This window comes from Bos mutus, chromosome X (assembly GCF_027580195.1).
Source record: "Bos mutus isolate GX-2022 chromosome X, NWIPB_WYAK_1.1, whole genome shotgun sequence".
In the NCBI taxonomy this organism is placed as follows: Eukaryota; Metazoa; Chordata; class Mammalia; order Artiodactyla; family Bovidae; genus Bos; species Bos mutus.
In genome coordinates this window covers 82,154,920-82,227,008 of record NC_091646.1, presented here as the reverse complement: position 1 = coordinate 82,227,008, position 72,089 = coordinate 82,154,920, and the positions used below count along the sequence as shown (strand labels likewise).

Below are 72,089 nucleotides of genomic sequence, written 5' to 3'. Positions count from 1 at the left end.
CACTGGCCATACATTCTGAGGAGATCAAAATTGAAAAAGACACATGTACCCGAATGTTCAGTGCAGCGTTATTTACAATGTCTAGGACATGGAAGCAATTTAGATGTCCATCAACAGATGAATGGATAAGGAAGTTGTGGTACATATACACAATGGACTATCACTCCGTTATAAAAAGGGATGCATTTGAGTCAGTTCTAATGAGGAGGATGAACTAGAGTTTTTATAGAGAGGGAAGTAAGTCAGAAAGAGAAAAACAAATATTGTATATTGATGCATATATATGAAATCTAGAAAGATAATACTGACAGTGGTACTTGCAGGGCAGTAAAGGAAACACAGGCATTTTGGACACAGTGTGGGAAGGAGAAGGTGAGATGATATGAGAGGATAGCATTGAAGCAATTAATATATCAATATTTTATCTTATATGGAAATGGTTGGTAGTATATTAGCTTCAGGTGCACAAAATATCTTTATAGATTATACAACATTTAAAGTTATTATAAAATACTGGCTAAATTTACTGTGCTGAACAATGTATCATTGTATCAATAGCTTCTTTATTTTATGTATAGTAGTTTGTACCTATTATTTTACTACCCTTAACTGACCCGTCTCTGCTTCCATCTCCCAACTGGTAACCACTAGTTTCTTCTGTATATCTGTGAGTTTGTTTCTGTTTCGTTATATTCATCCATTTGTTTAATATTTTAGATTCCACATGTGAGAAATAGCATATACTATTTGCCTTTCTCTGACTTATTTCACTAAATATAATACCTTCCAAGTTCATCCATGTTGTTACGAATATCAAAATTTCATTCTTTTTATAGCTGAGCAGAATTCTATTGTATATATGTACCACATCTTCTTTATCCATTCATCTGTCGATGGATACCTAGGTTGTTTCCATATTTTGGCTATTGTAAATAATGCTATGCATATATCTTTTCAAATTGATATTTTTGTTTTCTTTGAACATATACCCATAAGTGAAATTACTGGATCTTATTGTAGTTCTTTTTAGGTTTTTGAGGAAATCATACTATTTTCCATACTGGCTACACCAATTTCAGTTCAGTCGCTCAGTTGTGTCCCACTCTTTGCGACCCCATGAATCACAGCACGCCAGGCCCCCGCGTCCATCACCAACTCCTGGAGTTTACTCAAACTCATGTCCATCGAGTTGGTGATGCCATCCAGCCATCTCATCCTCTGTCATCCCCTTCTCCTCCTGTGTCCAATCCCTCCCAACATCAGGGTCTTTTCCAATGAGTAAACTCTTTGCATGAGGTGGCCAAAGTATTGGAGTTTCAGCACCAGTCCTTCCAATGAACACCCAGGCCTGATCTCATAATTTAGCATATTTTTAAAGTTTCAAGTTACAAAAATAAATTTGAACTATTTTACAGTATAGATATTATAAAACATAATTATTTCTAAAAATTTCATTTATAAACTTTTATATCACTTACATATTTATACTTTATTTTAAAGAATTATGCCTGAATTGATCATGAAAATTTCATGAGATATTAAAGATTGTCATCATCTTTAGTTACTTTTCTTGGTGGTAAATCAGGTGAGTAATAAAAGTTTTACACAACAAAAAGAATTCAAAAATTTAAACATATGAATTGTCCACCTTATTTTTTTCTTCTGTGCTTCATAGACATTGAGCAATTAATTTTATTGTACATTTGGTTCTTAGGTTATATTTATAATATTTTAATCTTTTACACATAGAGTAGGTTATACATGGGTGATATAATATTACCTCAGATGTGAAATAATTTTTAAAATACTGGGATTATTTTTATATTTCTGAGAGTTTTAGGAAAAGATAATTTATATAAGTTCTTATTATTGGTAAACAAATTGAAACAGATATTATTTTCAAACTACAACTGGTCCCATCACTTCATGGGAAATAGACGGGGAAACAGTGGAAACAGTGTCAGACTTTATTTTTGGGGGCTCTAAAATTACTGCAGATGGTGATTGCAGCCATGAAATTAAAAGACGTTTGCTCCTTGGAAGGAAAGTTTTGACCAACCTAAACTGCATATTCAAAAGCAGAGACACTGCTTTGTCAACAAAGGTCCATCTAGTCAAGCCTATGGTTTTTCCAGTGGTCACATATGGATGTGAGAGTTGGACTGTGAAGAAGGCTGAGCGCTGAAGAATTGATGCTTTTGAACTGTGGTGTTGGAGAAGACTCTTGAGATTCCCTTGGCCTGCAAGGAGATCCAACCAGTCCATCCTAAAGGAGATCAGTCCTGGGCGTATTTTGGAAGGACTGATGCTGAAGCTGAAACTCCAATACTTTGGCCACCTCATGCGAAGAGTTGACTCATTGGAAAAGACCTTGATGCTGGGAAGGATTAGGGGCAGGAGAAGAAGGGGACAACAGAGGATGAGATGGCTTGATGGCATCACTGACTCGATGGACGTGAGTCTGACTGAATTCCGGGAGTTGGTGAGGGACAGGGTAGCCTGGCGTGCTGCGATTCACGGGGTCACAAAGAGCCGGACATGACTGAACAACTGAACTGAACTGAACTGAACCATCCAGAGACAGAAAAATATAACAAATACATAACAAATATACGGACATATGTAAAAACGTACACACTGATCCATGCTGATACCTTGTAGCTTTAATTATGAAATTTTAGTGATCAGTCAGCAAAATATAGTGACAAAAATCCACTAGTTTATATCAACCTTTTGTTTTTATTTGAATTGCTTTAAGAAAAATAACAAAAAATTACACTTTTATCAAAAACTGTGGAGTAGATTTCATCATTTTCTTTTGCCATGGAGGATAACAATATGGAGGATAACAATATAGACGATGTGGACTAAATTTTAAGAGATTGAAAGGATAAACACATGCCAGGTGCCTAGATATCTCCAAAGCTCATGAGTGAAGGAAACTTCCAGTTCTATTTGCAGTTAACCCTTTTTGCTCTTTTCAGAAGCCTCAGATGGTTGCCAGCAGGGATACATGAATGCTTAGATGGTACCCAATGAAGAGTACAGGGCAAAAGTGATTGTAAGGAGCTGAAGTGAGAAGGGAAAAGTCTGTCAGGGATGTATGGATAAGAGAGATGAAGAGGGGAGGACTTTGAAGGCAAACATGTCAAAGGATTCAATGGAATTGGAGGGGAGATTGAAGGTGGTAAGAGAAAGGCGGAGGAGCAGATGTAACAGGAAGAGAGAGATCTTAGAAGAGAAATCTGGGGGAGATTTCAAAATTCCCAAGGAGGTAAAAAACTTCCAAATTATCATCAGCAAAATCATGCCAGCAAGAAAGAGGTGGACAGAGTTGGCAGAACATATAGTGAGCAGATACTCAAGAAAGGGGTTTCAATTAATTGGGAAGTTCCCACTGGCAAAGCAGTATCAACAAGAGAATAGAATGTTTTCACAAAGAGTCAGGAATAAAATCCAACCCAGGAAGCAGGGAGAGAATTGAAATTGAAGAAAGGAGCTTAGGGGAAAGCCTTCCAGTCCAGGAGTCAGGGAAAGAACCCTAATCAAAACAAGGAGCCAGACTCAAGGGGGCAAAGGTAAAACAATGAAACTAACAATGTATAACACCATAAACAAAAATAAACTCAAAATGGATTAAAGATCTAAATGTAAGACCAGAATCTATAAAACTCTTCGAGGAAAACAAGCAGAACACTCTCTGACATAAATCACAGCAAGATCCTCTTTGACTCACCTCCCAGAGTAATGGAAATAAAAACAAAAAATAAATAAATGGGACGTGATTAAACTTAAAAGCTTTTGCACAACAAAGGAAACTATAAGCAAGGTGAAAAGACAGTTGTAAGAATGGGAGAAAATAATAGCAAATGAAACACTGACAAAGAATTAATCTCCAAACTATACAAGCAACTCTTGCAGCTCAGTATCAGAAAAATAAATGATCCAATCAAAAAATGGGCCAAAGAACTAGACATTTCTCCAAAGAAGATATACAGATGACTAACAAACACATGGACAGATGCTCAACATTACTCATTATCAGAGAAATGTAAATCAAAACCACAATGAGGTACCATTTCACTCCACTCAGAATGGCTGCGATCCAAAAGTCTACAAGCAATAAATGCTGGAGAGGGTGTGGAGAAAAGGGAACCCTCTTACACTGTTGGTGGGAATGCAAACTAGTACAGCCACTATGGAGAACAGTGTAGAGAATCCTTAAAAAACTGGAAATAGAACTGCCATACGATCCAGCAATCCCATTGAGGAAACCAGAATTGAAAGAGACACATGTGCTCCAGTGTTTATTGCAGCAGTGTTTACAATAGCTAGGACATGGAAGCAACTTAGATGTCCATCGGCAGATGAATGGATAAGGAAATTGTGGTACGTATACACAATGGAATATTACTCAGCTATAAAAATGAAAGCATTTGAACCAGTTCTAATGAGGTGGATGAAACTGGAGCCTATTATATAGAATGAAGTAAGTCAGAAAAAGAAACAACAATGCAGTATATTAATGCATATACGTGGAATGTAGAAAGACGGTAAAGATGACCCTATATGGAAGACAGCAAAAGAGACAGTGATGTAAAGAACAAACTTTTGGACTATGTGGGAGAGGGCAAGGTTGGGATGATGTGAGAGAATAGCATCAAAACATGTATATTACCGTATGTAAAACAGATGACCAGTACAAATTTGATACAGAAAGCAGGGCACTCAAAACTGGTTCTCCGGGACAACCCAGAGGGATGGGGTAGGGAGGGAGGTGAGAGGGGTGTTCGGGATGGGGGGACACATGTACACCCATTGCTGATTCATGTCAATATATGGCTTCTAATTAAAATAAGTTAATTTTTAAAAAAGGAGCCAGAAGAACTTCCAGTCCAGTGAGTGAGGGAATAATCCTCCAGTTAAGAAGAGAGCCAGAAAGAAAGACTTTTAGCCCAGCAGGTATCTTTCAAACAAAGAAGCCTGGGATTCTAACCCATTTATTATAGAGATCCTAGTACTTAAATGCAACCTCTGTCTGGGACTTCTACCTCAACTTTTAGAGTATTACTCAGAATGTTAAGAATCAAAATCTGTCCTTACCAACTTCAACAAATATTTGTCCAGAGCAATGGTTTAGGAGTCAGATTGACCAATGGACACCTGACCAGTCAGTCAGAAGTGAAGCCAAAGGCTGCAAACATACTCACCTAGAGTCCTGAGTGAGAATCTGGGGATCCAATGATAAATCTGATCCCATCTGGGTTTGGGCACCATAGCTGTTAAAGAAAAAATTATTCATGGCCCTTGTTACAGATGGTAAGAAAAACTTCATTCGATGGAGGACTGTTGTGGTAATTATAGGGATCATTGTAATGGTGTCTTGCAGTGGAGGAGGGAGATCAGACTTAACTCTGAATACAGCAAGGAAAAATGTGAATTTTAAGCCAAGGAACATGGTGGTGGTGATGATGGAAGTGGATGTAAAATCACTAAGAGGAAACATCAGAGGTAAGGAGAGGATTCTGGCTAAACTGACCAAACAGGATTCTTGTTTGAAGGCAGGCCAGGGTGATCAGATATCATGTGGGAGATGTGTGGGAAGAGGAACCCACTTAGATATTGAGACTGGGAATTCTGGCGAAACTTACTTAGCAAGATTCATGCTAAAACTGATAATACAGAGATAAATATGGAAGCCCAAAAGTCAAAGTCTAGTTGAGAAGAGAGATCAAAAGAGCCTGAGTGGAGTTTGGTCAAGGAGAGAATCTTTGTCAGCAGGTCAAAAGAGTGTCATGTTAAAGATGAAGTTACAGGTAGAAAATTTCCTTGTCAAAACAATGAAATATAAAAACCCTATTAATCAGAGATAAACATCACTGTATTAACACACATTTATCCCATGTGAAGTGTAGTGTAATGGTTTCTAAACTGCAGTACCAATGGTAGACTTTTAGATGATTGTAGATGATCTAAGGCATAAGGTATCTCAAAGATATCAGAGCAGTTGTCCATATGTCACTAGATGGTACATTATTCTGGGAAATAATTTGATAGTTAAATGCATCTTCTAAAGAAAAAAATGCAGTATAAGTAGTATGAGTACGGAAAAATCATGAAAGTGGTATCCTGGATGAATTAATGATGGGAATCATTATTGTATCAGAAAAAGTACTATTATATACATTTTTGGGATACATATGTAGTGAAATTAGAAACATTAGAAGAAAGGGCATATGCTGACTTCAGTTCAGGGTCAAAGGGAAAAAAATGTGTAAAGGACATAATAAGGGCTACAATACATCTCTAATATTTTATTTCCTCTTGAAATAAAAAATGAGGGAGAAGGAAAGTAGCAGCAGTAGAACCTAGATCCAGGAATCAAGAAATATTCATTTAAGGCCTGCCTCAGTTGATAAAGAATCTGCTTGCAGTACAGGAGACCTGGGTTCAATCCCTGGGTTGAGAAGATTCTCTGGAGAAGGAAATGGCAACGCACTACATCACTACTGCCTGGAGAATTCCATGGACAGAGGAACTGGGCAGGCTACAGTCCATGGGATTGCAAAGAGTCAGACATGACTGTGAGACAAACTTTCAGTTTTGTTTTCTTTTTTTTTTCCTTAAAGGATAGTACAATGTGCTCTAAATCCTTTTGTCTCTCTAGACTGGTTTAGTATTCAGTACAAGAAGGATTTGAACAAAATAATTGCAAAGGCCCAAACAGCTCTGGAATTCTATTGTTCTGTTTTCACCAATGGAGAAGGAAATGGCAATGCACTATGTCACTACTGCCTGGAGAATTCCATGGACAGAGGAACTGGGCAGGCTACAGTCCATGGGATTGCAAAGAGTCAGACATGACTGTGAGACAAACTTTCAGTTTTTTTTTTTTTCCTTAAAGGATAGTACAATGCTCTAAATCCTTTTGTCTCTCTAGAATGGTTTAGTATTCAGTACAATAAGGATTTGAACAAAATAATTGCAAAGGCCCAAACAGCTCTGGAATTCTGTTGTTCTGTTTTCACCAATGGAGAAGGAAATGGCAATCCACTCCAGTATTCTTGCCTGGAGAATTCCATGGACGGAGGAGCCTGGTAGGCTACAGTCCATGGGGTCACTAAGAGTCGGACACGACTGAGTGACTTCACTTTCACTTTCATGCACTGGAGAAGGAAATGGCAGCCCACTCCAGTGTTCTTGCCTGGAGAATCCCAGGGATGGGGGAGCCTGGTGGGCTGCCATCTATGGGGTCGCACAGAGTCGGACATGACTGAAGTGATTTAGCAGCAGCAGCAGCAGTTCTCACCAAGGGTCCTTGTTTGTGTATGCTTAATGCCTTAATTTCCATGTACCCAGTTAGTAATAACACTTTTGTCTGTATCTAAGTAACAAGCTGACATTTTATCTACCAGTTCAGAATGAGACAGGAAAATGAAGAGAAAGCAACAAGGAAATACACTGTCAAAATATAAACAATGAGAAAACTTGGAATTCTGAGGGAAATGGACTGTAGCATAAGAAGCCGGAAATGATAGTAAATGGTTCAGGAGTAGTAAATAATGAAGCTGGAAAGCGGGTCATCAACAGCATTAGAGGTCAGGCTGAGAAAGTAGTCTTCATTCAAGAGTGGGGGTGCCATTTTATGAGTGTCCTGAAGGTAAGAGTCCTCCTAAGCCACACTCTCACCTAGAAAATGAATTCAAACATGGAACTTTCTCTTTTCTCTGTTTGCCACATCATCTATTATTAGAGTCCATATCAATAAAGCTTTTTCACAATTGGACAAATGTGAAAGAATGTGCTTTAACTCCTTCATTACATTTCAATCACAAGAGCAGGCAAGACAATGGATTTAAGACCAAAAAATGCAAATTACAATGCAAAGAAATAGAGGAAAACAACAGAATGGGAAAGACTAGAGATCTCTTCAAGAAAATTAGACATACCAAGGGAACATTTCTTGCAAAGATGGGCTCGATAAAGGACAGAAATGGTATGGACCTAACAGAAACAAAGGATATTAAGAAGAGGTGGCAAGAATACACAGAAGAACTGTACAAAAAAGATCTTCACAATCAAGATAATCACAATGGTGTGATTACTCACCTAGAGCCAGACATCCTGGAATGTGAAGTCAAGTGGGCCTTAGAGAGCATCACTACAAACAAAGCTAGTGGAGGTGATGGAATTCTGGATGAGCTATTTCAAATCCTGAAGGATGATGCTGTGAAAGTGCTGAACTCAATATGCCAGCAAATTTGGAGAACTCAGCAGTGGCCACAGGACTGGAAAAGGTCAGTTTTCATTCCAATCCCAAAGAAAGGCAATGCCAAAGAATGCTCAAACTACTGCACAATTACACTCATCTCACATGCTAGTAAAGTAATGCTCAAAATTCTCCAAGCCAGGCTTCAGCAATACGTGAACTGTGAACTTCCAGATGTTCAAGCTGGTTTTAGAAAAGGCAGAGGAACCAGAGATCAAATTGCCAACATCCGCTGGATCATGGAAAAAGCAGGAGAGTTCCAGAAAAACATCTATTTCTGCTTTATTGACTATGCCAAAGCCTGTGACTGTGTGGATCAAAATAAACTGTGGAAAATTCTGAAAGAGATGGGAATACTAGACCACCTGACCTGCCTCTTGAGAAACCTCTTTGCAGGTCAGGAAGCAACAGTTAGAACTGGACATGGAACAGACTGGTTCCAAATAGGAAAAGGAGTACGTCAAGGCTGTATATTGTTACCCTGCTTATTTAACTTATATGCAGAGTACATCATGAGAAACGCTGGACTGGAAGAAGCACAAGCTGGAATCAAGATTGCCAGGAGAAATATCAATAACCTCAGATATGCAGATGACACCACCCTTATGGCAGAAAGTGCAGAGGAACTAAAAAGCCTCTTGATGAAAGTGAAAGTGGAGAGTGAATAAGTTGGCTTAAAACTCAACATTCAGAAAACGAAGATCATGGCATCTGGTCCCATCACTTCATGGGAAATAGATGGGGAAACAGTGGAAACAGTGTCAGACTTTATTTTTGGGGGCTCCAAAATCACTGCAGATGGTGATTGCAGCCATGAAATTAAGACGCTTACTCCTTGAAAGAAAAGTTATGACCAACCTAGATAGCATATTGAAAAGCAGAGACATTACTTTGTCAACAAAGGACCGTCTAGTCAAGGCTATGGTTTTTCCAGTAGTCATGTATGGATGTGAGAATTGGACTGTGAAGAAAGCTGAGCGCTGAAGAATTGATGCTTTTGAACTGTGGTGTTGGAGAAGATTCTTGAGATTCCCTTGGAGTGCAAGGAGATCCAAGCAGTCCATTCTGAAGGAGATCAGCCCTGGGAATTCTTTGGAAGGAATGATGCTAAAGCTGAAACTCCAGTACTTTGGCCACCTCATGTGAAGAGTTGACTCATTGGAAAAGACTCTGATGCTGGAAGGGATTGGGGGCAGGAGGAGAAGGGGATGACAGAGGATGAGATGGCTAGATGGCATCACTGACTCGATGGATGTGAGTCTGAGTGAGATCCGGGAGTTGGTGATGGACAGGGAGGCCTGGCGTGCTGCGATTCATGGGGTCGCAAAGAGTCGGACACGACTGAGCAAGTGAACTGAACTGAACTGAGCCCTATAAAAGTCTTAGGACAATAGAGGAAGTTAAAAGCAGGCCTAGGTTAAAAGTACCCTGTAAACCAGGTACTTCAAAAATAATCACTGGGTCTTTCCCAATAAGACCCCGTAAGGAACTTTATCTTACAAAAACAAAATGAAAGCAAAAATCATTCTGAAAAGCACAACAGGTTTGTGCCCAAAGATATTCCACACAGTCATTTACAATGGTACTGCCTCGGGATAGCTCAACACAAAGGAAGTCTCTAGGTAAACCAAGACATATCTTGTCTGCATTCAGATGGGCTTCCCTTGTGGGTCACCTGGCAAAGAATCCACCTGCAATGCAGCAGACATGGGTTTGATCCCTGGGATGGGAAGAGCCCTTGGAGAAAGGAAAGGCTACCTACTACAGTATTCTGGCCTGGAGAATTCCATGGACAGTCCGTGGTTTTGTAAAGAGTCAGACATGACTGAGCGACTTTCACATTTCACTTTCACTTCCTTTTCTCCTTTGCCTTTCACTTCTCTTCTTTTCTCAGCTATTTGTAAGGCCTCCTCAGACAACCATTTTGCCTTTTTGCATTTTTTTTTCTTGGAGATGGTTTTGAGCCTGGACTGTAAAAGAGTGGATTCAGCAGAGCCCAAGCCTTGAAAAGGGAGAGCTCGACTATTTGTCACATTAAAGAATGAGATATCCTGAAGCGCTAGTCTTTTAAATGTGCCTTTCCTCACAAAGACTGTTCAGAACCCAGTTGCCTTCCCTGATTGCTCCACTCTTTCCCCAGCATTTTGGCAGGCCCTGAGGTTCTCTTTTCTTACAAGTTCTTTCATCATGCCTGCACAGTGAATAAAACTTAAAATGCAGCGGTGCTTGGATGGGGGCCACCTGCAACCCTTTCACTAGGGAATCAGAACCTGGGTGATGTTTGGGCCTCGAAGGGGGAGAAGGATCAGGAGACATCCTTGTGAATGCAAAGCAGAATGGTGTTTTTCAAGGGGTAAGGTCCATGCTTTCCTTGGATGTTTTAAAGGAGTTCCTATTCCCAAAGAGTTAACAAAATAAGAAAAGAATATATTTGCCCTTGAATCAATAGGTGGAGGTTGGGATGGCAGAGGTGGATGAGGACTAATAAACTTGCTTTGATTCTGACCTTCCCAGGCGTTTTTCCAGTTGAGAATTACTGGAACTGCCAGGCATGGGACATGGCCCCTAGACTACCCCCCTTCCCCAGGCTGAGAGATTGTCCTTCTAAAACAGGCCTTCAATTGGGAACTCGACTCTATTGTGTTGTAAATCTCCTACCTTAGGGAAAATGGCCACACCAATACCCTCAGAGACACATGATCTGATTGGCTGAGCTGCAGCTTGAGCACAGGTTGATTGGTCTGCTCCTGAATGAACAAACAAAATTATACATATAGATACAGAGAACATATTAATAGTTACCACTGGGGGAGGGGGCTGGGGGAAGATGAAATTGGTAAGGTGGTCAACTATATGATGATAGATGAAAACTAAACTTTTGGTGGTGATCAGGCTATAGTATAAAGAAGTTGAAATATAATATTGTATACTTGAAACTTACACAATGTTATAAACCAATGTTACTTTAAATACAAGAAATTTAGAGCTCTCCACAAGAAAAAAACACATGTGCTTAAGGAATGTTACTCAACAATACAAATAATTAAAACTCACAAATAAGGCAGCAAAAAACATGATTAAAAAATAAGCCAAAAATTTTATCAAACATAGCATCAATGAGGATATACACATGACAAAGAAGCATATGAAAAAGTGCCCCACATCATATGTCATCAGGGAAATATAAGTTTAAGCAACAGTAAGATACCACTACATACCTATTAGCATGACCAAAACACAGAACACTGAAAGTAGCTAATGCTGGCTAGGATATGAAGAGCAATAGGAACACTAATTCATTCCTTGTTGGAATGCAAAACTGTACCACCACTTTGGTCAGCAGTTTGTGATTTCTTACAAAGCTAATCCAATTCTTTTCCTACAGTTCAGCAATTGCATTCTTGATATTTAACCAAAGAATTGAAAACTTATGTCCAAACAAAAATCTGCACAAGGATGTTTATGGGAGCTTTATTCATAATTGCCAGAACTTGGAAGCACCCAAGAAGTCTTTCAACAAGTGAATGGATTTATAAACTGTGGTACATCGAAACAATTGAATATTATTCAGCAATAAAAATAAATGAGCTATCATGCCATGAAGACATGAAAGAAACTTAAATGCATATTACTAAGTGAAAAAGGCCAAACTGAATGGAGTACATATTGTATGATTCCAGGGACATAACACTCAGGAAAAAGCAAATCTATGGAGTTAGTAAAAAGACAAGTGGTTGTCCGGATTTGGTGGTAGGGAGAGGAGGCATGAATCAGTGGAGCATAGGCGATTTTTAGTGTGGTGTAAATACGATGTGCACTACTATAATGATGTACACATATTATTATACATTTGTCCAAATCCACAGAATGAAAAACTTAATGTAAAACACTAGGAGAGAATCCTAGAGTAAACTTTGTATTACAATGGGTCAATTTAGGTTCATCATTTGTGACAAATACACCACTGTAGTGGGTGATGATGGGGGAGTTTATGCACCTATTGGGGTGGGAATGCATGGGAACTCTATACTTTACACTTAATTTTTCTGTGAGCCTAAAACTGTTCTAAAAAAATAAAGTGTTTACAAAAAAAATAATCTTTAAAAGAAGGAAGTCTTGTCACATGGTGCAACATGAATTGAGGATATTATGCTAAATGAAATAAGCCAATCACATAACAAAAATACATATGCTGTATTATTATACTTATATGAGGTATCTATAGTAGTCAGTCTCATAGAAACAGAAAGTGAAATGTTGTCTGCCAGTGGCTTGGTATAGAGGTAAATGAATTATTATGTAATGTGCATAGAATTTTCACTTTGCAAGATGAAAAGGGATTTGAGATAGATTGTATGATATGAGTATATTCAACACTACTAAGCTGTACAGTTAGAAATTATAATTTTATGTTGTGTGTATTTTACCACAATTTTAAAAAGGGAAGGCATTCTGATACATTGCTACAACATGGATGAAACTTGAAGAGATTATACAAACTGAAATAAGCTATATACAAATACTGTATAATTCCACTGATATGAGGTACATAGAGTAGTTTAATTCATAGAAACAAAAAATAAAATGGTGGTTTCTAGGAACTGGTGGGAGGGAAGAATGGAGAGTTACTGTTTTATGAATACAGAATTTCAGTTTGGGAAAATGAAAAATTCTTGAGAATGGATGGTGGTTACAATTGCATATTAACCATGTATAAATGTACAATGGCTGATTTGTGTTGATGTATGGCAAAGACCACATTATTGTAAAGCAATTATCCTCCAATTTAAAAAAATGGTTAGGGACTTCCTTGGTGGTCCAGTGGTTGAGATTCCATGCTTCCACTGTGGGGAGCACAGATTAAATCCCTGGTTGGAGAACTAAGATCCCACATGCCACATGGCATGGTCAAAAACATTTTTTAATTAAAAGAGTTAATTTAAATGAATAAATGATAAATTTTATATTATGTATATTTTATTGCAATTAAAAAAACCATGGGTATAAAGTCTAAATTCTGTAAAACAATTTACATAAATCCTTGTGATCGCCTCTACCTATCACTCCGGTCTGATCTCTCACCACTCCATCTACTTTATAGTTTAGCTAAATTGTTTTTAATTTGTCAAGTAGGAAATATTTTCTTGCTTAGTGGATATATATATATATATATATATATATATATATATATACTACTTTTTAATCTGTCTTGTGTCTCTTCCTTTTGGGAATTGCCATTTCCTGATTCAGTATGACTCTGGTGAGAATGTCAATCAGGAACCCTACCTTCCTCTCCATAGAGGTAAGAATATAATCTTTAAACTGGCCAATCAGAGCACCCATTCTAGTGGATAGTGATTTGTCCATAAATTCATATGTGATCCAAGCAAGGTCAAACTGAGTACTTTTGGAGCTATTAATATGGGAACTTGGAAAAGAGATTGCTTCTCCTTCTGAGTGTGTGAGCTTAATGTAATATAATTCTGAAGGTACTGAGGTACCATCTTTCTCAATATGAAGAAAAAGGCTGAAAATGAAGTAAGCAAAGGAATGTTGAACTGAAAGATGAGGAGAGATCACTGAAGGCAGCTTCAGTATGTAGATCCAGACTTGCTTTATAAATTTGTTTAATTAACTGCCTTTCCTGTTAAACTGCAAGTTATACTGACTACTATCTTACTCACCCTCATATTTCCATAGTTTGTAGCATTTATTACATCATAAATAGTTAAACACCATCTTTTGAAAAACTAAATTATTATGCATGGGGTATGCTCATTGTACAATAATATAAATATTCACCAAAGTTTTTTCTAATATTTTTGTGATTTGATGTATTTAATTTAAATTCGTGGTATGAGGGGGAAGATCTAATCTGTTTTTTCCTCATATGATCAGCCAGATATTCTTTATACAATTTAATGAATGATTCAGCCATTCCTCACTTACTTGACATACTACCTTTAAAGTCTTCTATGTGTCCATTTCTGGGGTTTATATCCTGTTATATTGACTTGTGTACACATTTCTACATAAATAATAGGTTGTTTTAATTATTGCATCATTTTTATATTAATGTACATAAAGATCTCCCAAAATTTAACTTTAATTTTTCCTATGATTTATGAAAAATACATGAACAATGTGAAAATACTAAAATTGCTGACTGAAATTTTCCCGTTTTCCTTTTATTTTTTATCATAATTTTTATTAATGTTTTTAATTAAGATAACCTATTTGTTTAATACTGAGTGTTTTAGAAGTAAATTAGAAAATAGCAAATGAAAAGCATAGCAGCCATCTTGACCAAGAAAGCAGTTAAGATGTAGAAGAATAAGGAATGCCATAGAATAGATAAGATACCATAGAAAAGTTGATAGTAAAGAGAATGTGCTGGGAATTTAATTATTTTTCATATTTCCCCTCAATCCTCCCCCCCCCCCCTTCTTCTGGTATTTTCACACTATAAAGAATCAGTGAATGGTAATTCTTAGGAAGAAGGTCATACTTTGATACCAATTTTACTGATGCTTGGAATTACTATGAAACCTTTACTGAAAATTGACAATTTACTAGATCATAGTCATATAGAACTAACAGCAAATGAGAGAAAAACTTTATTGGAAACTTAATGGATTTATAAGAATTCAAAGTTATACAGCAAAGACTGAGTGTCACCAAAAGAGAGCATTGACTGGCTGCTGCAGGACCACCTCACAGGCATTATTTGCTTTGGTGAGGTCACCACAATCCAAGCTGGGGTCTTCAAATTTAGAGATCTACTGGTCATGTCCCAGAATCCATCCAAATACAGGAGGTGAAATTTTGATGATTATATCATAAGACTGAAAGATATAAAAGAGGACAATTTATTCATTTATATTGAGAAATGCAATAATTATACAGATTAGATATGTCTCTTGAGAAGGTAACACCCCACATTTCCTTCTAGGCAGATTATAAGGGAAGCAAAATTATTAGTGTATTTCTTCATAAACATTAAATCAAAGTCATAAGATGCTGATAACAGGCATATTATTTATACCTGGTGTATTTTATTCTCCAGAAAATCTGTACTTATTTACAGAAATAATACATGTTTATAATTGAACAGTATATAATTTAAACAACCTAAACAAAATTATCCTTGTCACCAAACTTCTACTTTTCTTCAGTTCTATTTCTAAAAGAAATCACAGGTATCAGTTCTTTCTAAATCCTTTTCTATGCATTTAAATGTTCATACAGATAGTACTTACAGTAATATAAAATTTAGACAGTTTGAATATAAATTAGTTCATTCTGCAAATTGTTTTAATTCACTTTAACCACTTAATAAAATATTAATGATTTTTCTTTATCAAAATAGATCTATCTACATATTTCAACACCTCACAATATTATACTGCATGACAGAATAGTCATTCCTCTCTCAAAAGGAATTTCTATCTTTGAAATTTTTCTTTATAATAAAAAAGCATATTTGTCTATATGTAAGAATTTTCCCATAGATTCCATAAGCAAATTATGTGTCAAAGAGTACACACTTTAAAGTTTTAATGCTGCTAATATAAAAATACACACTCTCATAACCGGTGTATATATCACCACATCCTCCCTAAAACAGATTACATAGATTTTTGATTGTTGCAAATGTGATGTGCTAAAAATGATATCTTGAATTATACTTCAATGATTAATAAGGAAGTTAATTAATTATCATTATTGGTCATTAATATTTTGCCTTCTAAGAACTGTCTGTTCCTTGAACATTTTTCTATCAAGTTATTTGTATTCTGTGTTATATATAAAAGTGTTTTAAGGACTCAAATCAAGATGGTGGAGTAGGAGGATGTGGCCCTCCCCCCATGAACATATCAAAAATACATCTACAAGTGGAAAAAAATGCTCAGAGAAAACTAACTGAAGACTAGCAGAAAGACTCCTGAACAATCAAGGTTGTAAGAAAGAAAGATACATGAAGAATTGGGTAGGAAGGGAAAAGAAATGATCAGATTAGGACTTGTGCCTCTGGGAGAAGATTCAGAGGAAAAGGGAGACTATACAGGCATAGACATTCACTGGAGAGTGAGTAGTTTGAGCAACATATTAGATGACCCACCCCTGGAGTCTGACAAATGGAAGCGCCCCCTTGGCTGATTGGAGGCTCAAGAGTGCTGTGGGAAGCCTTGACTCTCTTTGTGATGAGCACTTGAATGCTTGCTTGCTCCATTGAAGGAGGGAAAGGAAGCAGGAAAGGTTGAATTGAAACCACACAGGTCGTTGACTCATTCCCTGTGACCAATCTGGTGTGTGCCCCAGCCTGAATCAAGCAAACACTGTAGCCCCATTTGCCTCACACTCAAGCTCCCCACTAAAGCAAAAGCAGTCAGAAATGAAGAAAGAGCTCAGCTATAAGATGTCACAGTGACTCAGACACTAAGCGTGTCTGAGCAGGGACTGGGCAGCCATTGTGGTTGATAGCACAGGCAGCACATCACAGGAAGACCAGATTGCTGAAAGTGGCCAGACTGCCATACCATACTCTATGCCCTGACCCTTGTTCAGTACCCACACCATTACCTCTTGCCCCAGCACTGCTTTTCTCTGGGGCTAAGGGAGACTGTGCTGGAAAGCAGAAGAATACACACTTCAAGGGAACTGAGGTACTTCAGACTCAACCCTCAGGGCTTCTGTTCCAGCAACCTGAGATCTGACCCAACCCCCAATAGGGTGGTGACAGTCACTGAACAGAGGGAAAGCCCCTCTTCACATCTGCTTTCTGCCTTAGCCCCTGACTCTCCAGCCCCATCTTCTACCACGACGATAGATGCTATTACACCCTGAGAAAAGATGTGACTTATGTTCACATCAAATCTAGCTCTATCACCAAAGTCACTGGGCACACATAGACTCACACATAAGAACATCCCTTCAAGATAATTGTTTTACTTAATTTCATAGAGACAGAGAAGAATAAGCAAATTGAGGAGACAGAGGAATTTTTCTCATTTGAAAAAGAAAAAAGGAACCAATAAAACAGAAATGAACAATTTATTAGATAAAGAATTCAAAGCATTAGTAATAACAATGCTAACTAAATTATGTAAGAGAATAGATGAGCACAATGAAAATTTTAACAAGGAAGCAGAAAAATATATATATATATATATATATATAAAATAGGGCAGAAGTAAAGAATAAGGTTTCCCTAGTGACTCAGTGGTAAAGTATCCGCCTGCCAATGAAGAAGACATGGGTTTGATCCCTGCTCTGGGAGGATCCCACATGCTGCAGGACGACTGAGCCTGCATGCCACAACCACTGAGCTTGTACTCTAGCAACCAGAGCCACAACTGTTGAGCCCACATGCTGCAACTACTGAAGCCCATGCACCCTAGAGCCCATACTCTGTAACAAGAGAGGCCATGAAAATGAGAAGCCAGTGCAACATAACAAGAGTAGCCCCCACTCACCACAACTAGAGAAAAGCCTATGAAGCAATGAAGACCTAGCACAAACAAAAATAAATAAATAAAATCATTTTTTAAAGAAGTAAAAATAAAGTAAATAAAAAACACACTAGAAGGAGTGAACAGCAAACTAGGTGATACAGAAGAATGCATACAGAAGAATGCATTCTGTCTGAAAGATAGAATATAAATCAGCAGCACAACAGGAAAAAGAAAACTAAATTTTTAAAAATGGAAACTGATTAAGAGATTTTGGGGATAACATCAAGCATACAAACACTCACATTATAGGGGTTCCAGAAAGAGAAGAGATAGATAAGGGGGTAAAAATACATTTAATAAAATTATAGCAGAAAATTTCCCAAACCTGGAAAAGGAAAAATATTCAGGTACAGGAAAACAAAGATTGAACCCAAACAGACCCACAGCAAGACACAGTCATAATCAAAATGGCTAAAGTCAAAGATAAATAATTATAGGTCATGGGGTGAATGAAACTGTTGGAAGATCTTGCTGGAGGCCCCTTCTTTCTCTCTACCCCTGGAATATGCATCCACGTGTCATCCCTCCACTAGAAGCTCCTTCAAGGATATGGTCTTGTGAGCATAATATGTTTTGGGGACTATCTGGATGATCTATATACAGGAGTGAACCCAATTAAAACCTTTATATACATTATAAAATTCTGGCAGCCAGTGTGGTCTGTTCATCATGTAGTGCCCAAGACAAGCCTCATATGTACTGCTGCAGTGACCTTGATAAAGGCTATACAGATGGCTGACAATGACAGAGTAGAAGGACATAAGCAACACCTTCTCATTAAAACATGAAAATCACAACTAATTGCTAAAGAACAATCGATAAAAAAACACAGGAATCTACCAAAAATTGGTACCCGGTATCCAAACACAACACAGAAGTGGCAATGAGACAGAGTGAAAGTCCTGAGCCACACATCAGGATTCCCAGCCTGAGGTTGGGTCAACAAGAGAAGGAGACCCCAGAGAATCTGGCTTTGATGGACAGTGAGGGTGATCACAGGAATTCCACGGGACAGGAAGAAAGAAAAACCTCACTACTGGAGGGGGAAAACAAGACCCTGTGAGCATCAGGACACATGAGCAAAAATCAGTGACCTCATAAGAGACTAGATCACACCTACCTGTTAGTATCGGAGGGTCTGCTGTGGAGCTGGGGGTGGCTGTGGCTCACTGCAGGGACAAAGACACTGGTAGACAACAGTTCGGGAAAGTACTCATTGGTACAAGCCTTCCTGCAGAACACCATTTTCTACTCAAGACCTAGCCTCACTTAACAGCCTGTAAGCTTCAGTGCTGGGATGTTCCAGGCCAAACAACCAACAGGGAGGGAACAGAGTCCCACATATCAGCTTACAGGCTGGGTAAAGCCTTCCTGAGCAGAGCTCTGCCAACCAGAGAGACAGGACACAGCTCCAACCACCAGCAGGAAGGAACCAGATCCTCTCACCAAGAAGCCTGCAAAAGGCCCTTAGATAGCCTCATCCAACAGTCCAACAGCTTGCAGAAAAGAAACTGCAATCACAGAAAGTTAGACAAAAAGAGATGAACGAGGAATATATCCCAAATGAAGGAACAAGATAAAACCCCAGAAGAACAACAAAATGAAGTGGAAATAGGCAATATGCTGAAATATAATCCAGAGTAATGATAGTGAAGATAATCCAAAATCTCAGGAAAAGAATGGAGGTACAGATTATGAAGATGCAAAAAATGTTTAACAAAGATGCAGAAGGACTAAAAGCAAACAAAGGAAACTATGAGCAAAGTAAAAAGACAACCCTCAGAACGGGAGAAAATAATAGCAAATGAAACAACTAACAAAGGGTTAATTTCCAAAATATACAAGCAGCTCATACAACTCAATACCAGAAAAATAAACAACCCAATCAAAAAGTGGGAAAAAGACCTAAACAGACATCTCTCCAAAGAAGACATACAGATGGCTAACAAACACATGAAAAGATGTTCAACATTGCTCATTATTAGAGAAATGCAAATCAAAACTACAATTAGATATCACCTCACACCGGTTAGAATGGCCCTCATCAAAAAGTCTACAAACAGTAAATGCTGGAAAGGGTGTGGAGAAAAGTGAACACTCTTGTACTGTTGGTTGGAATGTAAATTGATACAACCACTATGGAAGATGGCATGGAGATTCCTTAAAAAACTAGGAATAAAACCACCATATGATCCAGCAATCCCACTCCTAGGCATATGCCCTGAGGAAAACAAAATTGAAATAGACACATGTATCCCACTGTTCACTGCAGTACTATTTACAATAGCTAGAACATGGAAACAACCTAGATGTCCATCAACAGATGATGGATAAAGAAGTTGTGGTATATATACACAATGGAATATTACTCAGCCATAAAAAGGAATGCATTTGAGTCAGTTCTAATGAGGTGGATGAACCTGGAACCTATTATACATAGTGAAGTGAGTCAGAAAGAGAAAGATAAATACCGTATTCTAACACATATATACGGAATCTAGAAAAATGGTACTGAATAATTTATTTACAGGGCAACAGTGGAGAAACAGACATAGAGAATAGATTTATGGACATGGGGAGAGGGGAGGAGAGGGTGAGATGTATGGAAAGAGTAACATGGAAACTTACATTACCATATGTAATACAGATAGCCAACAGGAATTTCCTGTATGGCTCAGGAAACTCAAACAGGGGCTCTTTATCAACCTAGAGGGGTGGGATGGGGAGGGAGATGGGAAGGAGTTTCAAAGGGAGGGGATATATGTATACCTATGGCTGATTCGTGTTGAGGTTTGACAGAAAATTCTGTAAAGCAATTATCCTTCAATAAAAATAAATAAAAAACAAACAAAGAGATGAACAATACAATAGTTAAATTAAAAATACACTAGAAAGAATCAATATCAGAGGAACTGAGGGAAAATAACAGAAAAACAGTGAGCTGGAAGATAGAATGGTGGAAACAACTGCTGTGGAACAGAATAAAGAATGAGAAAAAGATAACGACAGTCTAAGAGACCTCTAGGACAACATTAAATGTATGAACATTTGCATTATAGGGATCCCAGAAAGAGAAGAGAGAGAGAAATGACTTGAAAAAAATACTTGGAGAGATAATAGCTGAAAACTTTCCCCACATGGGAAAGGAAACAGTTACCCAGGTACAAGAAGCACAGAGAACCTCAGGCAGGATAAACTGAAGGAGGAACAGAGAGTTACGTTTTAATCAAACTGACAAAAATTAAAAACAAAGAAGATATTAAAAGCAACAAAGGAAAAGCAACAAATACCATGTCAGGGAACTCCATAAGGTAATCAGCTGATTTCCCAGTAGGAACTTTGCAGGTCAAAGGGAATGGCATGGCATATTTAAAGTGATGAAAGGAAGAACCTACAAACCAAGAATACTCTACCTAGCAAGGCTCATATTAAGATGCAACAGAGAACTCAAAGTTTATAGACAAGAAAAAGTTAAGAGAATTCAGCAACACCAGACTATGTTTGCAACAAATGCTAAAGGAAATTCTGTAAGTAGAAAAGTCCACTACAAAAAGCAAGACCATTACAAATAAAAAAGTTGATGGATAAAGACAAGAATAAAGGTAGGAAATGAACTACACAAAAATATGATATAAAAACAAGCAATTGTGAGGAGAGTACAAATGCAGGATACTGGAAATGTATTTAAAATTAAAACACACAGAAAGAACATCATCAAAAAAAATCTACAAATAATTAATGCTGGAGAGGATGTGGAGAAAAGGGAACACTCTTGCAATGTTGGTAAGAATATATATAAACTGATACAGCCACAATGGAAAAAAGTATGTGAGTTCCTTAGAAAAGTATCATATGACTCAGAAATCCCACTACCAGGCATATACCCTGCTGCTGCTGCTGCTGCTAAGTCACTTCAGTCGTGTCTGACTCTGTGCGACCCCATAGATGGCAGCTCATCAGGCTCCCCTGTCCCAGGGATTCTCCAGGCAAGAACACTGGAGTGGGTTGCCATTTCCTTCTCCTATGCATGAAAAGTGAAAAGTGAAAAGTGAAAGTGAAGTCGCTCAGTCGTGTCTGACTCTTAACGACCCCATGGACTGCAGCCTTCCAGGCTCCTCCATCCATGGGATTTTCCAGGCAAGAGTACTGGAGTGGGTTGCCATTTTCTTCTCCACATATACCCTGAGAAAACCACAATTCAAACAGACATATGTGCTGTAGTGTTTATTGCAGCACTATTTACAATAGCCAAGACATGAAAGTAACACAGATGTAAATTGACAGATGAATGGATAAAGAAGTTGTGGTACATATATACAGTGGAATATCACTCAGCCATAAAAAGGAATAAATGTGAATCAGTTGAACTGAGATGGGTGAACATATAGCCTGTTACACAGAATGAAGGAAGTCAGAAAGAAAAAAACAAACAAATATCATATAGTAAAGCATACATGTAGAATCTAGAAAACAGTACTGATGAACCTATCTGCATGGAAGGAATCGAGACACAGATGTAGCAAACAGACTTGTGGACACAATGGGGGAGGGAAAGAACAGGACAAATTGAGAAAGTAGCATTGACACATATGCAATACCGTGTGTAAAATAGATAGTTAATGGGAAGCTGCTGCTGCTAAGTAGCTTCAGTTGTGTCTGACTCTGTGCGACCCCATAGACAGCAGCCCACCAGGCTCCCCCATCCCTGGGATTCTCCAGGTAAGAATATTGGAGTGGGTTGCCATGCCTTTCTACAGGGGATCTCCCCCACTCAGGGATCAAATCTGGGTCTTCTGCATCTTCTGCATTGCAGAAGTTATATATATATAGTTAAGTCTCATTTTCATTGTTGTATGTTAGAAACCAACACAGTATTGTAAAGCAATTATCCTTAATTAAAAAATAAATTAAAGACCAATAATTTAAAACAATCCTGTTTATATATCGACTGCTATATTAATACTTTATGGTAACCCAAACTGAAAATCCACACTAGATATAAATACGAAAAAGAAAACAAACACTCTAACACTCTAAACACAAAACCAAGTTTAATCATCAAATCAAAACAGAAGAGAACAAAAGAGGAAGGGAAGAAAAAGACCTACAAAACAAATTGAAAAAAATTAACAAACCTAACAAAATGGCAATGCAAACATATATATTTAAAAAAGGTGGTAGAAACATACCTATCAATAAATACCTTAAATGTAAATAGATTAAATGTTCATCAAAATACACAGACTGTCTGAATAGATACAAAAACAAGACCCATATATATGCTGTCATAAGACAAAATAAACCTTAAAATAAACTTGTAAGAGACAAAGAAGGAAACTACATAAAAATCAAGGGGTCAATTCAAGAAGATTGTAAATTGAAAACATATATGCACCCAACATGGACTTTCCCAGTGCCTCAACATAAAGAATCCACCTGCAATGTAGAAGATGCAGGAGACCTGGATTTGATACGTGGGTGGGAGAGATCCCCTGGAGAAAGGCATGGCAACCCACTCCAGTATTCTTACCTGGAGAATCCCATGGACAGAAGAGCCTGGCAGCCTACAGTCCGTAGGATCACAAAGAATCAGACATGACTGAATTAACTGAGCATGCATGCATGCACCCAACATAGAATCCCTATGTATGAGGTAAAAGCTAACAGTCATTAAATAAGAAGTCAACAGTAACATAATAATAGTGGCACTTTTGTCTTTAACATCCCACTTTCATCAATGGAAGATCAGTCACACAGAAGATCAACAAGAAAACACAGGCTTCAAATAACATATTAGATCAGATGTACTTAATTGATATTTATAGGATATTGCATCTAAAAGCAGAGGGATACACTTTCTTCTCAATTGTACACAGAACATTCTCCTGGATAGATCACATCTTGGGACACAAATCAAGCATTGGTAAATTTAAGAAAGTTGAAATCATTTAAAAATATTTATTTATTTATTTTATATATGATAATTAAAATAGTGTGATGGTTTTGCCATATATCAGTATGAATTAGCCATAGGTATACATGTGTCTCTGCCATCCTGAACCGCCTCCACCTCCCTTCCAACCCTATCCTTCCAGGTTGTCACAGAGCACCAGCTTAGGGTGCCCTGCTTCACACATCAAACTCACACTGGTCATATATTTTACATATTGTAATGTCTATGTTTCAATGCTATTCTCTCAAATCATCCCACACTCTCCTTCTACCACTGAGCTTTTGCACAAAGAAGGAAACTATAAGCAAAGTGAAAAGGCAGCCCTCAGAATAGCAGACAATAATAGCAAATGAAACAACTGACAAAGAATTAATCTCCAAAATATACAAGCAGCTCATGCAGCTCAATACCAGAAAAATGAACAACCCAAGCAAAAGGTGAGCAGAAGACCTAAACAGACATTTCTCCAAAGAATACACACAAATGGCTAATAAACACATGAAAGGATGCTCAACATCACTCATTATTAGAGAACTGCAAATCGAAACCACAATGAGGAATCATCTCACACTGGTCAGAATGGCCATAATCAAAAAGTCTACAAATAATAAATGATGGAGAGGGTGTGGAGAAAAGGGAACACTTTTACACTGTTGGTGGCAATATAAACTGATAAAATCACTATGGAGAACAGTATGGAGATTCCTTAAAAAATTAGGAATAAAACTACCATATGACCCAGCAATCCCACTACTGGGCATATACCCTGAGGAAACCAGAATTGAAAAAGACATATGTGCCCCAATGTTCATTCCAGCACTATTTACAAAAGCTAGGACATGCAAGCAACCTAGATGTCCATTGGCAGGTGAATAGATAAGGAAGCTGTGGTACATATATACAATGGAATATTACTTAGCTCTACAATGAAATTCATTTGAGTTAATTCTAATGATGTGGATGAACATAGAGCCTATTATACAGAGTGAAATACGTCAGAAAGAGAAAGACAAAAACCATATATTAACACATATATATGAAATCTAGAAAGGTGGTACCGATGATCCTACTTACAGGGCAGCAAAGGAGACACAGATGTAAAGAAAAGTCTTTTAGACTCAGTGGGAAAATTGAAATCTTATCAAGAATCTTTTTCTGATCACAGAATTATTGAGATTAGAAATCAACTGCAAGGAAAAAGAAACTAAAAACTACAATTACGTGGAGGGGAAGCAATATACAACTAAACAACCAATGGATCACTGAAGAAATCAAAGGAAATTTTTTAAAATACACAGAGACAAAAGAAAATGAAAGCACAATGATCCAAAACCTATGGGATGTGGCAAAGCAGTTCTAACAGGGAAGTTTATAGAAATACAACCTTACTTCAGGAAACAAGAAAAATCTCAAATAAACAACCTAACCTTATGCCTAAAGATACTAGGGGAAGAGAAAAAAAACAAAACCCCAAAATAGTAAAAGGAACAAAATCATGAAGATTAGAGAAGAGATCAAAGAAATAGAGATGGAGAAAACAATAGAAAAGATCAATGAAACTACAATCTGACTCTGAAAAGATAAACAAAACTGATAAACCTATAGCCAGATTTATTGAGAAAAGAGGGAGAGGCCTCAAATCAGTAACATTAGAAATGAAAAAGGAGAAACTACGATGGACATCACAGAAATACAAAGGATCATAAGAGATACTATAAGTAACTGTAAGTCAATAAAATGGACAACCAGGAAAAAAATGGACAGATTCTTAGAATGGTACAGTCTCCCAAGATGGAACCAAGAAGAACTAGAAAATATGAACAGACCAATCACAAGTACTGATATTGAAAATATGACTTTACTCAGACACCATGATGAAGTGGAATTTTCCTCAGGGATACAAAGATTTTTCAATATTTTCAAATCAACCAGTGTGATATACTGTATGAATAAATTGAAAAGCAAAAACCATATGATCATGCAAATAGATAAGAGAAAAACCTTTTGACAAAATTCAACACCCAGTTATGATAAACTCTCTATAAAGTGGACATAGAGGAAACCTACCTCAACATAATAAAGGCCATATATGACAAACCTACAGCTAGCATTATATTCAATGGTGAAAAGCTGAAAGCATTTCCTCCAAGATGAGGAACAAGACAAGAATGACCACCCACATCAGTTTTATTCAACGGTTTTGGAAGTCCTTGCCAAGGGAATCAGAGAAAAAGAAGAAATAAAAGCATTGCAAATTGGAAAATCAGAAGTAATACTGTCACTGTTTGTTGAAGGCTTTAAACTATGCATAGAACATCCCAAAAGTTGGCACCAGAAAACTAGTGGAGTTCACCAGTGAACTGAGTAAAGCTGCAGGATTTAAAATTAATACAGACAAGTCTGTTGCTTTTCTATACACTAACAAGGAAAGATCAGACAGAGAAATAAAAGAAACAACCACATTTACCATCACATCAAAACAGTAAAATGTCTAGGATTAAACCAATCTAATGAGGCAAAGGCCAGTACTCTGAAAACTATAAGACCCCAATGAAAGAAACTAAAGATGACACAAGCAAATGAAAAGATATACCATGCTCCTGAATCAGAAAAAACAATATTGTCAAAATAATTATACTACCCAAAACAATTTACAGAATCATTATAATCCCTATCAAATTATCAATGGCATTTTTCACAGAACTGGAATAAAAACATCAAAATTTGTATGGAGATATGAAAGACTCTGCAGAGCCAAAGTAATCTTAAGAATGAAAATCAGAGCTGGAGGAAATCAGGCTCCCCAACTTCAGACTCTACTACAAAGCTACAGCTATCAAAAGACTTTGGTACTGACATAGAAACAGAAAAATAGATTAATAGAACAAACAGAAAGCTGAAAATAAAATCACACATCTATGGCCAATTAATCCATGACAAAGGAGGTTAAGAATATACAATGCAGAAAAGACAATCTCTTCAATAAGTGCTGGAAAAACTGTACAGCTACATGTAAAAGAACGAAATTAGAACACTCATTAACACCCTAATAAACTCAAAATGAAATAAAGACCTAAAGGTTGGGTGGAATATTATAAAACTCTTAGAAGCAAACCCAAGCAAAACACTCTTTAACATAAACTGCAGTAATATCTTGGTGAACCCGCCTCCTAGAAAAAGAAAAAGAAAAATGAAAAGAAACAATTTGGACCTCATTAAACTCAGGAACTTTTGCAGATAGGGAAATCATTAACAAACTGAAAAGGAAAACCAAAGAATGGAAGAAATATTTGCAAATGAAGCAACTAACAGGGATTATTCTCTAAAATTTACAAAGAGCTCATGGGGCTCAATAAATCTGATACACAGACAACTCAGTTTAAAAAAAAAAAGAGCAGATGACCTAAATAGATATTTCTGCAAAGAACACATATAGATGGCCAAGAAGCACAGAAAAAATGCTTAACATCACTAACAGTTAGAGAAATGCAAACCAAAACTACAATGAGAAAAATACCATTTATAGTTTGATAGGGTTTGCATTGTATCTGTAGATTGCTTTGGGTAGTATAGTCATTTTTACAATATTGTTTCTTTTGATCCAAGAACATGGTATATCTTTCCATCTGTTAGTGTTGTCTTCTATTTCTTTCATCAGTATCTTATAGTTTTCTGCATACAGGTCTTTAGGTAGGTTTATTCCTAGGTATTTTATTCTTTTGTAGAAATGGTGAATTAGATTGTTTCCTTAATTTCTCTTTCTGATTTTTCATTGTTAGTGTATAGGAAACAAAGGGATTTCTGTGCATTAATTTTGTATCTAGTGACTTTACTACATTCACTGGTTAGATCTAGTAATTTTTTGGTTTCCTTCATCTTTAGGATTTTCTATGTGGAGAAGGTAATGGCACCCCACTCCAGTACTCTTGCCTGGAAAATCCCATGGATGGAGGAGCCTAGTGGCCTGCAGTCCATGGGGTCGCTAAGAGTCGGACACGACTGAGCAACTTCACTTTCACTTTTTGTTTTCATGCATTGCAGAAAGAAATGGCAACCCACTCCAGTATATCTTGCCTGGATAATCCCAGGGATGGGGGGTGGGGGGAGGGGGCTGGTGGGCTGCCGCCTATGGGGTGGCACAGAGACGGACATGACTAAAGCGACTTAGCAACAGCAGCAGCATGTATAATATTATGTCATCTGCACACAGTGAGAGTTTTACTTCTTTTCCAATCTGGCTTCCTCTTATTCTTTTTCTTCTCTGATTGCTATGGCTAGGACTTCCAAAATAGAACTACAACAATTTTTTTCACAATTTGTATGGAAAAACACAAGACCCCAAATGAAGTAAGGCATCCTGCAGTTCATGGGGTCACAAAAAGTCAGACAAGACTGAGCAAATGAACAACAACAACAATGCCACAGCAGTCTTGAGAAAGAAAAACAGAGCTGAAAGAATCAACTCTCTTGACTTCAGACTATACTACAAAGCTAAAGTCATCAAGACAGTATGGTACTGGCACAAAAACAGAAATATACACCAATGGAACAAGATAGAAAACCCAGAGATAAACACGCACTTATGGGCACCTTATCTTTGACAAAGGAGGCAAGATCATACAATTGAGAAAAGACAGCCTCTTCAGTAAGTAGTGCTGGGAAAACTGGACAGCTACATGTAAAAGAATGAAACTAGAACTTCCTAATATTACACCATACACAAATATAAGGCCAGAAACTATGAAGCTCTTAGAAGAAAACATAGGCCATACATTCCTTGACATAAATCATGCCAAGATTCTTTATGACCCACCTTCTAGAGTAATGGAAATAAAAATAAAGATAAACAAATGGGACCTAATTAAACTTAAAAGCTTTTGCACAGCAAAAGAAACTATGAACAAGGTAGAAACACAACCCTCAGAATACGAGAATAGCAAATGAAAGAACTGACAAAGGATTAATCTCCAAAACATACAAGCAGCTCATGCATCTCAATACCAGGATAACAAACAACCCAATAAAAAAGTAGGCAAAATCCCTAAGCAGATAAGCAGACATTTATCCAAAGAAGACATACAAAGGGCTAATAAATGCATGAAAAGATATTATTAAAGAAATGCAAATCAAAACTACAATGAGGTATCACTTTACACCAATAAAACTGAGAATAAAACTACCATATGAACCAACAGTCCCAGTACCGGAAATATACACTGAAGAAACCATAATTGAAAAAGACACATGTACCTCAATGTTCATCAAAGCACTATTTACAATAGCTAGGACATGGAAGCAACTTAGATGTCTACTGACAAATGAATGGACAAAGAAGCTGTGGTACATACATATACAATGGAGTATTACGCAGTCATAAAAGAATGCATTTGAGTCAGTTTTAATGAAGTGGATGACATAGAGCTTATTATACAGAGTGAAGTAAGTCAGAAAGTGAAAAAGAAATATTGTATATTAACACATATATGTGGAGTCTAGAAATATGGTACTCACGAACATATTTCCATGGCAGCAATGGAGACACAGACTTAGAGAACAGATTTTTGGACAGAAAGGAGGAAGGAGAGGGTAGGACAAATAAAGAGTAGCATTGAAACATATACTTTACTATATGTAAAATAGATAGCCAGTGGGAATTTGCTGTATGACCCAGGAGCTCAAACCTGGTGCTCTGTGACAAACTAGATGGGTGGTATAGGGTGGGAGGTGAGTGGGAGGTTCAAGAGGAAGGGGACATATGTAGGCCTATGACTGAAACATGTTGATGTATGGCAGTAAACTACACCATATTGTACAGCAATTATGCCCCAATTAAAAATCAATAAATTAAAAAAAAAAAAAACTACAATGACATATCACCTCACAACAGTCAGAATGACCATCATTAAAAAGTCTACATCAATAAATGCTGGAGAGGGTGTGGTCAAAAGGGAACCTTCTTTTGCTGCTGGAGGGGATATAAACTGGTTCAGCCAAAGTAGAGAATAATACGGAAGTTCCTCAAAAAACTAAAAACAGAGCCAACACATACTATTGCAATTGCACTCTTAGGCATATACCCAGAGAAAAACATGGTTCGGAAGGATACATCCACACAATGTTCTTTGCAGCCCCGATATGGAAACAACCTAAATGTCTATCAGCAGACGTATGGATAAAGAAGATGTAGTACACATATACAAGGGGATACTACTTAGCCATTAAAAAGCACAAAATAATGCCATTTTAAGAAACAAGACCCGGAGATTATCATACTAAATAAAGTAAGTCAGCCTGAAAAAGACAAATATATATTAGTATTATTGCTTACATGTAGAATCTTAAAAAAATGATACAAATGAACTTATTTATGAAACAGAAACACACTCACAGACTTAGAGAACAACATTATAGTTACCAGGGGGAGAGGGTGCAGGGCAGGGATAGATTGGGCATTTGGGATTGACATGTACACACTACTATATATAAAATAGATAACCAACAAGGACCTACTGTATAGCACAAGGAATGCTGCTGAATATTCTGTAATAACCTAAATGGGGGAAAATGAAAAATAATAACTGCATGTTTATATATAACTGAATCACTTTGCTATCCAACTGAAACACAACATTGTTAATCAACTATGCTTCAATATAAAATAAAAGTTTGTAAAAAGGAAAAAAAAGAAGAAAAATTATAAAGGTAGCAAGAGAAAAAAATAGATTTATATACAAGGGAACCCCTCATAAGGCTATCAGCTGATTTTTCTGCACAAACTTTACATGGTGGAAAGGAGTGGCATGAAATACTTAAAGTGCTAAAATGAAAAAAAAACTGCAACCTAGGATTATCTACCCAGCAAGATTATGATTTAGAACTGAAAAAGAGATAACTTCTCTGAGAAGAAATAAATAAGACTTCTTCTATACTAAACCCACCTTACAAGAATGTTAACATGTATTATCTAAGTAGAAAATAAAAGGCTTTAACAAGAAGTACCTAGACAAAATGAAAAATCCCACTACTAAAGGCAAATATATAGCAAAGACTGAGATTCCACCTCTTAAATCAGCCAGTATGAAAATTAAAAGTAAAAATAAAATGCAAAATCAAATATAACTGTAATAATCAGTAAAGGGACAGACATAAAGATGTAAAATGTAACATCAAAAACATAAAGTATAGTGGAAGGTAGTAATATTAATAAATTTAGGTCCTTTAGTACTTGCTTGAAGTTCAAACACTACCTGTTTAAAACAAGTAGATATAGTAATAGATCAACATATGTGAATCCCATGGTAGGCACAAATCAAAAATCTATGATACATACACAAAAACAAATGAGAAAGGAATACAAGCATACCACTAAAGAAAATCAATGAACTACAAAATAAAGAAAAAGGAAGAACTACAAAAAACAACTGGAAAAACATGTAGTTAAATGGCAATAAGTACATAATATCCATAATTATTTTACGTCAAAAGACATACGTGCATGCTAAGTCTGCTTGAGTCATGTCTGACTCTGTGTGACCCTATGGACAGTAGCCTGCCAGGATCCTCTGTTCGTGGGATTCTCCAGGCAAGATACTGGAGTGGATTGCTGTGCCCTTCTCCAGGGGATCTTCCTGATCCAAGAATCAAACAGTTGTAAAGGAACACGTTGGTGATGCAGGGGAGAAGTATATTTGGGTTAATGTTCTCACAATGTAAAACGTTTAGGTGAAGGGCAGGAAACAAAATTACTTCAAAGGAAGTGAAGCAGCTACTTGAGAAAAGGTTGAGTCGGATTAGATTTCAGGAGCGCTTCTGTTGCAAGAGGTACAAAAAAGGTTAAAGAAGAACTCACAATTTTCTCATTGGTGTTCACCAAAAAAAGCAGTGACTAATTACTCTAACACAAATGGGGTATACCTTTGCCACAGGATCCAGATACTGGCTATAATAACCTGTGGATCTATGGTGAACCCTCTGTTTATAGGTGAGTACCCCAAGGGCATCCCCTATCTTTTCAAATAGAGAAAGGAAAAAAAAAGAATATGATAATTGGGATGCCCAAGTTTAGGTGGGTCCATCAAATTCTACCTTAAGGCCTTGAAAGCTTCATGATCTAGTTCTATAAAACTGGGTCCAAATTGTTACAGCTGAGTAAAAATTTGGACATTTGGCCATAAGAGAGAAACTGCAATCCAGTATCAGCAACAACTAACCAGAGAAAACCTTGGTGTTTGTGCATTGTATGAGGTTTTCAAAAAATTAGGGCAACATAAAGTCTATCTAAATCTAGCTGAAACTCTTTTTCTAACATCAGAAACCCTTTCTGAGGAATTCAAGCCTCAGAGGCAGCATTCAAGATAGCTTTCTCAAACATGGATTTGGGAAACCTACAGTTTTGCTTTCGCAGCATTATGACATTTTAAGGTTAAAAGCTTTAGCAAGTGGATGCTGTCTTTCTGTGAGGAGGCATGAGAAAGAGAGCAAAGAAGCATATCATCTGTATATTAAAACAAAATAAAGCCTCTATGGAACTTTATGTCTTCCAGAACAGCCAACAGGTTGTGTGAGGAATAAGGACACTCAGTATAACCCTGAAGCATTACTGTCCAGAAAATTGATTCTGCTCCCAAGTAAAGCAAAAAGCTATTGAGTACACACTTCCATTAGCTGGAAAATTATGGTAAAGAATTTATTTCCAATAGGAATGAACTTTAGTAATGTATGAGGACTATAGATCATAGGAATAACTATGTTGTTATCTCCATAAAGGTTGCAAACAAAGTTCAAGACTCAGCTCTTAGGTTTTATCAACTGTAAAATGAGTGTTACCTTAGCAAGTGCAAGGGATAATGAGGATTTCAACACTGTAAACTTCTTTCAATGGCTTTATGGAGAAGGGATTATTTATAGGATATTAATTAATGCTGGGAATGGATGATAGAGTGTTCCAAATTGAATTTCAAGGTGAAGTTCTCTGTAATTTTTATGAAAATCAGTTGGCTATTTTGCCAAAAAGGAAAGTAACAGCTGATACAATAGTGAAAAATAATTAGCGTTTATGCAAAAATATCCACAATAAATATCCTAACTTTAAACCTAATGCAACTAGAAAAAGAACAACCAAAAAACAAAGTTAGTGGAAAGAAATCATAAATATCAGAGCATATATGAAGAAAATAATACAAAAGATAAAACAAACTAAAAGCTGGTTCTCTGAAGATATAATAATAATAATAAACCTCTGGTCAGACTCCTCAAGAAAAAAAAGGGTTCAAATAAATAAAAGTAGAAAGTTAAAAAATGAAGTTACAATGGAAACCACACAAATAAAATCATAAAAGATTACTGGAAGCAAATATATGGGAATGAAATACACAATCCAGAAGAAATGAATACTTAGAAATGTACACCTTACCAAGACTGAAACAGGAAAACAGAAAAACTGAATAGGTCAATGACAAGTAAAAAATTGAAAATGATTTTAAAAACCAGCTTAGCCAGGCTCCTGGATATAGAGGCAACAGCCTGTAAGTATACAGTGAAATGTGTATTGTTCCCTTCATGCCCTTGGTCTTGGGAACCTAAAGGGAGCAGGGCACGACTTGAGGAGGCTCCTACTGGCTCACCTCTGGACTTTAAGAGCTCCCATAAGCATGACAGCTGTAAGGAATGCAAAGTCAAGAGATATTTTTGCAAGCCTTGAGCTTCTCTTGCTGTTTCATTGCCAAGTAATTCATGGAACACCTTCAGTTTTATTTATGTTTAGTTCTTGGGGGTTTTCTGGAGGATGGCAGGGATCTCCACCACCAGAGAAGGGAGATGTCAATGATGCAGGGGAAGAGTGGAAACTGAACCACACTACTTACTGCTTTCTCCTACACCTGTACCTCCCCCTTAACCAAAGAGCAGAAGAGCAAGGACACTGAGGACACTAGGCCAGCTAAAAGAAACTGAAAGGCAGAGTGGGAAGCAGTAATTCACTACCACTGTGGTCATGCCACCTCCAAGCTCCAACCTCCAACACTGTCTGCCCCTGGGCCCTGTGCAAGGGCGCTTCATTGTGTCTCCCACACAACATACACAAGGAATGACAGGGAAACACAAGCTGCCTGGAGCCCAAAGGATATGCTGCCAGGCAGCCCCTTGTCAGGAGTGGTCCCTCCTGAGTGCCTTCCAGGGCTCCAGACTGACCAACGGACAAACCAACCAACCAACCGGGCAGTAGGCCTGGTGGGCCTCCAGAAGGCAAAAGGAGAGGCGCGGCCAAGTTTGGATGCCTTGAGCATATCAGGGCTAAAGAGCCCGGGGCGTGCACGCGGGGCTCAGCAAAGCTAGGGAGGACTCCAGGAACTGTAGGTTAAAAGTGGGAGGTGAAGGGCACACATGAGAGGGATGAGGTAATAATCTCTGATGGCAATTAAAGGATGGTTGTGAGGGAATTCCCCTCACTCCCACAGGAAAAGTAAAAGTGTTGGCAGCGTTGATGCTCTCAGACACCCGCCCAACCCTGCCTTCAGGACACGGAAGAACTGAAAGGAAGGAGCTGAAAGTGGAGAGCAAACTGAAAGCACAAGAAAGAACCACAGTGGAGGTGAAGTGTAAAGGGGGTCTCCAGTGCACTGTGTCCCAAGTAGGCTGGTGGAACCAACCGTGGCCTCCTAAGAGAAGAGCCATCAGCCAAAGAGTCATCAGCCAGGGCAGAGCCTCAGCCATGCAGGCAAGGGGCTGAACCCCATCCAGAGAGAGGCCTGTTCTGTGATGCCCTAGTGCCCAACTGGGAAGTGGAAAGACAAACAGAAAAGGGGCAAGGAGGAAGGACAGGGAACAAGGAAGGAAAGGCAACCATCGGGTCTGCCGAGACTTGGTGGAATGGGTGCCAGCACGGGGGTTGGGGGTGTGGTGGGGCCTGCACAGGCATGTTTTCAGGAATGCAACCTTTGTGTGGGTGTGTGCCCCAGTTCAGGACAGTAAGCCCGGGCAAAGGCAGGGGAAGGTGTGAAGTGATTCAGAGAGTAGGGATTCCACCACTTGCTGGTCCCAATCCCTGCCCTCCTTCCTTCCTCCCTGCATCTTCCCCAAGTAAGTGTTCCACAAGTCCTGATGTTTAATGCCTGGGAAAGATCCACCTCAGGTCCTACCTGATAGGAAGGTGGTGACTTTGGTTTTAGTGGGTTGTTTGCTATGTGTTTGGTTTCTCTCACCAATTTCGAATGTTGGCCTACTTTCTGGGACAGCTTGGCATAAGTAGAAGAATGTCTGAAACTGCCACTCAGTTCTAAGAGTCCTTAAGATACTGAGTGTGGGAAATCCCTGGGACGTGGATTTGCTTTCCTTTGGAGTTCCCTCCTGTTCGGGTTACACATCTAGGAAGACTTTAAAGGAGCAAAGAAAGGAACCATTGAGGAACTTACAAAAGAGACTCGGGTTCACCTTCCACACTGGTCTCTCATGAGGCACTGGGTGGCATGGGCACGACATCCTTAAACACTCAGGCCATGGTGACCACTTGCTTTCCCTTGCACCTGCGGACCAAAACAATGTTCCTGGCCTTTTCCATGAACAAAGACTGTGGCCCTGCCCTCAGCCACTGCAGCTGCCCCGAAAGGTGTCACCCTGAGAGGGATTCAGGATGGGGAAGAGCAAGATACGGGGCCTGGATAGTTCAGATGTGAATCTAGGAATGATTTCAGTGGGCCCAAACTCTGAAACCTTTCCACACAGAGAATGAGATGTCTGGCTGTTTTCTGTGTATATATGTATGTATGTATGTTTACTGGCTTTTGCTGGCCTGGGATGGGGGGAGGGGTGGAATGGGGGGGTGGGCAGTGGACTAGCAGTAACCTTTCAGTGTTCCCCACGTTTTAATTTTTTCCTCTCTTTTTTTCAACAAAAACTCCTAAAATAGGCTGGCTCCTTCCTCCCTTACCTCTGGGGAAACCTTTCCTCAGAGCTATCAGAGCAGATGTGGCCCTGTGGCTGTACCCCTCAGGAAGGTCCCCGAATGAAAGGAAACTGTCAGCTTTCAGGTTGTGTGTTTTCCTTCTTTGCACACATCCCAAAACTCTCTGGATAAAGGCCCTGATTCCCTTGTCATGATTGCCATGCCCGCTTGTGTGTGTGTGTGTGTGTGTGTGTGTGTCTGTTTAAGGGGGATCCATAATTCCCCTGGGGTGGGGGTGAGCTTCCAGGGTGAATACTAGGCTACTGTCAGGGGTTAGGTTTCGAAGCTAAGAGACCTACATGGCAAACCAAGCCACCAAACTCCCTTCTTGCCACCTGACCCCTTCAATCCCCAAGCCCGCCTCCTCTCTCCCTTCCCCCTAAACTCCACCTACTCCCCAGAGGATAAAAATTAATAGGACTGCTAGCAGAGGGAGGGCACCTGGAAAGATTGAAGGTGACATGCGGACGGGTTCCTGGTGCAGAACTGAAGCCTGCAAGAGCCTGGCTACCAAGGCCTGTGGGCAGAAAAGACCCAGATGGCAAACCTGTGGACAAATGTAGGCGAGGCCAAGTGGGGCATTCCCAAAGATTCCACCTGTGTGATACATGCCATCCCCCAAAGTCCCACCCATGGGCACAGAATGAGTGCTCAGAGGTACCACGCTGGGAGGCAGCCTGGTGGCCTCTTCCAGACCCTCGAGACTCCTGGAAAGATTCCCCCTTATTACAGAAGGGGTAAAAAACTTCTGGACCTCCCTGGGACCTGCTTGCCTCTGTCCCACCAGATCCTCGGGAGAACAGGGGTTGCTGCCTAGAAGAGCACAGTGCAGACAAGCAAGAGAGGCTGGGAGGAGCCCGAAGATACAAAGAAGAAACTGCAAGCCTACTGGTGGGATCTCTGCAGGGTTGTTGGTGTTCACGTGAAGGCAGTCAAGAACAGCCTAGCTACACCTGCAGGTTATCCCTAAGTGGCCAAGGTTATGAGGAGCCCAGCTGAAATGGAGCTGGGTGCTGTGTGAGCTGGACTATCAGTGGTGATGAGGGTATTGGGATATTGCTCCCGCTGCTGCTCATGATGATGGTGATGATGAGGGGAGTGAGGAGGAAGAGGGGTGGCAGGAGAAGCAAGAAGAGGAGGAGGAGAAAGGTGACCTGAGCGTTTCCTCATCTCCACCCCCATCCCATACTCTGTCTGGCAGCTAAAGGAAGGAGAGGAAGGCTTGCTGGGGCCTAGGAAAGGGGCGACTGCCATTTCTGGAGCCACAGTGCCACCCAGCGGAACGTGTATCTCAAAAGTCCATGCAGCAGACACCTGTCTTCTGCCAGGCCTCCAGGGATCAGCAAGGCTGTGCTGGGCCTTCTGAGCTCTGCCCAAGCTGAAGGTTCTCCTCCCCCACTCCACCCCCACCCCAAGTTCAGAAGCCTAAAGTGACCCCTGCCCCACCACGGGAAAGACAAGAGCTCTAGGAGCCTTGGACCCTGCCGATAGCACAGGGAACGACCAGCTCAGGGGGCGGAGCTTCCCCTGTCTGTCATTTTGGGCTGGACCCAGAGAGATTCTGCAATTTTTCCTGTGGTGTCCCTGCTGGGGAGTGCCGGGGTGCCCTGCCTGGGACCACATTGGGGGTCAGGCGGCCTCTTTCCTCACTGGGAGCTGAGGGGCTTTGAGGTTCTGGGACTGGGGCCAGTTACACTTGGCACTCCCAGTGACAGCCATCTCGGGCTGCCCCTGGGGTATCTGAGGGCCTTCCACAACTGCGGAACCACGGTCCAGTCTCCCATGGAGCGCACAGATGAAGGGACAGCCGGGAGCCCGTTGCCCATGTGCACCCTCAGGATGACACAACACCCATCCCCACCCCCCTCAACCCCCACAGGGCCAGTTTCTTCCCAATCCATGGCTGTCTCCATCACTTGAGCCCAGATGACTGGCTTTGCTGGCTTTGACAGAGACAAGCTCCACTTAATGGCAGCATGGCTCCCCAAATGCCAACCGAGGGCTGGACCCTGCCTCCATCATCCCATCAGGCCTTGATCCTCCTCCCCTTCCAAGGCAAAACCACTATCAGACCAACACAGACAACCCCGTGAAGGACGGGAGAAAAGGACAGAATGACCACTGGTCAGGAGGCTGGACGTCCTGCAGGTCTTTCCCCCTTCTTTGCCTCCAACCCGTTTTTTTCTTCACGCCTGCTCTTGGGAGAAGTAAAATCCTAAGTAACTTTCAGAAGCCTAAGGGGACGCCCTCCCCACAATGGGAAAGACAGATCTAGGAGCCCTGGATCCTACTGGCTTTGACATGACTTTATCTCTTTCCTACTTGCTTATCTTTTCTTAGGTGTTTCATAGAGTAAGTCTTCTCATGATTTAGTTTGTTAAATGTTACTTTTTTTCCCCTTTTTGACTTCTGATTTATATATCCATCTTACTGAACAGTTTTCTTTTCCAAATAGTTACTATTTCATTTCTTCTTTATTCAATTGTGGTGAAATTCATGTATCATGAAAGTAACTACTTCTGAAGTGAACAGTGGCATCTATCACATTCACAATGTTGTGTAACCTCCACCTGTATCTAATTTCTTTTTTAAATTTATTTTTATTTTTAATTTATTTATTTAAATTGGAGGCTACTTTACAATATTGTAGTGGTTTTGCCACACATTGACATGAATCAGCCATGGGTGTACATGTGTTCCCCATCCTGAACCCCCCTCCCACCTCCCTCCCCATCCCTACATTTTAGCAGGAAAAGGAAATTCCCTATCCATTAAGCAGTTTGCCACTTCCCTACTCACCACCCACCCCTAGTTGCATTCCACATCTACAAATTTACCCATTCTGGACATCTCATATCAGTGAATCATACAGTAAGTGACCTTTTCTGTCTACATCCTTTCACTTACGTTTTTGAGGTTCATCCATGTTGTAGCATGTATAAGAACACCATTCCTTTTTATGGCTGAATATTATATTTGGGTCTTCCCCAGTGGCTCAGTGGTAAAGAACCCACCTGCAGATGCAGGAGACGTGGGTTCGATCCCTGGGTCGGGAAGATACCCTGGAGAAAGACATGGCAACCCACTCCAGTTTTGCAAGAAAATCCCATGGACAGAGGAGCCTGGTGGGCTACAGTCCATAGGGTCTCAAAGAGTCAGACATGACTGAAGCAACTGACCACAAACTATACTATTTGATTTTATTGTATATACCACAATTTCTTTATCAATTCATTTCTTCGAGTTGTTTTCACCTTTTAGCTATTGTTAATAGTGCTGCTCTGAACATTAATGTGAAAGAATTTGTTTCAGTATCTATTTCAGCCCTTTTGGGTTTATATCTAGGAATGGAATTTCTGGGTTGAAGCAATTCTATGCTAACTTTTAGAGAAACAGGAAAACTTTTTGCATAGCACCTGCATCATTTCACTTTTCTATTAGTAATTTTATCAGTATTTCAATTTTTCTATGTCCTCCCCAACACTTATTTCCTTTATTTCCCCCCAATTATAGCCATCCTAGTGGGTTTGTAAAGTTATGGTCTAGATTTGTATTTCCTTTATGACTAATGATGTTCAGCACGTTTTAAAGTCTTATTGACCATTTGTATATCTTCTTTAGAGAAATGTCTAATTCAAGTTTCTCCATTTTTCTTAAAATTGTACTGTGCACTGCTCTGTTGTTGAGTTGCAATTTTTTTTTTTTCATATTCTGGATATAGGCCCTTACCAGATATATAATTTGCAAATATTTTCTGCCATTCTGTAGGCTGTCTTCTCTTTATTATAGACCTTTGCTGAATAAAAGTTCTCAATTTTGATAAATCCATCTATTTTTGTTCTTTTATTGTTATTGCTTTCAGTGTCCTATTCAAACATTACCAAATCCAAGGTAAAGAAGATTTATATTTGCTTCTAAAAATTTTATGTTTTAGCTTTTGTAGTTAGGTCATTATTTCATTTTGAGTTGAATTTCTTATATTCATCTGTACATGGATACCCAGTTTTTCCAACATCATTTGTTCAACAGACTGTGCTTACTCCACTAAATGGTCTTGGCACCCTTGTTGAAGTTCATCTGATCCATATAGGTTTGTTTCTGGACTCTCAAGTCTATTTGTCTATCTTTATGCCAGTACTACACTGTTTTGATTACTGTAGTTTTAAAATCAAGAAGTGTGAGTCCTACGACTTTGTTCTTTTCCAAAACTGTTCAAGCTGTTTGGGATTCCTTTAATTGTCCATACAAATTTTAGAATGCATTTTTTCTATTTCTGCAAAAAAAAAAGATGCCATTCAAATTTGGATAGAGACTGGATTGAATCTGTATATCACTTTCAGTAGTATGGATATCTTAACAATATCAAGGCTTCCAATCCATGAACATGGAATGTTTTTCCATTTGTCTTCTTTAATTTCTTTCGTCAACATTTTGTAGCTTTGAGTGTACAGGTCTTTGACCTACTTGGTTAAATTTATTCTATGTATTTATTTTGGGGAGATACTATTGTAAAGAGGGCTGTTTTCTAGATTTTCCTTTTGGATTGTTCATTGCTGGTGTATAGAAACTTAGCTGAACATTGTGTGCTGATTTTGTATCCTGCAACTTTACTGAATTATTAGCTCTAGCAGGGTTTTTTTTTTTTTTTTTTGGTGTGAGAATCCTGTGGGATTTTATATAGGATTATGTGATCTGCAAATGGAGACCGTCTTACTTCTTTCTTTCCAATTTGGATTCCTATTATTTCTTTTTTCTTCACAATTGCTTTGGTTAAAACATCCAGTGTAATGTTGAACCGCGGTGGTGAAAGGCAGCATCCTTGTCTTCTTGATCTAAAGAGTAATGTTTTTACTCATTTATTATTAAGAATGATGTTAGTGGTTTGTTGTTCATATGTGTGTGCATGCTCAGTCTCTCAGTCATTTCCAACTCTTTGCAACCCTACAGACTGTAGCCCCCAGGCTCCTCTGTTCATGAGATTCTCTAGGCAAGAATACTTAAGTGGATTGTCATTTTCTTCCAGGAATCTTCTTGACCCAGGGATCAAACACATGTCACCTGCATTGTCAGGCAGATTCTTTACCACTGAGTCACCTGGGGTTCATAGATGCCTTTTATTACATTGACGAAGTTCTTGCTATTCCTAGTTTTCTGACTTTTTTTTCCAATTGCGAAATAGTATTGGACTTTGTCAAATGCTTTTTCTGCATCAATTGTGATTATTGTTTCCTTTCTTCATTTTGTTAGTGTGATGTGTTACAATGATTGATTTTCTTATAATGAACCACCCTTCTTTATTTCTGAGGTAAATCTCACCTCATCATAGTATATTGTTGTTCAGTCACTCAGCCATGTCCAACTCTTTGTTTGCCTGTGGACTACAGCACACCAGGCTTCCCTGTCCTTCACCATCTCTCAGAGCTTGCTCAAACTCATGTCCATTGAGTAGGTGATGCCATCCAAACAGGTCATCCTTTGTCATCCCCTTCACCTCCTGCCTTCAATCTTTCCCAGCATCGGGGTCTTTTCTAATGAGTCAACTCTTTGCATCAGGTGTCCAAAGTACTGGAGCTTTAGCTTCAGCATCAGTCCTTTTAATGAATATTCAAGATTGCTTTCCTTTATGATTGACTGGTTTGATCTCCTTCCTGTCCAAGGGACTCTCAAGAGTCTTCAATACCACAGTTCAAAAACAGCAATTCTTCGGTGCTCAACCTTCTTTATGGTCCAACTCTCACATCCACACATGACTAAATGGACCGTTGTTGGCAAAATAATGTCTCTGCCTTTTAATACGCTGTCTAGGTTGGTCATAGATTTTCTTCCAAGGAGCAAGTGTCTTAATTTCATGGCTGCAGTCACAGTCTGCAGTGATTTTGGAAGAAAATAAAGCTTGTCATTGTTTCAATTTTTTCCCCTTCTATTTGCCATGAAGTGATGGAACTGGATGCCATGATATTAGTTTTCTAAATGTTGAGTCTTTAGCCAGCTTTTTCACTAGCCTATTTCATTTTCATCAAGAGGCTCTTCAGTTCCTCTTTGCTTTCTGCCATAAGGGTGGTGTCATCTGCATATCTGAGGTTATTGATATTTCTCCTGGCAATCTTGATTCCAGCTTGTGCTTCATCCAGCCTGGCATTTCTTATGATGTATTCTGCATATAAGTTAAATTCTTTCCCAATTTGGAACCAGTCTGGTGTTCCATGTCCAGTTCTAACTGTTGCTTCTTGACCTGCATACAAGTTTCTCAGGAGGCAGGTAAGGTGACCATCTCTTGAAAAATTTTCCAGTTTATTGTGTTCCACACAGTCAAAGGCTTTAACGTAGTCAGTGAAGAAGAAGTAAATGTTTTTTCTGGAATTTACTTGCTTTCTCTATGATCCAACAGATATTGGCAATTTGATCTCTGGTTCTTCTGTCCTTTCTAAATCCAGCTTGAATATCTGGAAGTTCTTGGTTCAGGTACTATTGAAGCCTAGCTTGGAGAATTTTGAGCATTACTTTGCTAGCATGTGAAATGAGTGCAATTGTGTTGTAGTTTGAACATGCTTTGGCACTGCCTTTCTTTGGGAATCCCTTTTCTTTGGGATTGCCTTTGCATCATGGTGTATAATCAATCTATTTCTCTCTCTCTCTCTACATAAGTTTCCGTTTTATTGATTTCTAGTTTTATTACATTGTCATGGGTGAAGATACACTGTATGATTTAAATTTATGAAGTAACACATGGCCGATCCTAGAGAATGTTCCTGGCACTTGAGAGAAATATGTACACTGCTATTGTTGCAAGGACTGTGATATACTTGTCTGTTAGGTCTACTTGTTTATAGTGGTGTGTAAGTCTGCCATTTCCTTATTGGTCTTCTGTTTACATGTTATTAATTATTGAGAATAGAGTATTTGTCTCCAACTATTACTGTCTATTCCTCCCTTCAATTCTCTCCTTTCTTACAGCATACTTTCCTATCTCCACTCTTGATCTCATATGATCTCACTTCTGTCAGACTATTAATTATAGCCACTTTCTCCTAGCTCCCTTTCTATTTGATATTTCCCATAAACATTTAAATATGCTCATCTTTTCCTTCTTAAAAAAACGACCCTTTACCTTATAGTCCTCTTCAGTTATAACTTTTTCTCTTTCTTCCTACGTATCATAGCTCAGATTCTTGAAAGCACTGTCAGTTCTCTCTTTGACCACTTCCTCACATTCCCTCCACAAATTCCTCTACTTATTACAATCTTTTCTCTGTCTCCTCAGTGAATCTGCTCTTGATAAAGTCACAAACATCTTTTGACAAATTCAGTGATTGTTGTTTCCTTTCTTCCCCAACATCAATGGACACTTTTAAGTGGGCTTCCTGATAACTCAGATGGTAAAGAATCCACTTGCAATGCAGGAGATATCTGTTCAGTTCCTGTCAGGAAAATTCCCTGGAGAAGGCACAGGCTACCCACTCCAGTATTCTTGGGCTTCCCTGGTGGCTCAGATGGTAAAGAACCCACCTGCAATGTGGGAGACCTGGGTTCAATCCCTGGGTTTGGAAGATTCCCTGGAGGAGGGCATGGCAACCCATTCCAGTATTCTGGCCTGGAGAATCCCCATGGACAGAGGAGCTTGACAGGCTACAGTCCACAGGGTTGAAAAGAGTCAAACACAACTGAGTGACTAAGCAAAATGACAAAACTCTTTGACATTGTTGATTATTTCTTTTTTCTTGGGGTAATGTCTTCTCTCAGGTTTCAAGACACTTCATTTCCTGCTTTCCTTCCTTACTTCTTTGCCTATTCAATTCCTTTGCAGGATCTTCTTCTGTCAGTCATTTCATCATTGGTGTTTTTCAGAATTCAATTCTTGCTTTCTTCGCACAATACACATTCCTCATGACTGCAGCTCCCATATATATGCTGACAACTTCCATCACATGCTGGTAACATCCAAATATGCATTCCTTGCCTATAATGCTGACATTCTAATGAACATGCACACTTGAATATCCCACAGGTATCTCAAATTCATTACGGATGAAAATGAAATAATTTGTCAACTTTCTTCACCTGCGTGTCCCCCAGTTATAAAGTAAGTTTAATCCAAACATTATCCCTTCCAAGAACCCTTCTCTTAGAGCTTATGATCCCTCCTTTGTGCTTCCTATCTTTATCTTCTCCCTTACAAGATGATTTTTTCTCCAGCACTAGACTGTATGATCTTCAAGGCAGATGCACGGTTTAGTGAGCTGTGTGCCCAACACACAGTAAGTTCTCAGTCAGTATTGATTAAATAGAATCAGTTACACCTCAATGTTGTAGCAGCACCGTGGTGTCTAAAGAAAATGGTGCTTTGACCTAATTGTACCCATTGTATTGACCTGAAGGAGACCTAAGCCTTTCTCTTTCTGAGTTTGAATTACAGCTTTGATGTAGTCTTTCTTGGTTTTTGTCCTTGTTTCTAATGTAAAAGTGTTTAACTGCTTCTTGGTTGTATTGGGTGGCATTGGAATAAGATTTTAACTAGGTATTCTTGAATTGCTTTTACAATAAACCAATTTTATAATCTTTAGATTTATCAGCTTTTTACATTTGTGTAAAGGAAAAATAGAAATAAAAAAATAGAACTGAGTTAACTTAAAATTAATATCTTCTCTACCCCAGAAAAATGTGAAGAACTCTTCTACAGTTTCTTCAAAAGTTTTTTATATTTAATTTTGCATTATCATAGACAATATATGTGCTGTGCTGTGATAAGTCACTTCAGTCATGTCTGGTTCTTTGCAACCCTACAGACTATAGCCCACCAGCCTCCTCTGTCTATGGGATTCTCCAGGCAAGCATACTGGAGTGGGTTGCCATGCCCTCCTCCAGGGGATCTTCCCAACCCAGGGATAGAACCTGCATTTCTTATGTTTCCTGCATTGGCAGGTGGGTTCTTCACCACTAGCACCACCTGGGAAGCCATGTGCCAGATTATTTTATTTCAGTGTGAGGATACCCATCCAAATGTTCTTAGACTTTTTGATTCTACTTATTTAAGAGTTGTTAAAGTATTTGTTTCCCTCTTTGAGCATTACCCTCATGGACTACTTCAGTATATTGTGCCCTCATAGGCACCATTATGGTTTTTATAAGGCTTCACATAAAAACCTGTCAGACAACAGAGCACATAGTCTGTGATTCCATTTATGCAAATTTCAAAAACAGGCAAAACTAACCAATGGTGATAGAAGTCACAATAATGGTTACTTCTCAAGGGTATTGACTTGGAACAGGCAGAAATGGGCCTTCAGAGTTATTGGAAATGTTCTATATTTTGTTTTAAGTGGTGATATTTATACAAGCATGTATACATATACACATATTCATTGAACTACATACTTAAAATATATTACTTCACTATGAGTTATATCTCAATTAATAAGTAAAACAAATACAACGAACCTATGGATTCCTGTTGTGTACTTTATTTTTCTTTTACACTCCTAATCAACCAGATGACAAGATACTACACTGAGAATTTGATTGAAATCAATGTGCACCTACCAAGTGTATGTATGATATGTATACCACGCAGAGAAGTAGCAAAGAGGAATTAGTCACCTCTAGATGCAGAGGACAGGAAATAAGGAAATATTTCCCTGAGACTAGCACAACTGAGCAGAGCTTGAAGAACAAAGACCATGAGGTAGACACGGGTCTAAAGGTATTGGAGAGAGCCAAATGTACAAAAGATTGGAATGAAATAACAAAATATGTTCAAGGACAGCCTAGTGGAATATAATATACAAGAAGAGGGTTGGAGAAGTCCAGGATGGAGTGTAGGAATTAAAAGCAACAAGCAAGGCTAAATTAAGAGGCTTTTGAGAGAATCTTAGATCATGCTAATATTTTATTATATAAAACAGGAAGTCATTAAAGGATTTTGAGTAGGGAAAAATATGGTTAGGTATTTATTCTAGAGGCTGTGCCACGGCTCAACAGGCGGTAGTGGAACAGGCTGGAGGTCAGTTAGAAAACTATTATTGTCATTTAGGAGAAAAATGGTAATGGTCCAAACCATGGTATGGAAACAGAGATCTGAGAATGGAAAAGAAGACCAAATGGGTGGCTCCGAAAATAATCCAAAGCCCATCAATTCTTTTACCATTCCCAAAACCTTCCTTATTTGTCTTCAGAAGCTTGTAAGTATTGAACAAAAGAGGGACAAAATCATCAAGGAAGAACTTGCTTTTCTCCTCTCATGCTTTTGAAATGAAAATATTCTACCTGTTTTTCTAGAGGAACCCTTATCTCTGCCATCTTTTTAAAATACAAATTTTGAAAAAGGGTAGGTAATTTGGAACTTGTCGAGGACAAATAAATGTCTTCAGTGTATTTTTCATAAATGCCAGTAAAAAATTATTTAACCTAGATAGGTGGCCTTGATTTGTATATAAATACTCATAAATATGAAGGAAACTAGCGAGAGTAAATTTCATGTTCATGTGATCTAAAAAATATTCAGTATTATATTAATATCTAGTATGCACTTTTTAGTTTGATTAATATAAATGTCTTTATATACTATCACATATAAAAGAGATGGTTAGAAGTTGCTATATAACAGATAACTCAGCCTGGCACTCTGTGATGACCTAGAGGGGTGGGATGGGCAGGGGAAGTGGGGCTCAAGAGGGAGGAGATATATGTGTAATTATGGCTGATTTTCGTTGTTGTATGGCAGAAATCAACACAACATTGTAAAATCAATTTTCCTCTAATTAAAAAATAAAATGTTGTACCTACGTTTACTAGAGCTCAAATGAGACCTTTCTGTATCTGTTCTGACAGCAAGAAAAATAACTTGGTATGATGAAATTTTTATAAGTGAATTAAATTCAAGTGAAGTAAGAGCTTTTAGGTGAACTTTTTAGAAGTAATTATGCTTTAGGAATATCTACTTAAAAATAATCTCTCCGGGGTGATAGGGATAGAATGTTGCAAAGAAGCCAATACTGACTCCATGCTGGAACTGCTTCTTTCACTTGCTTTTGTTATTACAGTCATACATAATGGCCTGCTTCAAAGGACCCTGTTCCTCTGCCTGACTGTAAACTAATGTGCCTTTGTTCAGCTCATAGAAAGACAATCAGACCCTGCTCACTTGTGAATGGAAGAGATTAACACATCCCTTCCAAAAGCTGACCCTTCCTGCAGATGTTTTATAAGACTGAAGATCCTTTTTACTTTACTTCCTCACTTCCCCTCCCTCTTTATTCTGCCTTTTAACTTTAGTTCCTCATTGCTTCTCTCTGACTCTATAAAAGAACCTGGATCCAGACACCAACAAAATGGTTACTTTGAGACATTAGTCTGCCGTCTTTTTGGTCAGAAGGCTTTCCGAATAAAGTCATATTCCTTGCTTCAATACCTCTCTTGGATTTATCACCCTGTTATGCAACAAGTACAGTAAGCTTGGACACGGAAACAAATTTGGTGAGCCAGCACAGGAGCCTTACTGCTCATGGCTAGCTGGCCCCAATCAGGGAATATTTAGACAAGGCCCTAAGCAGCTTCTAGGACCATTTGTCCTGAGGATCTATTCTTCAAGATTCCCTGAAGCGGCACCAGCTACCCCAGCACTTGGGAGTTGAGACAAGGAACCAACAAACTTCTACAAGTCAACAGACTTGATTTTGTTCAAGGGTAAATCTCAATTTGATGGCCCGTTCAGTCAATTTGCTTGTTTGTCTGCCCTTTTGTGTTATGAGTCAGTGGTCTCAATTTTGGAGGTGAAGTTGCTGTACACACAACTGTTCCTGTACACACCAGGAACATATTCCCCCCTTCAATTTGGGCTTTTCCTTTATGGGAAAAGCCAATTTGGTTGGGGTACCCTGTTGGAAAGCGGAAGTGTTGTTGGACTCTACATTGAACCAGTTCATTGGGGAATTACTTCTTGTAAGACAAGCCTACCCTCATTGGAATTAGTTCATTTGTTTCATAGGGTAAATTTATCCACCTGATTTTGGAACCGGTTCATCTGTGCATCAATGCTGGAATTTGTTTGTGCTGTCTTTCTTGGAATTTGCACATGTCTTTTGTGTTTTGGCGTTATCAAACTTATAAAAATGGGAAATATTTAATCTATCCCTAAGGAAAGCTCTTTAGGGCATATATTAGATATACTAAGATCAGAAGAGCAATGGCCCCAGAATGGCTCACAATTATAGTCTCTCAGATAGAAGTACAAAGGAAAGGAACTCCCTGAAAATGAAGAGGCCCTAGGGCTCCCTTGGACTTGAGGCATCTGATTCTAGTTCCACTACAGCAGCCCCAGGTAACTTTGACAGTGGGGAGCATCAGCTCCAGTTTAGGGAGCTCCCCCTGAGAGGGAAAACTCGGAGCATTTGGACAAAGGTCACAGTCTAATGTGACTTTCTGGTTGGCTAGGTTTTGGTTTATTCTGGTACTTTGGTAATACATAGACATCTGGTACTCTTTCCTCTAAGGCTTCTTCTACATCTTCTTGCTTCTTTCTCCTCGAACCCTCTGCAAACAGGTAAGTGGCTATGGAAGCAATTGAGGAACTCTGGCCAGGGTTCCTCTCTGGTGTGTTCTGAAGGCCCAAAGGTCACTGTGCCCCAGTAGCTGCCACCTAAGCGGGTGAGGGCTCTCCTTTCCTCTCCCTCCCTTAAGCTGAAGACCAGGCCAATTAATATCATGTGGGCACAAGTCAGGCACAGAAAAGCCATTAGGGTGCCTGCCACTTGCAGACTCCAGTGACAGGATAAAGGAATCATGAAATGGACTACAGTATTAGAGTATCTGTCCCCAACAAGACAACTTCTGTGAAACTCAGATACATATTGGTTCAAGCAAAACACTGAGCCCACTCCCCTGACAGACAAGTTCCCAGTAGGATTACAAGGCAGATTCCTCAGCCTGTCTTCCCTGTTGCCTTCACCTCTTTCCCTCTCAGTCGAGATTAATTTTGCAGAAGCCTGAGTGTTGCCACTCGGCCATTCCAGGAGGCCTTCTCCCCTATGAGAGAGAAGGAGGGGTGAAACTTTCCTAAGGTAGCCACTCAATTCTTTCAAAAAAATAAAAAGGGAAAAAAACAAAACTTGTTTTACAATGTAGTCTTTATAGCACCAGAAGGGAGGCTCCAAAAAGTCCTTTTACCACTTCCAAAATCTTGCCTGTTCATCTTAAGAGTCATGTAAATATTTTTAAAAGGGGGAAACAAAATCATCCTAGGAAGAAATTGCCTGTATCACTGAGAAGCAAATGCCTTCTCTGGTCTTCTCAAAAACCATTATCTCTGCTTTTTGTTTTTTAATGTAAATTTTAGAGTTATTGTTGTTCAGTCCCTAAGTCCTGTCCTACTCTGCAAGCCCATGAACTGCAGCATGTCAGGCTTCCCTGTCCTTCACTATCTCCCTGAGTTTGATCAAACTTATGTCCACTGAGTCAGTGATGCCATTCAAACATCTTGTCCTCTATGGCACCCTTCTCCTCCTGCCTTCAATGTTTCCCAACATCAGAGTCCAATGAGTTGGCTCTTCTCAGCAGGTGGCCAAAGTACTGGAGCTTCAGCTTTAGTATCAGTCTTTCCAATGAATATTCAAGGTTGACTTCCTTTAGGATTGACTGGTTTGATCTCCTTACTGTCCAAGAGACTCTCTCAAGAGTCTTCTTCAGCACTCAGCCTTCTTTAAGGTCCAACTCTCACATCCATACATGACTATTGGTAAAATGATAGCTTCGACTATACAGACCTTTGCCGGCAAATTGATGTCTCTTCTTTCTAATATACTGTTCAGGTTTGTCATAGCTTTTCTTCCAAGGAGCAAGAGTCTTTTAATTTTACGGCTGAAGTTGCCATCTACAGTGATTTGGGAGCCCAAGAAAATGAAATCTGATACTTATTCCCCATTTATTTGCTGTGAAGTGATGGGACCAGATGCCATATCTTCTTTTTTTGAATGTTGAATTTTAAGCCAGCTTTTTCACTCTCCTCTTTCACCTTCATCAAGAGGCTCTTTAATTCCTCTTCATTGTCTGTCAATAAAGTGGTATCATCTGCATATCTGAGGCTGTTGATAGTTCTCCTGGCAATCTTGATTCCAGCTTGTGAGCCATCCAGCCCAGCATTTCGTATGATGTGCTCTGCATATAAGTTAAACAAACAGGGTGACAATGTATAGCCTTGATGTACTCCTTTCCCAATTTAGAACCAGTCCATTGTTCCATGTTGAGTTCCAACTGTTGCTTCTTATCCTGCATACAGGTTTCTCAGGATGCAGGAAATGTGGTCAGGTATTTCCATCTCTTTAAGAATATTCCACTATTTGTTGTGAACCACACAAAGGTTTTAGCATAGTCAATGAAGCAGAAGTAGATACTTTTTTGGAATTCCCTTGCCTTTTTCTATGATCCAGTTATTGCTGGCAATTTGATCTCTGGTTTCTCTGACTTTTCTAAATCCAGCTTGTACATCTGGCAGTTCTCAGTTCATGTACTGCTGAAGCCAAGCTTGAAGGACTTTAAGCATAATCTTGATAGCATATGAAATAAGTGCAATTGTATGGTAATTTGAACATTCTCTTGCAATGCCTTTCTTTAGAGAGGGTAAAGTAATTCAGAAGTTGTCTCGTCCAAGGTAATTAGAAATTCCTTTTTATGCAAATATTAATATTTAGCCATCTAGCCAAATGAGCTTGATTTGTTCCACCTGTGAGAAAGCCAATTTTAATCCAACCTCTTCTGTAAACTGGGTTTTACATTGCTATACCTGATTCAGGACAGAAACCTTGAAGAACTGAGGCCTCAATGTGCATTACATATATCTTTGTTTTTGGATAACATTGCTGCAGTTGATTTGTAAAAAGAGCTCTATTTAATTGGCTTAAATAAAAGTAATAAACACTGACAAACCAATCAACTCTAAATATAAGAGAAATTTAAAAATGACTTTCAGGCTCACGTGAACTGGTAAATATTTAATATTAAATTGGTAGCTGGTATCAATGTTTAAGTTTGTTGATCTAATTTTAATGATATAGACATGTCCTGAGTCATCATCAAATTAACTATAATATTAAGCATAAGACTTTCATTGTGCCTACGCTTAACATAAGCTAAATAAGGTATTATATCTGTCAAAAATTTGTCAGCAAGTAAAGTACCTCAATGTGGGGGAAAAAAACTGTAGGGATATCAAGATATGTGTTGTCAGTAGAAGAAGGTGTGAGGAATTAAAAAAAAAATACTGAAAAGAGCTATGCATGATCAGGATTTCCTAAGACTAGATTGAATTTAGTTGAGTAAATGAATCATGTTGGGAGTAAGCTAAGACTTGGATTTGGCTTTTTCTTTCTGTTCAGAGAAAAAAGTATTCTTGGAATGCCATTTTTGATAACACATTATATGAGTTTCTTTGCCTTTAAGTGCTTTGTATTTGCCTTTGAGATCTCTGGTTACTTTGCTTAAGGAATAAGTGTGATCCAACTTACTTTACCAATTAACCAGATGTTTAACTATGACTTTTAAGTCTTTTGTCATTTATAGATATATCTGCATTCTGATGCTGTTACAAAATGGGCTTTATTATTAAGGAAATTCACAGGAAGTCTATGGAAGCACTTAAAATAGTTCCACATCAAAATGATGGCTATTCAAGAATTCTAATCCATATGGATTAAAGCAAGAAGCTGTCCTGCCCCTGAGGCCCCTATATCAGGTATCCAAAGACTTTTATTCCCTGACCAGCAGTCCATGCCACTACTCAGACTTGAAGCAGTTACAGAAGATAAGACCATCCCCTCTCTGCTTTCCATAAGAATATGGGAGTAAAATCTCTGAGAGGGGAAATGAAACAGGAGGGAAGAGGGCAGGGAACAACCTTTGAAAGAGTGACATAACCCTAGGACATTACAAGGCTGATTATAAGCAAACAGGTCCAACATGGTAGACTAGTCTGTTTCCACTAGACCTTGAGCCGCAGTACATGCTCTTTGTAATACATCAGGAAGCTAAGTGAGGCACCCACAACTGGGTGGTGACCCAATTCAATGTAAACAAACATTTAGATAAAGAAGTGTAAATGAAACAACAGCTTTTTAGATAAATTTTAAGAAAATACAAATGAGATATGAGCTTTAAGTGAACTTTTAGAAATACATGTTTTAGGATCTCTCCAGATATTCTACAACTTAAAAGGTAAAATTTGTTAAAACAAATAAAGTAATGAGAGGTTTATGGAAAATGGACCCCAAAAATGGTTATGTACATGATCAATCAGGACTGACAAAGTTTCAAACAAGTTTAACTGAGTAAATGAAACTTAAAATAAACAGGTGCAAAATGTAAATTTGGCTTTTTTCTCTGTTAAAACAGACAAGTTTTCTTAACATGCTAAACTGCGTTTGATATTTAAGTTTACCTTTTAAAGAATGTATTTGCTTTTGAAATTTTGTATAGTCACTTTGGCTAAGTTTCACAGTGACCTATGGTCCTGATGTATTTAAAAAAATTTTTGGTGTTCCTTTGATAGGGCTTCACAAATTAAATTATATAATAAAGTTCCTTTGACCTCTAGCTAACTTTGGGGTGCTTCAAAGAGCCCCTGAGGCACCCCAAAGGGAGATATTAAACTAATTAGGTTCACTTGGTATGTTAATAGAGTATTGTCAAGTGAGTAATAAATTTTAAGTTGCATTATATGATAAATAGTACAAATATTCTAGAGATTATATAGAGTTCCTAAGAGTCTGATATGTCCAGGTGGAATATTACCACACACAATGCTGAACTGAAAATTGAAGAATTCTACTAGAACACCTGATGACTTCATAAAGCCCTTAACAAAAAGTTACACAAGAATGAGTAAATGGGTAAATATGGTTGTAATTTTTATGGTTTCTATCTAAAAGGACTATCGGTTTGTGTTTTCTAGGTGTAAGAAAAATGTTCTTCTTCATTTAATTATGACTTGTAGTAATTTGGTAGATTATGCCTTTTGTGAGCAGAATTGGAACATTTATTCTTTTTCTCTCTACCTGGTTGATCCTGCCAGTAACATATGCTTGTCTCAAAAGATTAAGCCAAGCATAAATGTACATGGCCAGTACAATGGAACTGCAAATAGGTCATTAAATCAGTTATAGCTCCTTTGGTCACTCAATTACTACAACTGGATTACAACTAGTTATACAAATCATTGTTTAATTTTTTTGTTTTCAAATAGTGCTTTGTGCTGCACTATGTCATTGTCAATGTTACTAGCTGCACTACTTATGTCCTCTCTAATTTATAAGACTGTTGTCTCTTGTAGTAACCAATGTATAATCAGACCTCCAAAAATATTTGTGTGGCTAAATATTTTGAGAAAATCACATATATAAAATAAAATGACTGTAGTAGTGTGATTCTAGGTATGGAAAGAAGCAACAGTGGAAAATGTCTCCTGGATTATAGTTAGACAGAATCCAATTTTTAATTATTGATGGGGCCTAGTCCAAAACGTAACACCTGGAGGGGCATATCAAGCATTTTGCCTGAACTAGGATAAGTCTCCCAGTGCTGTGGGACAAAAGTTGATCATGAAATGTCTTCCAAACATTGGTCAAATTCATGACCAAGAAGGGAAGACCTGAGGAATTGAATCGGGAATTGCAGCCCTTCAACATGAGCCAGTGAAACCCGAGGAAGGAGAATACCTGCCATCTAGCAGTCATCACACTGCTGCCTCTTCCTATGGTGAACTCTGAGGAAACTTTGAGAATACAGGATTACAGACCCCCAGGCAGTTGTGCTGTGCTGTCCTTAGTCCTTCAGTCTTGTCCAACTCTTTGTGACCCCATGGACTGCAGCCTGCTAGGCTCCTCTGTCTGTGGAATTCTTCAGGCAAGAATACTAGAGTGGGTATCCATTCCCTTCTCCAGGGGATCTTCCAAACCCAGGGATCAAACCCAGGTCTCCTGCATTGCAGGCGGATTCCTTACAGATTGAGCCACCAAGGAAGCCCCCAGATAGCTGAGGTACATATAAAGGAAATAATTTTAATGATCCCTGACTCTTGCATCTTCCTATATTTAGAAAAGTACTACATACCTTTAATTTGAAATGCTGCCTCCTGGATTTGAAGATCAGTATTTCTAAAGTCGACAAGTGTAAAGTAGACATTTACTGAAGAGGAACAAAAGGAAGACAAATCTTAACATGTGAAACATTGGCACTAATGGCAGACATTCTCAGAAACATCCATCTGATGAAGCAAAATGGTTGTTACCCCTTTTTTCCACAAGATTGTGGAATGGGCTTTTAAAGTGCAGAATTGTTGCAAAGAATCCAATTCTGACTCCATAATGGAAATATTTCTTTGAATTGCTTTTGTTATTACGATCATACATAACTGTTGTTGTTCAGTCGCTAACTCATGTTTGACTCTTTGTGACTCCATGGACTGCAGCACGGCAGGCTTCCCTGTCCTTCACTATCTCCCAGAGTTTGCTCAAACTCAGGTCCACTGAGAGGGTGATGCCATCCAACCATCTCATTCTCTGTGGCCCCTTTTTCCTCATGTGCTTTATCTTTCCCAACATCAGGGTCTTTTCCAATGAGTTGGCTCTTCCCATCAGATGGCCAAAGTACTGGAACTTGTTCAGCATCAGTCCTTCCAATGAATATTCAGGACTGATTTCCTTTAGGATTGACTGGTTTGATCTCCTTGCAGTCCAAGGGACTCTCAAGAGTCTCCTTTAGAACCACAATTAGAACACATCAATTCTTCAGCACACAGCCTTCTTTATGGTCCAACTCTCACATCCATACATGATTACTGGAAAAAGCATAGCTACGACTATATGGACCTTTGATGGCATAGTAATATCTCTGCTTTTTAATATGCTGTCTAGGTTTGTCACAGCTTTTCTTCCAAGAAGTTAAGTGTCTTTTAATTTTTTGGCTGCAGTCCCTGTCCACAATGGTTTCAGAACCCAAGAAAATAAAATCTCACTGTGTGCACTTTCTCCCCATCTATTTGCCATGAAGTCATGGGATCAGATGCCATGAACTTTGTTTTTTTGAATGTTGAGTTTCAAGCCAGCATTTTCACTCTCCTCATTCACCTTCAAGAGGCTCTTTAGTTTCTCTTCACTTTCTGCCATTAGAGTGGTATCATCTCCATATCTGATGTTGATATTTCTCCCAGCAAACTTGATTCCAGCTTGTGATTAATCCATCCCAGCATTTCACATGACAAAATCTGCATATAAGTTAAATGAACAGGGTAACGATATATAGCCTCAATGTACTTCTTTCTCAATTTTGAAGCAGTCCACTGTTCCATGCCTTGTTCTAACTGCTGCTTCTGGATCCACATACAGGTTTCTCAAGGGACAGGTAAGGTGGTCTGGTATTTCCATTTCTTTAAGAACTTTCCACAGTTTGTTGTGATCCACACAGTCAAAGGCTTTAGCATAGTCAATGAAGTAGATGTTTTCCTGGAATTCCCTTGCTTTTTCTATAATCCAGTGGATGGTGGCAATTTGATCTCTAGTTTCTCTGCTCTTTCTGAATTCAGCTGGTACATCTGGAATTTCTTGGTTCACATACTATCAAAGAATAGTTTGAAGGATTTTGAGCACCATCTTGCTACCATATGAAATGAGTGCAATTGTATGGTAGTTTGAACATTCTTCACATTGTCTTTCTTTAGGATTGGAATTAAAACTGACCTTTTCAAGTCCTGTGGCCAATGGTGAATTTTGAAAATTTGCTAGCATATTGAGTATACCACTGCCTGAATGTAAATTAATGTGCCTTTGTTCAGCTCATAGAGAGATAATCAGACCCTGCCGACCGTTAACACATCCTGATACTGAAGCTGGAACTCCAATACTTTGACCACCTGATACGAAGAACTGACTCATTGACAAAGACCCTCATGCTGGGAAAGATTGAAGGCAGGAGAAGGGGATAACAGAGGATGAGATGGTTGGATGGCATCACCGATTTGATGGACAGGAGTCTGAGCAAGCTCTGGGAGTTGGTGATGGACAGGAAAACCTGGCATGTTGCAGGCCATGTGGTCACAAAGAGTGGGACACAACTGAGCAAGTGAACTGAACTGAACACATTTTTTCCAGAGGCTGCTCTTGGAGATGTTTTGCAAGACTGAAGACCCTTTTTACTTCACTTCTCACTGCCTCTCCTTCTCTATTCTGCCTTTTGACTTTAGTTCCTCATTGCTTTTCTCTCTCTTTCTCTTTCTGACTCTATAAATGAACCTGGCATCCAGACCCCAAAAAGATGCTTAATTTGAGACATTAGTCTGCCATCTTCTTGGTCAGCTGGCTTTCCAAATAAAGTCATAATCCTGGCCTCAACACCTCATCTCTAGGATTCACTGGCCTGTTGTGCAGTGAGCACAATGAGTGTGGACTCAGTAACAAGAACCAGATAGTTATACAGGTCCCAGTAGGGGATTATAGATAGAGAGGGAAACCTAGGAAACTTTGGAAGACCACTGTAAGTTAATGATGGATCAGGAAAGCTATTGGAATGTCATGGAATGAAGCAGGCTTTGTTATGTATAAAACCATAAATAAAATTATGAAATATGCCCCAGTCCATTAGGTGACAGAAAAATGTTGACCTCCTTCTTCTGATTTGAATCAGCATTAAGATAATCCTAGTTTGATATACCCATCTGAATGCAGAGTTGCAAAGAATAGCAAGAAGAGATAAGAAAGTCTTCCTAAGTTATCAATGCAAAGAAATAGAGGAAAAGAATAGAATGGGAAAGACAAGAGTTCTCTTCAGGAAAATTAGAGATACCAAGGGAACATTTCATGCAAAGATGGGTACAATAAAGAACAGAAATGATATGGACCTAACAGAAGCAGAAGATATTAAGAAGAGGTGGCAAGAATACACAGAAGAAGTACACAAAATAGATCGTCATGACCCAGATAACCACGATGGCGTGATCACTCACCTAGAGCCAGACATCCTGGATTGTGAAGTCAAGTGAGCCTCAGGAAGCATCACTATGAACAAAGCTAGTGGAGGTGATGGAATTCCAGCTGAGCTATTTCAAATCCTAAAAGATGATGCTGTTAAAGTGCTGCACTCAACATACTAGGAGATTTTAAAAACTCAGCAGTGGCCACAGGAGTGGAAAAGATCAGCTTTCATTCAAATCCCAAAGAAAGGCAATGCCAAAGAATGTTCAAACTACTGCACAATCCCACTCACCATGCATGCTAGTAAAGTAGTGCTCAAAATTCCCCAAGCTAGCCTTTAACAGTATGTGAACCAAGAACTTCTAGATGTTCAAGCTGGATTTGGAAAATGCAGAGAAACCAGAGATCAAATTGCCAACACCCACTGAATCATCGAAAAAACAACAGAGTTTCTGAAAAACATCTACTTCTTCTTTATTGACTATGCTAAAGCCTTTGACTATGTGGATCACAACAAACTGTGGAAAATTCTTCAAAAGATGGGAATACCAGACCACCTTACTTGCCTCCTGAGAAACCTGTATGTGGGTCAAGAAGCAACAGTTAGAACTGGATATGGAACAACAGACTGGTTCCAAATTGAGAAAGGAATATGTCAAGGCTATGAATTATTGTCACCTTGCTGATTTAATTTATATGCAGAGTACATCATAAGAAATGCTAGACTGGATGAAGCACAAGCTGGAATCAAGATTACCAGGAGAAATAGCAATTACCTCAGATATGCAGATGACACTACCCTTATGGCAGAAAGTGAAGAGGAACTTAAGAGCCTCTTGATGAAGGTGAAAGAGGAGAGTGAAAAAGCTGGCATAAAATTCAACATTCAAAAAACTAAGATAATGCCATCCAGTGCCATTACTTCATGGCAAATAGATGGGTAAACAATGAAAACAGTGACAAAATTTATTTTCTTGTGCTCCAAAATCACTGCAGATGGTGACTGCATCCATGAAATTTAAAGACGCTTGCTCCCTGGTTGAAAAGCTATGACAAACCTAGGCAGCATAGTAAAAAACAGATACATCACTTTACCAACAAAGGTCTGTATAGTCAAAGCTATGGTTCTTCCAGTAGTCATGTATGGATGTGAGATTTGGACCATAAAGAAAGCTAAGCGCTGAAGAATTGATGCTTTGGTTTTGGAGAAGAGTCTTGGGAGTCCCTTCGACTGCAAGGAGATCCAACCAGTCAGTCCTAAAGGAAATCAGTCCTGAATATTCATTGCAAGGACTGATGCTAAAGCTGAACCTCCAATACTTTGGCCACCTGATGTGAAGAACTAACCCATTAGGAAAGACCCTGCTGTTGTGAAAAACTGAATGCAGGAGAAGGGGATGACAGAGGATGAGATGGTTGGATGGCATCATTGACTTGATGGACATGAGTTTGAGCAAGCTCCAAGATTTGGTGGACAGGGAAGAATGGTGTGCTGCAGTCCACATAGTTACAGACTCAGACACGACTGAGTTAGTGAACTGTTTGATCTCACAGGGTCAGACACTCTTCTGCCTGTTACAACAGAGAAGCTAGTGATATTATTCTCAGGTCTACTCAAAGGCAGTCTTTCTCTTCCCCACTTTCCTTTGATTATAAAATTGCAGCCCACACAATCCTCAGGACAGAGGATGCTCATCTGTCAGCTTGCATCTCTCCCAAACCTTCTGTATTAATAAACCTACTTCATGCCTATCAGTTTGCCTCTTGCTGAATTTGTTCTGCACTGAGAAAAAAAAGACCCTGAACTTCAGTTCATCCAGATACCAAGGTTGCTTCATTGTAGGAGACTGTGTGGTCTGTGCTGGGTAGTTAGGTAAGAGGCTGATCTTATCTGATGCTTTTCCTCAATTCGGCTGCCTTAACAGAATTTGTTGGGCAGGTTCAAGTCCCAGCACATGGGTTCAAGTCCCAGTCTGAGGTGCACGGTTTCAAGGGTGTGGAAAAAAGGGAACTCTCCTACACTGTTGGTGGGAATGTAAATAGGTACTGCCAGTATGGATATCAGTATGAAATTTCCTTACAAAACTAAAAACAGAACTATCATATGATCCAGTTATCCTACTTCTAGGCATATATCTAGAGAAAACCATAATTCAAAATGACACATGCTATCCAGTGTTCACTGTAGCACTATTTACAGTAGCCAAGATGTGGAAGCAACCTAAATGTCCATTAACAGTGGAATGGATAAAGAAGATGTGGTACATATGTACAATGGAATAATACTCACTCATGGAAAAAGCAAGAGAGTTCCTGAAAAATATCTGCTGCTTCTTTATTGACTATGCTAAAGCCTTTGACTATGTGGATCACAACAAACTGTGTGTTTTCTGCACATGAGACTCTATTTCTGTTTTGTAAATATGTAATCTGTAGCAACATGGATGAACCTAGAGTAAGTCAGACATAGAAAGATATCATAGGATATTGCTTATTTGTGTAATCTATGGGGGGAGGGTTAAATTGGGAGATTGGGATCAACACATACACACATACAGGTTTCTCAGGAGGCAAGTAAGGTGGTCTGGTATTCCCTAATCATCACCATTTTAGAATTTTTATGCATACCCATTTAAAACTGGGACAGTTTTATTTTTAGGCTCATAACAGGGATAAAATATTTGTTAGATTTCTTCATGTTTCTTGGTGTTTGAGGTTCCTCAGGAAACTCTATTAATATCTGTGCTTTATGAATCATTTGATATACTACTACTACTACTACTAAGTCACTTCAGTCGTGTCCGACTCTGTGCAACCCCATAGACAGCAGCCCACCAGGCTCCCCCATCCCTGAGATTCTCCAGGCAAGAACACTGGAGTGGATTGCCATTTCCTTCTCCAGTGCATGAAAGTGAAAAGTGAAAGGGAAGTCGCTCAGTCATGTCTGACTCTTAGCGACCCCATGGACTGCAGTCTACCAGACTTCTCCGTCCATGGGATTTTCCAAGCAAGAGTACTGGAGTGGGGTGTCATTGCCTTCTCCATATATAAAACAAATAACCAGCAAACATGTACTGTATAGCACAGGGTATTCTGTAATGATCTAAATGGAAAAAAATCTATAAAAGAGAGGATATATGTGTATGTGTAACTCATTCACCTTGGTATACATAAACTAATCAGTTCAGTTCAGTCGCTCAGTCATGTCCGACTCTTTGCGACCCCATGAACTGTAGCACGCCAGGCCACCCTGTCCATCACCAACTCCAATAAATAATACAATATTTTAAATCAACTGTACTCCAATAAAATTTTTTTTCAAATATAATCTCTAGGTATTTGAAAATTTATTTGATATTTAGAGTTGTTCTAAATTAAGCGATGGCAGTTTATTGAATAGCTAGGTCATTCCCAAATAAAATAAGATACTGAGGTATCAATTACTAAACAGAGTTTGATGCCACCCTGAGATATTCTCTTTGAGAAAGCACATGTTTTTAGAAATCATTGGTATTTATGTTTACTAATCTATAGAATACTGGTGTAGAAGATAGTTTATGGTTGCTTAAGGAAAGTAGGGTGTGTGGTTTGAACAAAATCAACTAACTTAGCATCATCAATAATGAATGGGACAAAATGGCATTTTGTGTCTCCTGATGTGATGCAATAGCAAGGACACAGCATCACCTATGTAGTCTTCTTACTAAAAATGTTCAAATTAATCTTGGTAAAGCAGACACGTTCAGATTGTGGGATGAATGCAGGACAACTGCCTGGACTTGTCAAAACTGCCAATGGTATGAAAAATATAAAGAAAAAAAATTGTCTGTCTTAGTCGTTCAGTTGTGTCTGACTCTTTGAAACCCCATGGACTGTAGCCCACCAAGCTCCTCTGTCCATGGGCTTGTCCAGGCAAGAATACTGGAGTGGGTTGCCATTTCCTTCTCCAGAAAGAAAAGAATGAGAAGGTGCTATTCTAGATTTTAAAAGACTAAAGGGGCGTGACAGCTAAATACAGTGCATGATTTTTGACTGGATCCTGGATCAAAACAAATAAAAAGATATAAAGGACATTGTTATGACAGTTGGGGAACTTTGACATCAATGGTATACTATATAATTGTATCAAAGTTGAATTTTTCTGAATGCTATGCCTTGTTATTAAGAGATACTCTTTGATGTGTTTAAGGCTTAAGTGTCATGATATCTGCAAGTTACTTCCAAATGGTTTAGCAAAAAAGTGTATATATATGTGTGTGTGTGTGTGTGTGTGTATGTGTATACACACACAAAAAGAGAAAGAAAAACATATGTAGAAAAACAAATGATGTATCTACATGAATGATGTCTTTTGGCATTCCTGAAGAGTTGGAATTTTATAAAATTTTTTAAAAATTGTGAAGAAAACAATGTTTGAAGCTATAAAGCTTATCCTTAATTCTAATTATAAATCCTGACGGTAAATTCAGAAATAAACCAGTGTATTCAATTTTTTGGCAGAACATTTGCTGAAAAATAAAAGAAAGGGAAAAAAAAGAATTAAGTAAAAGAATGGAAAAAAGAAATATCACCCAAAAAGAAGTCTATCAGACAAAATAGACTTTAAATTCAAGTGAGTCACTAAAAATGATAAAAAGGTATATCTATTTTAGATTTGTATGCACATAATAATAAATCCTTGAATATATACAAACTACAAGAATTTATACAACTACAGTGGAAGATTTTAAATTGGTTTCAATAATTGATAGATGTAATAAACAGAATTAATAGTGATATAGAAGACACACAATACAATCAATAAGTTTAACAGACATTTACAGAATACTATATGAAACAATTGGAATATACAAAATATTTTCAAGCACACGTGCATCACAAATTGATCTTGCTCTTTAAAACATGAAGCATATCTCAACATATACTAAATAATCAGTATCATGTAAACCATGTTGTCTGTATTAAGTGCAATTAAATGGAAAAGAGTAACAAAATGCTAAGCTAAAAAATATCCATGTGCTCTAAAGGAAGAAATAAAGCTATCCCTGTTTGCAGATAACATGATACTATATGTAGAAAATCCTGAAGATGCCACCAGTAAACTACTAGAGCTCATCAATTGTCAGTAAAGTTGCAGGATACAAAATAAATATATAGAAATCTGTTGCATTTCTATACACTAATAATGAACTATCAGAAATTAAGGAAACAATCACATTCACTATTGCATCAAAAAGAATAAAATACCTAGAATAAACCCACCTATGGAGGTGAAAGACCTGTACTCTGAAAACTATGACACTGATGAAACTGAAGACAAATAGATGGAAAGATATACTATGCTCTTGGATTGAAAAAATAAGTATTATTAAAATGATTATACTACCCAAGGCAGTCTACAGATTCAATGCATTTCCCTGTCAAAATATCAATGGCATTTTCCACAAAACTAGAACAAAAAAATCTTAAAATCTGTATGGAAACACAAAAGGTCCCAAATAGCCAAAATGATCCTGAGAAAGAAGAACAGAGAAGAACATGCTCCTTGACTTCAGATTACATTACAAAGCTACAGTAATCAAAACTATGTGTAACACAAAAACATATGTATAGATGAATGGAACAAGACAGAAAACCCCAAAACAAACCCACACAGTCACAGTCATTAATCAATGACAAAGGAGGCAAGAATACACAGTGGAGAAAAGACAGTCTCTTCAATAAATGGTGCTGGGAAATCTGGACAGCTACATGTAAAAGAATCAAATCACAACATCCTCTAATACCATATACAAAAATAAACTCAAAATGGATTAAAGACCTAAATATAAGACTGGATACTACAAAACTCCTAGAGAAAGACTCAGGCAAAACACTCTGACATAAATTGTGCAACATTTTTTTTTTAATCTGTCTCTTAAAGGAAACAAAAGCAAACATGAACAAATAGGACCTAATCAAATTTAAAAGTTTTTGAACAGCCAAGGATACCATCAATAAAATGAAAAGACAAGCTACTGAATAGGAGAAAATATTTGCAAATGATATGACCAATAAGGGATTAATATCCAACATATATAAACAGCTTATACAATTTAACATCATAAAAACAGCCCAACTAAAAAATAGGAAGAGTAAGACAGACATTTTTCCAAAGAGGAAATGCAGATGGCCAACAGGCACAGGAAAACATGTTCAGCATTGCTAACCATCAGGGAAATGGAAATCAAAACCACAATAAGATATCACCTCATACCTGCCAGAAGGGCTATTATCAAAAAGAAACAAAAAATAAAAAATGTTGGAGAAAATGTGAAGAAAAGGGACCCTTGTACACTGTTGGTGGGAACAGAAATTGGCACAGACACTGTGGAAAACAGTCTGAAAGTTTCTCAAAAAACTAAAAATAGAACTACCATTGTTGCTGTTGTTTAGACTCTAAGTCCTGTTCCACTCTTTTGCAACCCCATGGACTGTAGCCTACCAAGCTTCTCTGTCCAGATTTCCCAGGCAAGAATACTGGAGTGGGTTGCCATTTCCTTCTTCAGGGGATCTTCACAAGCCAGGGATCAAACCAATATCTCCTGCATTGGCAGGCAGATTCTTTACTCAGCCACCAGGGAAGCCCACAATGGACTACTTCTCGGCCATAAAAAAGACTAAAATTTTGCCATCTACTGCAACACGAATGGACATTGAGGGTATTATGCTAAGTGAAATAAGTCAGACAGAGAAAAACAAATACTGTATGGTATCGCTTATATGTAGAATAAAAAAAAAAAAAAAACTAGTGAATATAACAAAAAAGGGGCTTCTCAAGTGGCACTAGTAGCAAAGAATCCACCTGCCAATGCAGGAGAAGCAGGTTCAATCCCTAGGTCAGGAAGATCCTCTGGAGGAGGGCATGGCAACCCTCTCCAGTATTCTTGCCTGGAAAATCCCATGGACAGTGGAACTTGGTGGGCTATAGTCCATAGGTTTGCAAAGAGCTGGAACAACTGAGTGACTGAGTGACTTAGCACACAGACGTAACAAAAAAAGAATAGACTCACAAATATAGAAAACAAACTAGTGGTTACCAATAGGGAGAAGGGGGAGGTACAAATTATTGGGTATAAGATTGGCTCAAGGATGTATCATACAACATGGCAAATATAGCCAATATTTTGTAATAACTGTAACTGGAAAGTAATCTTTAAAATGTTTAAAGTTTTTTTCAAAATATATCCATGTACCCACATCTTGGTTTCCAAATACCATCTCCCACAAAATGTACCAGAGATGCATAGAGAAATTAGCAATGAAGCAGGGAATACAAAACAAGCATAAAGGTTAAAAAAGTAAGGAAATGGCTGAAGTCAAGTATGTATCAAAAAATCATGGGAATATGTCAAATGGACAGAGAATCCAGCTTGAATAGGTTGCCACTGGGACAATTTGAGCATTAAAATAAATAATGATAGCAATAGCATACTCATGAAATAAAATAAAAATCTATGTGTCAAAACCAAAATAAGCAAATAAATAAATAAAAGGAGGAGGAAAAAACCTCTTCCTTGAAGCAGAATACAAAGTAATAAATGTAGTGAAAAGATGACATTTGAAAATGATCATTTCAGGATCTCCCCAATGCCCCAGTGGGTAAGAATCCACCTGCCAATGCAGGGGACACAGGTTAGATTCCTAGCCCAGGAAGATTCCACATGCCACAAAGCAAGTAAGCCCGTGCAGCACAACCACTGAGCCCATGCTCTAAAGCCCACAAGCTTCAACTACTGAGCCCATGTGCTGCAACTACTGAAGCCCATGAGCTCTAGGGCCCAAGAGCTACAACTACTGAGCCTGTGTGCCACAACTACTGAAGCCCGTGAGCCTAGAGCCTATGCTCTGCAACAAGAGAAGCCATGGCAGTGAGAAGCCCAGGCGCTGCAATGAAGAGTAGCCACCGCTCATGGCAACTAGAGAAAGCTCATTCAAAAGCAACAAAGACCCAGTGCAGCCAGAAAGAAAGAAAATGACCATTTTGCAGCCATTAGGGTAATAACTCAGAAAGGCAATGGCAACCCACTCCAATACTCTTGCTTGGAAAATCCCACGGGCAGAGGACCCTGGTAGGCTGCAGTCCATTGGGTCACAAAGAGTTGGACACGACTGAGTGACTTCACTTTCACTTTTCACTTTCATGCACTAGAGAAGGAAATGGCAACCCACTCCAGTATTCTTGCCTGGAGAATCCCAGGGACAGAGGAGCCAGGTGGGCTGTCATCTATGGGGTCGCACAGAGTCGGACATGACTGAAGTGACTTAGCAGCAGCAGCAACAGGGTAATAACTGATTCAGTCAAGAATTATCAATGGATATTAAAGCCAGAGGATTTTAGTTTGAGGAGAAATAGGATACCTACACAGTTTCAAAGTACCCCAAGCAAATTTATTAAGTATAAAGCAGAAAATGGAAACTTAGAGTGGATTAATCTAGTAAACATCATCTTAACCAAGTAATCGAGGTTAACATTTCTTCTAAGGGGTCAAATCAGCATTATGTGCCACTTATATGCTGCCCTGAGAATAATACATTACTTCTCTGACATTCCTGCCAAATTCCATAATCTAAATACAATAATGAGGAATGGGCACACAGATTTAAGTTTAGGAACAACCTATAAAACAACTGTCTACAATTGTCCAGAAATCTTTAAACTGTCATTGTCATCAGAGACAAAGAAAGGTCGAACTGTTCCAGGTTAAAGAAAACTGAAAAAACATGGAAACTAAATGCAGCACATCATCCTCGATTGAAACTTTGATCAAGAAAATAAAATAGCTATAAAGTGGAAAGTGGAATCACTCAGTCGTGTCCAACTCTTTGCGACCCCATGTACTGTAGCCTATCAGGCTCCTCCATCCATGGGACTTTCCAGGCAAGATTGCTGGAATGAATTGCTATTTCCTTCTCCAGGGGATCTTCCCAACCCAGGAATTGAACCCGAGTCTCCCGCATTGCAGGCAGATGCTTTACCATCTGAGCCACCAGGGAAGCCCAAAATAGCTATAAAACACATTATTGGAACAAACTGGTCAAAGTGCAATATGGTCTAGATAATAATATTGGAACACTAATTTATGATATACTACAAAGCTATACTAATCAAAAGAGCATGGTGCTGACATAAAAACAGACACATAGACCTTGGAACAGAATTGAGAGCCCAGAATAAAACATTGTATATACAGTCAACTAATGTTTGACAAGGGATTCAAGAGTACTTAATGGAGAAAAGATAGTCTATTTCATAAATAATGCTGAGAAAACTGAATATTCACATGAAAAAGAATAAAACTGGAGCCCAATCTTACACCACTGGCAAAGATTAATTCAAAATAGATTAAAGACTTAAAATTCCTAGAAGCAAACGGGGAAAATCTTCTTGACATTTGTCTTTGCAATGTTTTTATGGATATTACACCCAAAACATAAGCAACAAAAGCAAAAAATAAACAAACGGTACTACATCAAACAAAAAAGCTTCTGCACAGCAAAAGAAATGATCAATACGAAAAAACAATATTTGGAATGGGGAAAAAACATTTTAAAACACATATCTGATAAAAAATTAATATCCAAAATATATAAGGGACTCATACAACTCAATATCAGAAAAACAAATAATCTAATTCAAAAAGGTGCAAAAGACCTAAATAGATATTTTCCCAAAGACATACAGATTGCCAACAGGTACATGAAAAGGTACTAAACATCATTAATCATCAAGGAAAAGGAAATCAAAGCCACAATGAGATACCTCACACTTTTTAGAATGGCTATTAACAAAGACAGGAGATAAAAAATGCCTGTGATGATATAGAGAGAAGTGAACCCTTGCATATTCCTTGATGGGAATGTGAAGTGAAATATCTACTATGGAAAGCAGTATGGAGGTTCTTCAAAGAATTAAAAATAGAACTAGCATATAATCCAGCAATTCCACTTCTGAGGAAATGAAATCACAATCACAAGATACTTGCAATCCCAATTTTGCTGCATCATTCTTTACAATAAGCAAGATGTGGAAACAATCTAAGTGTCACTGAGAGATTAATGGACAAAGAAAATGTGATACACACACACACATTACACTGGAACTACTCAGCTATAAAAAGAAGGGACTTATGACACAGTGGATAAACCTTGAGGATATCAGGCTAAGTGAGGTTAAGTCAGACAGAAAAAGATAAATACTGAATGCTCTTACTTATACATGGAATCTAAAAAAAAACTGAACTCATAGAAACAGAAAGTAAATTGGTGGTTTCCAGGGAAGGGAAGGTAGGAGAAATGTATAAAGGTGGTCAAAGGATATAAACTTTCAGTTGTAACAGGAATAAATTCTGAGGCACTAATCTACAGCATGATGTACATTATACTATAACACTATAGTTACACTATCAATATATAGTTACATAACTACAGTGATAGTATAGTTAATACTATAGTATAGTGAGTATAGTTAACAATTCTGTATTGTATACTTAAAAGTTGCTAGGACAGTAGATCTTACAAGTTCTCATCACACAAAAAAATATTAATTATATGACTGATGTCTTACCTAATATTATTGTGGGTAATCATTTTGTAATATATACATTTAGCAAATCATCACACTGTACTGTACACTTTAAACTTACACTGTTATATGTCAAATATATTTCAATAAAGCTAGGAGAAAAAGAACTGTAATAGAGCTTACACTGTCCATTTAAAATATATGTTCTCCCAAAGTCATCCCTTTTTCAATGAATATGAGTGGATAATCTTGACAATAAAGGTTTATGAAACAAAAATTGGAAGAAGGTCCAACTTCTATTTTGAAACAGGTACTGAGGTTATGTGGGAGAAGGCAATGGCACCCCACTCCAGTACTCTTGCCTGGAAAATCCCATGGACAGAGGAGCCTGATAGGCTGCAGTCCATGGGGTCGCTACAAGTCATACACAACTGAGCGACTTCACTTTCTCTTTTCACTTTCATGCATTGGAGGAGGAAATGGCAACCCACTCCAGTATTCTTGCCTGGACAATCCCAGGAACGGGGGAGCCTGGTGGGCTGCCATCTATGGGGTCGCACAGAGTCGGACACGACTGAAGTGACTTAGCAGCAGCAGCAGCAGCAACTGAGGTTATATAAGAAAAAGGTATTATTCTGAGAAAATATACACTGAAGTATTTACAAGTAAAAGCACTTGGAGTCTTCAAGTTACTCTTAAACAGCTCAAAGAGAGAGAAGGAAACAGGAAGAGGAGGAGGTAGAAGACAGGCTAAGGGGCGGGAGAGGTAGACAACAGTAAAGGGAAAGAGAAAAGGGGAATGAGAGGAAGAAACAGAAATAGAGAATTATAAAGCCAACATGGCAAAATGGTAATTGGTGAACCTGGATAAAGAGTGTATGGGAGTTCTTTGTAATATTCTCACAATTTTTCTTTAGGTGTAGAATTAGATCAAAATAAAAGATTTAAAACCACAAGTATAAATATCAGCAATAACTCCATCATTGAACAGCATAAGCACAGTTTTCTTATGTATTTAATGAAAGTTTTATATTGCTGAAATCTATTGAGATGAGGAGCCAGTGTATAATTTTGCTTTTTGTTACAGAATAAAAAACATTAAATATTTTAAAATAGAAAATAAAATGTTTAACTGTAATTGGATTAATGATTTCACAGTATGATTTCTAAAAAAATCCATGTTTGTAAATTTAAAATACCGAATAACTCATGAGTCAAAAAATAAATCTTAAGAGCAATTATAAAATAATAATTGAATAATAATAAAAATACTCCATATAAAAACCTATGAAATTCTTCTAAAGTAGTACATAGTAGAAAACTTATGGTTATAAATTATTTTAGGAAAGAAGATTTAAAATTACTGAGCTAATGGTCCAAATAAATTAGAAAAAGAGCAAACAAAAAGAGAATAAAAGGAAAAATTATTAAAATAAGAGACAATATTCAGTGGTAAGGCCTGATGAAACCAGAAGCAAGAAATATATTAGAAAATTGAATACTGTAATTTATCACATGGTCTCAGTGTCATGTTAATGGAGGAAAAAACTCCATGTGATCAGTATTTGGAGAAGCTCCATACTCATCCATAATAAAAGCTCTTAGCAAACGAAGAATATAAAGGAACTTACATAACCTGACAAAGAAAATACTAAAAATGGTGAAACATTTATGAAAATTCCCTTGTAAATTCAGGAGCAAAAGAATCCTCTATCACTGCTACTATATTTCGTTATACCAAAGATCCTAGCTAACACAGTAAGACTAATTAAAAAATAAATATTGGAAAGGAAGAAATTTCCATCATTTACAATATACTTAATTAACAGACAATACAAAGAATCTACAAATATTAGAACAAATATAAATCAGAAAGTTCACAGCATATAAAATCAGTATGTTACAATATCAATCACATTCCCATTTACCAACAATAATCTGAAAATGTGGTTTAAAAGATACATTTCACCACGATACCAGAAACTATAAGGTAATTAGGAGTGAATATAACAAGACAGCTTATAGATAGCATTATTATTATATGGTATATATGGTTTCATATAATGCAGAAAATGGTTTCAATTTATCATTGGTGCTAGCCCTTTGGCTAACTATTTTAATGTGTTATAATCAACTCTTATTCCTCTTCCTTCTTTAATAAGTTTTTAGTAAAGAGATTACCTTAAAAATCACAACTTCCTGGTGCAGGACATCAGAAAAAGCAGGGTGGCAATGTCAGTAATCTTCATTGTCTTCACTGAGTGAACTATTTTATGAATACACCAAGGAAATGGAGTCATACTGCAATCCCTCATAGACTGAAAAATAATAAAATAAGGTTAAATCATTTCTTCTTTTACTGTTCCTCTCTTTCCCATGACCTCCTCAAGTTCTTATGTTCTACCATACCCCCGTTTCAGCTATTTCAGTTATGTATTCCTGAAAAAGTTATACAGACAGAATTAGAAGGGATCTATTGCACAGCAATTAAGAGCATAGGCGCTGGGAAGTTTTGTAGAACAGTGTCTGGCATATAAGATGTTCAGTAAATGTTTGTTATTATAATTTCAATGATTTGAATCACTGGAGGAAATTATATATTTCTTGCATTTTTTGCCCTATACAACCGCCTTTGTTTTCTGTTTAAGCACTCCTATTCCTATGGTTTCCCTTTACCCCAACTCTACCCCTTTGAACAGAGAGGTAAAGTTGAGGGAAATCAGGCAGTAAGGAAGGACTGAGAGTGAAGCTTTCAAGCACAAAAGAGCTCATTCTTTTACTATGCACTACCACCAAGCCCCAAGTCCAGAACTTCCTTAAATTGCCACTGTAATCCCATCAATCACTGACCTATTCATTCAATATCTGTTTCCCTCCTACGTGACTTCCCTGGTGGCTCAGATGGTAAAGCGTCTGCCTACAGTGCGGGAGACCCGGGTTCAACCCCTGGGTCGGGGAGATCTCCTGAAGAAGGGAATGGCAACTCACTCCAGTATTTTTGCCTGGAAAATCCCCTGGACAGAGGAGACTGGTAGGCTACAGTCCATGGGGTCGCAAAGACTCGGACACGACTGGGTGGCTTCACTTCACTTTCCTATGTGCTTTAGTTATCTAACCCCTACAGTTCCCAGCATAATGCTTAGTCCATTGCAACAGTTCCTTAAAGGTTTATTGCATAAATGAAGAAAGTATGCCATGTCTCATTTGGAGTACAAGAATCTATGAGTTTTGAGTCAGACCTTAGTTTTTACATTCTGTAAGCTCATCTAAATTGATTGTTTTCCTGATAGAAAAACTGGACTCCTAAAATATATAATTTCCTTGAAAATCTTCAATGGTTTCCACTGTTTCTGGATTAAACTGCATACTCCTTACCATAAATATTCAACCCTTGCAACACTATCTCACCTCCTAGTTTTTCTCATACATTCAGAATTATAGACAAGCTTTTCCTAGCACAAACCTGCTTGGGGCTTTTGTTCTGGGAAAGCTAGGCCAGTAAAGCATTCCCGCCCCCTCCACAAGGCAGATGTCACTCATCCTTTAAGGCCCACCCAAAGTTACCCCTTCCTCTTTGATGGCTCAAGGTCGGTCCCCCAAGCTTCCTGAATACCTTGAGCAAGCAAATATTATGGTACTTGGGTTTTATTTACCATACTATATTTTTTAAATCATTAAATTCTCCTGTTATACAACTCTGAAGGTTCGCTTTAAAATACTCTGTTAGCACAAAGCTATGGCTATAGGAATTAGGCCTTAAATACAATGATGTTATTGATCTTGAATCAGGCATTTTTTGAACGGAAAAGCTTCAAATATACACAAAAGTAGCAAGAATAGTTTAATGAATCCCCATGTATATATCACTCAGCTTTAACAATTATCAAGTCATTAACATTTGTACCCCTCATCTGGGTCCAACTGACTTTAAAGCAAATCAACAGATACGTCTACTGAAAATATATATTTAAAAATAATTACTTAACGTTATTAAATATCTATAAACTCACCCCCACATATTTTGTGAAAGAGCTATTTAATGCCTACATTTTTTTTTTTTTTTTTAACTTTGAAATCGTGAAAAGAATAGGGAAAGGGAGAAGGAGATCTGCGGAAATGCATAATTAAGTTTGAGAGAGCCTGGTTGTCCCAAATGAGAAAGAATCTGACCTGGTTTAGAGTGGAAGAAGTATATTGTACTACTTCTCCGGAGGAGGTGGATGCGACTTCAGGCCCGGTGATGCTGGAGGAGGTGTGGAAGGGAGAGTGGTGTTACCTCCGTTAGCCGTTCCTTCAGGATAATCCCAACGTGGAGCTAGGAGGCAGCGCTTTTTTGGAGGCTTCGTTTCCCGCGTGTTTCCAGGTGGGAGCGTGGATCTCCCGGAGGTACAAGGTTGGTCCCCCATAAGGATTATAGGACCTGGGTGTCAGCTCTCTCCAGTGGGCCCTGGCGAGGCCAAGAGACCTGAGATGGCGGCGGGTCCCTTCCAGGCACCGAGCTTCCTCTGGGTTTCGCTTTTTCCGTATTTCCTGTATCCTGAGACGTATATCCCCTCTCTGCCTCCGCCCTCGCTCCCTACCCCACCCTATTTTAACGTTTCTGCGAGGATGGGTCTTAAAAAAAAAAAAGAAGCGTTTATTTAATAGAATGTCTCCCCCGCCCCCAGTGTAACTAAATCTGTAGATAGTCTTATACTATCTATGCAATTCTAAGATTAGAACAAATTCAGGTTTACTCTTAAATGGAAGCATCTGCATAGATTGTGGAAAGGCGCTGCGTGTCGGGGCGGGAGTGTTTGTGTGGAGAACAAAGAGGTGATTGAAAAGCTAAAAGCTTTACGTTCTAGTTGTAGAAGCACAACAGAGTCATAAAACTACCTACGACCCTTTAGAAAGCGATATACA

At 38.4% G+C, this 72,089-nt stretch overlaps 1 protein-coding gene across 2 annotated transcripts; it reads right to left on the bottom strand.

Annotated features, from left to right (window-relative positions):
- Nucleotides 1-14,857: 14,857 nt before the first annotated feature.
- Nucleotides 14,858-71,711, bottom strand: NBDY (negative regulator of P-body association). 2 transcript variants are annotated; one of them, XM_070365323.1, is made up of 3 exons: nt 71,355-71,711; nt 69,366-69,502; nt 14,858-15,114 (listed from the first exon to the last, which is right to left on the bottom strand). In XM_070365323.1, exon 1 carries the CDS (start codon nt 71,588-71,590, stop codon nt 71,384-71,386), a length of 207 nt encoding a protein of 68 aa, XP_070221424.1. In that variant the 5' UTR covers nt 71,591-71,711; the 3' UTR covers nt 14,858-15,114; nt 69,366-69,502; nt 71,355-71,383. The 2 variants fall into 2 exon arrangements, with proteins under 2 accessions (XP_070221424.1, XP_070221425.1); XM_070365324.1 differs by lacking the exon at nt 14,858-15,114 and adding an exon at nt 53,766-53,840.
- Between the last annotated feature and the right edge of the window lie 378 nt (nt 71,712-72,089).

What these genes read in the sequence shown, in the direction of transcription:
- NBDY (XM_070365323.1), bottom strand. Translation starts at nt 71,590, where the DNA reads ATGGGGGACCAACCTTGTACCTCCGGGAGATCCACGCTCCCACCTGGA.